This window comes from Sander vitreus, chromosome 2 (genome assembly GCF_031162955.1).
Source record: "Sander vitreus isolate 19-12246 chromosome 2, sanVit1, whole genome shotgun sequence".
Classification (NCBI taxonomy): Eukaryota; Metazoa; Chordata; class Actinopteri; order Perciformes; family Percidae; genus Sander; species Sander vitreus.
In genome coordinates, this window is record NC_135856.1 from 37,147,100 (window position 1) to 37,214,715 (window position 67,616).

General features: G+C 41.3%; 2 protein-coding genes across 3 annotated transcripts; both read left to right on the forward strand.

Moving 5' to 3' along the window:
• The first annotated feature begins 7,375 nt into the window (after positions 1–7,375).
• On the forward strand, positions 7,376–38,337 carry LOC144528641 (uncharacterized). Of its 2 annotated transcripts, none has more exons than XM_078267369.1 (25): positions 7,376–7,493; positions 10,237–11,956; positions 15,470–15,531; positions 15,910–15,939; positions 17,688–17,887; positions 18,903–19,001; positions 19,462–19,661; positions 22,632–22,847; positions 23,148–23,246; positions 23,646–23,683; positions 23,802–23,848; positions 25,660–25,691; positions 25,926–26,045; positions 27,804–27,935; positions 28,115–28,156; positions 29,804–29,941; positions 30,150–30,311; positions 30,477–30,908; positions 31,018–31,485; positions 31,595–31,777; positions 31,875–32,445; positions 33,207–33,458; positions 35,311–35,436; positions 35,588–35,709; positions 38,047–38,337. In XM_078267369.1, the coding sequence occupies exons 2-25, from the start codon at positions 10,610–10,612 to the stop codon at positions 38,101–38,103; spliced, it is 5,175 nt and encodes a 1,724-aa protein (XP_078123495.1). In that variant the 5' UTR covers positions 7,376–7,493; positions 10,237–10,609; the 3' UTR covers positions 38,104–38,337. The 2 variants fall into 2 exon arrangements, with proteins under 2 accessions (XP_078123495.1, XP_078123504.1); XM_078267378.1 differs by having other exon boundaries at positions 7,434–7,457.
• Positions 38,338–38,960: 623 nt separating this feature from the next.
• LOC144528651 (E3 ubiquitin-protein ligase TRIM39-like) lies at positions 38,961–60,728 on the forward strand. The gene is made up of 11 exons (XM_078267391.1): positions 38,961–39,617; positions 49,113–49,692; positions 50,726–50,906; positions 51,043–51,138; positions 54,416–54,505; positions 54,673–54,816; positions 55,243–55,390; positions 55,939–55,983; positions 56,114–56,140; positions 56,757–56,932; positions 59,018–60,728. The coding sequence occupies exons 2-11, from the start codon at positions 49,124–49,126 to the stop codon at positions 59,384–59,386; spliced, it is 1,845 nt and encodes a 614-aa protein (XP_078123517.1). The 5' UTR covers positions 38,961–39,617; positions 49,113–49,123; the 3' UTR covers positions 59,387–60,728.
• The last annotated feature ends 6,888 nt before the right edge of the window (positions 60,729–67,616 follow it).

Here is a 67,616-nt window from a genome sequence, read left to right on the forward strand (position 1 = left end):
TTTCTAACCGGAGTTCTTTGCTGCAGTGCTGGCTGCTGACTGTGGCACTGGCACTGTTCATAACAGCGCGAAATGGGTTTCAAAGGGGCGCACATGAAAACAAATCTAAAGTTTAGTTTCACGTGCTCACGTGAAACTTTCATGTGCGCACATGAAAAGTTTTTGCGTGCACACATGAAAGTTTCACGTGAGCACCTGAAAGTTTCCTGTGAGCACATGAAACTAAACTTTAGATTTTCTTTTTCCTCATGTCCCTTTAGGGGCTCCGTAGGAATATAGGCTATTACAGGTAGAAAATGAACATAGGTGACTGAAAGGGTTGTAGCCATCAACCCGTTCTGCGTCAATAACAACGACAAAGGCACCTGACCAAGCGTCCGTATTTTACGAGCTGGGAGTGAGACTGTGTTGTAGCCATAGACTGTCACTGATTGTACCCACAAGTGCAGGCTATATTTTCACGTCTCCGTCCCGGAACAAACGTTCTCTCTTTGTAGCACTGCTAAGACCGTATTTGTTGATGGACTGTAGGCTATATATCCAACCAGGCCCCCCCACATGCTGCGCTTAGTCCAATATATCCATGTATCCAACGTGACCGCATGTCTCACTGTGGGATGCTAAAATGCATTCAAAGTTATAATTATTGATGTCCGAAACCAAAGCCAGTCAGAGAGACTTATAGTAGGCTAAAGTGCCACCAAGAAAAGACCGGATCCTCTATAAAGCTCCGTAAAGTAGAGGGGAGCTGCAGATTCTTTGACAATTCAGCGTTTGTTAATGGCCACATTATGCGAAACCTCTGAAATCACACATTATCCTTTCATACATTTAAGAAACGGAAAACCTATTGCAAGGGAAAGCAAAATATTGCGAGGTAGCGCAAAAGTAGTCCCCTCGTAAAAATCTTGCATTGACCCTTCCAGGGCTCCGCAGTGTTGTGCTGGGCAGCTGAGTGGAAATAGACACATAGCTCAAAAGGAATAGAAGAAGAAAAGTATTGCGAGGAAACGCAAAATATTGCAAGTAACGCAAAAGTGGCCCCCTCAAAAAATCTCGCCGTGACCCTTCCGGGGCTCCGTAATAAAAACATATGACTGCACCGCCAGAACAATTAGATCCGTGACTGAACAAGTTTTTTTCCCCTACTGGTTTGACCAGAAGGTGGCATCAGAGTCACACGAGTGTGTTTGCTGTAAAAAAAAAAAAAAAGTACAGTGGGCTTTGTGCCCTTTACAAAATAAAAAAATAGCATTCCTCTTCCCATTGTCTCTGAGACCCCTTGTGTTCAGTGAAATAAAAGATAAACGCATTTTTAACATCGGCATAGTAACAAACTTCTGTTATAAAACTCATCAACAACAATAAATTGTAAAGATTTGTAAAAGCTTTCTCCGCTTTGCTTTAGAAGTAGAAAGAGTGAGCGTTTTTCCAGTATCAAACAAAAAAGGGAACATTACCCCACTTTAAAGTTGTATTTTCAGTCATGTAAGTCTTTTCATGTCTCTGACTCTAACATTAACCACTCTTTAGCATAAATGCGGCAACCATTTATGAAACCAAAAGACCTTTTCGCCAGCATTTCTGCTTGTTGAATCTGTGGCCAAAGTCTTTCCCTCTCCAGCTTTTCATCCCTGGTCAGATCCTCGATGAAGCAGATTCCTGCAGTTATGCAAACCTGCGACTTCTTGGTCATCTTCCATTATGCCATCTCTGTGCTGACGTTTAGTGAACTGTACAATCACCTGACAGGTCCTGTTGGCCTCCTTCTTCCTCAGGCAATGCACAGTGTCCACATACTCATCTACCTTCTGGGCCCATTCCGGGGCAACTTTCCCGAGTCGTATCACGTCCTGCCTGATGTTCTCATTCAACTTCTCCTTCATACCTTTAATCCTTAAATTCCATAGCCGTTTATACCGGTCCTGTTCTCTTGACCACTCTTTAAGGTCGTCAACTTTTATCCGTAGGGTGGACACTTGAGTTTCCAAAACAGAAATCTTCTCCTGACATTCCTTCACCCCCTCTGCGTTGAATTCAATGTTGTGATTTAGGTCATCTTCGTATGAAAATCCTCCATTTTTCGTTTTTGGTTGTCAAATCTGAAATGGAGTGCTTGAATCACCGTTAACACATGAGCAGCGGTAGGAGACTGTGTCGCAATTTTTCGAACATGAGCTCCTTTGGACGGGGATACCGTCATATTCAGTGATCAGCTAACATCACATACTCCAGTCCATCTGTATACCAGCAGAACTAATATTTTGTTGATGTTTTATTTTATGATTGTGTCGCAGTGATCACTTTCTAAAGCACAAATAAATAACCATCAAACACTCCTCAGATGATTTTGCGCAGAGTGATTCTCCTCTGCATATTTATTGCAGCAGCTGGAGAGGAAGTATACGTTACTCTAGTATACATTTTTGACCATTTTAAGACGAGGGGAGAACATTTCTCTTTGATTTCTTTAAAAGTAAAGTTTGTCAGGAGAGGGAGTAAGAGCAGCGGTGCTGAGAGAATAAAACAAAACTTATTTTCATACATTTACGTTCTAATGCTGGGTTTTTACATGCAGTTTTGCCTGTAAAACTACCGCTCCACTGCCAACGCACTGTTGGGAAATGAATTGAACCGCCCTGCTATGCTGTTGTTGAAGCTGCCTGGGAAAATCTTAGTTTAAACAGTCTATGGTGAAAACCCCAGCGCTCAGTGGTGGAGCGGTTGCCTGCCAATTGGAAGGTTGGTGTTCGATCCCTGCAGTCCCATGTCGCAGTGTCCTTGGGCAAGACACTAAAGTGTAAATGTATGTGAATGTTTATCTGATGAGCAGGTGGCACCTTGTACTGCAGCCCCTGCCACAGTGTCTGAATGTGTGTGACTGGTGAATGGTTCCTGTACTATGTAAAAGTGCTTTAAATGGTTGTTAAGACTAGAAAAGCGCTGTATAAATACAGTCCATTTACATATTTATGTTGTTGTTTTTTCAAAGTGTGCGGGGACCTGTGACGACTGCCCCACTGTCATTTGCAACCAATCACATAATTTGTCCCGCCCCAGCTGTTAGCGACCCAGGTTGTGCGCAATTCACACTGAAATCGACCCTAGTCTACCCTGATCCAACCCACCTCGCTACCTGGGTCGCGAAGCCGAGTAGATCGAGGAGGGTTACTCCATTCAAACACATAGTTGACCTGGGTATAACCCTGGTTGAGTCATCGGTGTGAAAGGAGTATTATAGGTCTGTTAACCGGGTTATGAGGATACTCCGATTTTGACCGGGGTAAAGAGTTTCCATGGGGTTAGAGAAATCGGGTACTGCCTTGACCCGAATATTATCGTTTTTTTAAACTGCATGTAACGAGTAATGAGTGTCATGGCTAGATTACCTAAGCCTGTCTGTCTGTTTTCTCTCAGACCAATTTAATTACAATATGCTGCAAGATCATTATGGAATTTTCCTAAAGCAAAAATAAATGGCCTACCACAGCTATAATACAGATAAAAATGAACTTTTATCTAGGTTTAGCTATATATAGCTATATGTAGTAGGCTACAACACATGCATTTTGCAATGTCCCTGCTAAATAAACAATACATAAATAAACACATTTAATTATGATTATTATTATTTCATCTTATCATGTAAAGGGACAATATCTCTTACTAGCCTATACTCCGGTACAATAGGTGGCGGTATGCACCTTACAAGTAACCGTCATAAAACCAAAAGAAGAATGTTAAGAATATGTTGATGGTTAAAAACCAAGGGGGTAAGCCTCTCCCCAGAATGCATAGCTCCTATGGCGCCATTTTGATGCTACCAAGCCATCACCTCCCGTTAGCATTCCATTGACTGCCATTCATTTTGACATCACTTTGACAATGAATAACTTTACATCTGAAGCGTTTAAAGACTCTATTTGTCCATTGTTTATTTCTAAAGAAACACGACAATGTATAAAAGGCTCCATTACCTTCTATCTCATGTTATAGCACAATTACAATGGTTACAATTTAAATAGTTGGTATTTAGAATACAGTTACATTGTTGAAATCAATGGATTACATGACGATACTTCTCTGTTTCACGGGTTTATTCACTCTCGCAACTCCATGCATTTCCCAGAAGCCCCAATATGAAAACAAAAAAATTAGCTATTTGCGTGATCACTGATAGAGGTAAAGATGGAGCCGGAACCGGCACAACAGAGCCAGGGCAGGAATGGTTTCTATCTTGGAAATTCAAACAGCATTTCACATTGAAGAAAGAGAAGAGCAATAACGCTTGCCAGCAACCAACTTCCTTTCAGCGTCCAAATTACTCCACCTCCAACCTGAAGAAGCATCTTAAAGTAAGTTATTTTTAGCCAAGGGTAGTCGTCTGCTGTAGTTTTACTGGTCACCTTGCTATTTTATAGTTGACGTGCAACTTTACATTGTCCTACATGCTGATTTACTATCCCCAGAGCCATTGAAAGACTGACTAGCCCCGTTTGACATGTTAGCTAACGTTAGCTAAAATTAGCTCATGGTAGTTTAGACTGCGGTTAGATTTTTATAGTATGCAGATGACTACAAATACAAAAATCTATCTGCTTGTTCAGGTACACATTCAGCCAGTTGGAACAGAAGAACACACCAGAATAGGCCTGTTTAGTAAGCTGGATGTGATGGCTGCATTCCTACACTTATAAAATGCAATTCAATGTGGAAGTAATCCAAGTATTCAGAATACGTTACTCAGATTAAGTAACGTAACGGAATACGTTACAAATTACATTTTTGGGCATGTATTCTGTACTCTGTAACGGAATACGTTTTGAAAGTATCCTTCCCAACACTGATTACCGTATAGTACAGGAGAAGCTCGCAGGCAGTTTGGACTTACATTAGCTGTTTAAGTGTAATTACTAATGTTAACTATCATTTTAGTGATCAATAATTAGCCTGTGCCTATGTTATCTCCTTACATATACCTACGCTCTCCGTCTCTGCTAGATTGGGAATGATTGAGATTTCTCTTGGCACAGCTACCAGAAGACTTCCAACTTTCAGACAGGTTGCTCACGTCACACCTACGTCTTCAAGCTCAGTTGGAGGCTGCTCAGTAACGCTCAGCCATCACCGGGAAAGAGCTTCTAATATAAGGTGACCAGATTTCTGAGACAAAATCCGGGGCCATTTTCAGCTCAGAAGCGTAAATACCTCCAAAACAGGTAATGTTTTTATCTTTGTAAACTTAAAACGGGGACACTGTCCCATGGGCTTCACTAGACCTACAGCTGCACTGGGGCACAAGCCCCCCTAGGAGGGGTCCATGGGCATGCTCCCCTGTAAGAAAATGTCTATTTTAATGTTTAAATGCATCAATCTGGTGCACTTTGAAAAGAAATTCAGAGGTTAGACTTTCTTAGACTAGAAATATTTGTGCTGTAGCCTGAACTATTTTGTATTTCAGAATTTGAACCATGCACACACAGGTTGAATAGTTTTTTCTTCATATTTTTGCATTAATGTCACTAGGAAGCATACCAGTAGAAATATATATTAATATTTGTAAGTTGGATATATATAAGTAAGTGGGATTGTCTGGAATCTGGTAATATAATAACCATTATGGTGGGACACACTGACTAAGCAATTTACAAAAATGTCTGTGCTGACATAAATAGTTTACATGAGAATTCATTATAATTTTGGCCCAAAGTTGGAGACCATGTCGAAATTTTGTTGCAATTTCAAAACCTGATTACCCGGGAACCACTTGTTGTACCGATACATGTGTTGAGTGAAGAGTTTGGGAGATATTTCACGGAGAGTAATGGGTATGCAGATATTTATTCAGAATGTAAATATGATAACATTTCATGTAAGTTCAATGTTAATTTTCTCGCAAACCATTTGCCACAGCAACTGGTGCTAATATCATTGGAAAGCTTAGATTCTGGTTGAGGTGGTTGTGCAGATTAACACTTTTACATTCTCATTAGGGGCTGAGCCCCCTTAAAGGTCTGATCCTAGAATCGCCCCTGCTGCTACTTCATACTTGTACTCCACTACACTTCAGAGGGAAATGTTGTCATGTTTACTGCACTACATTTATCTGACAGCTTTTGCTTAATTGCTTCAGGCTGGGCTTGTTTCTGCAACAGCTCATTGAGTATCGGATACAATTAAAACTATTGAGGAAATATCTTTGACATCGGTCCAGTAGGCTATTAGACGAGATCGCTGCAGTCGGCAACTGCGAAACAAGTTACAATGTAAGTTAATAGGACAATTGTCCAGCTTGTATTTACGTTCATAAAAGTGCTCGTTTTTCCACTGACAGGCTCAGATTAATATTCTAAGTGTCTGACAACATTATGGAAAGGATTTCTAAGGAGGGCGACCTTTCTGTTAAAGAGTAAGATCCTTTTTTAAAACATAAAAAGTCCGCGAAATTGCGTTCGCTAAACCCACCAGACTCCATGTAAATAAACAGTCATTTTAGCATCGTAAAATATGGACATTCTAGAACATCTCTGAGCTTTGAGCAGCGCTCTGGCTGTCTTGAGCCGGCGTGTGTAGGGTGCGCGAGTGAGCGCGACGCGCTTGTCAATGTTTTCTTTCTTTCATTCCAATTTCGGGTCTGTCAGTCACAGTGAAAACCGGGGACATTTCCGGGGACAGCTCCAGCCGGGGACAGGTCACCGGAAACCGAAGACGTCTGGTCACCCTATTCTAATATCAGTGTCTAATATCCTTCACTGGTCTCCGTCCAGAGCAACGGGATCCGTTGGTCCAGTTTATATAGCCTACTGTCTGTGTTAAAAACATAGTTAAGGGTAAATGGCAAACATTATGGACAATGGGCAGACTGGAAGACAGTTCTATAATATCCAGAATAAAGTGGGAACGAGCAGAAATATGAACAGAAGCAAGGAGCAGGAGGATGCATTTTCAAGAATGAGGTATGGACACACAAGATAAAATAATACTTTGTTAATAATGAAGAAGCATGCTGATGGCAACTGTGTATTCTGTGGTAGTCCAGAGTCTATAGAGCATGTTATTCTACACTGTCCTAAATATCAGAAATAAAGACAAAGATTAATCTCACAATTGCAAGGAGTTAAGGTTAAACTTAGAGGACATTCTACAAAGAAGCTGAGATGAAATATGTTTTAAATATGTATTTAGCTTCCTGAGGAATACAGGACTAATTAAAATAATTTAGTTTTCTTTTTGGTTTTGTTTGTTTTGTTTTGTTTTGTTTTATTCATTTATTTTTTGAATCATACTTGGAAAGGTTAGACTCCAGTTCCACACCCCAGTCCAGCTGGTGGCGGTAATGCACCATTAAAGTTAGTTGCCAACCGCCATAAAACCGGAAGAAGAAGAATATGTTGTTTCCTGATGGCGGAACCACAGACAGTAATGACTACGGTCTGAAAAGGAATCAAGACTTTCCGGTAACAGCAAAGGCACACTTCGAATCATTGTGAAAGGTATTTATGAATATGTTATGCACTCGAAAATGGCACAAGTGGTCATTAAATTTAACGGAAGTGTTGATATGCTTTCCTCTTGGTAGCTAACGTTAACTAGCTTAGTAAAAAACACCCAAAATGGCTGCTATGTGGTTCTACGTAGCTAGGGTGTTCGTTTATTCTCCGGTTTTCATTATGATTTGTCCGTAGAAATACGGCATTTATTTTGTCATACTATTAACAGTTGCGTATATATGTATGAAGTGTGCATTTACCCGGTCTGTGTTAGTTTTAATCCAAATGTTACACGGGTGTTTGTGGTTCAGAAACACCGGGGTGTCAGCCTTAAAGCAAGGCGAGGCAGCTTTATTTGTATAGCACATTTCAGCAACAGGGCAATTCAAAGTGCTTTACATGAAACATTAAAGAGCAGTTAAAAACAATTAAAAATATAAAAACTGATAAAATACGAGAATACAATGTACATTGCGGTATAAGTAATAAACAAGTATTTAAAGAAAGGCAACATCAAGAAGAAAGGTCTTCAGCCTTGATTTGAAAGAACTGAGAGTTGCAGCAGACCTGCAGTTTTCTGGGAGTTTGTTCCACATATGTGGAGCATAAAAACTAAACGCTGCTTCTCCCTGTTTAGGTCTGACAGGGGACAGCAAGCAGACCTGTCCCAGACGACCTGAGAGGTCTGGGGGGTGGGGGTGGGGGGGGGGTTCATTGTGTAGCAGCAGGTCAGAAATGTATTTTGGCCCTAAACCGTTTTAATGCTTTATAAACCAACAGAAGTGTTTTGAACTCAATTCTTTGAGGGACAGGAAGCCAGTGTAGAGACCTCAGAACTGGAGTGAGTGCTTTTCTTGGTCTTAGTGAGGACTCAGCTGCAGCTTCTGAATCAGCTGTAGCAGTCTGATTTGTTTTTTGACACGGAGTGTATCTAAATATTAGCAAGGTACGTCAGTATAACGGTCTGAGTTGTACGAGAATGTTTACATTGCTCTGAATATATACCTTTCTGCTTATCCAGACCACTAATGCACATATCTGTCTGATGAAAACGTGCAGATTGGATGAAATAGTTGCATTTATTCAACAGATGAATAAGCAGTGTGAGAAGACAGCACTTCAGTTTTTATAACAAGAAGAGATGCTGAGGCTTGGATGTTTTGCTTCAACTGCTTAGTTTTTCTGTTGAAATATACAATTATGGGAACCTTTCTATTTGGGGAATTTGCAGCTAATGTTATGCCGCGTTCTATTTACCTTGGAACTCGGTTCCCGGAGCTGGGAATGACGTCATACCCGAGTTGAATGTGTTCTATTTAAAAGTCCGGATTTTCATTGTTTTCATTAGCTCTAGCCCGGTTAGCTATTGTTAGCAATACGAGTTGATTTTTGTGTGTGTGTGCATGCAAACAGCGTAACATGTCCACAGATAGAAGTTGAACATGCCTGTGTGAACAACTGATTTAGATTTAGTGACACAAATAAGACAGAAGTGCTTATAACTTTGTTACTGCAGCTTTTCACAACTGTTGATTGTAATTTTTATAAATATGTCACTACTGTCAAATCAAGAAGAAGATATTTTAACTTACACACTTTTGCCCTCCTTTTTTGTATTGGGAATTATGTCAACCTGCATGTGATATCTTCATCACTTAATGCTGCTTTGCTTTACTTTGACCTTTTTAGCTTAACCTTAAACAACATCTGGTGAGCTGATTAGAAATAAAATGATCTATTTGTCACTGGTATAGTTTGCCCAGCATGCAAACTCACTTTTTATTTTCTTCTGAAAAGCTAATATTTGGTCAAAGGTTGCTCGGCTTGGTCTGTTAAAAGGAAACATGTCCTCAAGGACTGAACCAAATGGATTGTGCACACCAAATTATTTTTTGGTATATTTATGGATAATTAGGCCTATACCAAAAGCAAGCTAAATGTTTAGATCAGATGGATCGTCATGTCTAATGATAGTCTGTGACCAAAGATTTGTGCATAAAGTGTACATTGTAAGCCTAGCTTCAGTGGACTTGTTTTCTTCTTTTGGTCTTGCAAAACATATGTCAAACAGGCCTACATGTTGTTAAAGGTGTTCTGTAAGTGCTCACCACTTTTACTAGCGTTATGCAAAGAAAAGTTTACATTTTCCAGGACATGGTGAGTGTGATTTAGAATTGGTAGCATTGCAATGCTGTAATGTTACCTGCAGGAAATATTCAGGGGAAAAACTGCACTATGTTTTGTAGAAATGTTTTGTTCTGCTGTGAACATTTTGGCAAAGAGGCTGCCATGTGTGGACAAAGTCCACTGTATTGTAATGTTGACCATGCATTGCAGGCTAGCAAGTGTTTTTTCGGAAGCAGGATTATATTTTTTTTGTTTTTTTCTTTTTTTTTTGAGGCCAAGAGCTTTAGGGTTATTTGTAGTGTCCCCATAGGTTAAATCCATATTTAGCATTTTACTTTTTCATGGTTTTTGTTGAATCAGTGTTGCATAATGCTACTTTGCTTTCCCGTCCTGAAAGAAAAGCCCAGTTGGACTACAGGAAGGAGATCTTGAAGCGATTTCTTAGTGGTTGACACATTTTTAAAGGAAGGAAACTACAAACAAAATGAGGATTGAGCCAACTTATTATTTAAAAAAAAAAAAGTGCGTTGGGGGGAAAAAAGGACTCAAAGCTACTTTTGAAATGAGAAATTAAAGCTTGTTCATCTGTAATAGTATATCTCTGCTTTCCACCTCACAGCCTCGCTGTGCACACCGACAGTAATTTGCACCTTGCTCCTACCCTTCATTTGGAGCCCAGTGCAACAGTCGCCGTTGCCAGCAGCACCAGAGGGACCCATTTCATATTTGGACCTGTTGCTGCTGCAGTGACAGCTCTCCGATTGGCTCAGGTTGAAACTCGGGCGCAGATTGCTCTTCAGCAGCTTGCTACTCTAGTGGCCATAACGGTTGGCAAACAATTTCACAACAACAACAACGAATTTGCAGTGCCATTACCTACTCACCTGACTCTCCTAAGTCTTCTCAATAGACAGCAGGTGTCAGCAGCTGGGTTTAACTTGGACACAAACGGCAAAACTTACAGAAACGCACAACAAAGTCTGTCTGCTGCCATGTACCACCACCACTCCCAGCAACAAGGGCCACAGCCCTTCTCTAATGGGCCCAGGCCTCCTCATCAGCCACCTCCAAATCAACATCAGAATCCTCCCTCTAATGTGCTGTCGCAGGCGATGGGTTTCCAGTTTCCTCGTCCCACCCAGCTCCCTGATGAGCTAGAGTCCGCCCTGGCTATCCGGGGTGCTAGGGACATGGATCACCGTCTCATCGACCATACGAACCGACCGAACCAACACCAGAACCAAGGCTCAGGTTCTGGGATCAGTCAACATGGAAGCTACGGCTCTAACTCAATAACACCCACCTCTGATAATCAGCCTGGCCACCAGCAAGGAGTAGACTGGTCAAACTACCAACCTCCAGCTAAACTGTTTGCCAATCCTCTACCCAGTGCTGGCCACCAGTCCCAGCGACACCAGGGGCCTCAACAGCAGCCGCAGAGCAGCCATGCTGGAACAAGCATCCAAAACTGGACTTCCACCGGAAGTGACTCAGCAACACCGCAATCCCGGCACCCCCATGGTGGCGGGGGGGATGGTCAGGCTTTGTACACACCAGAGAGTGCAGGGAGCATCTTGGCTAGCTTTGGACTTTCAAATGAGGACTTAGAAGTGCTGAGTCACTACCCTGATGATCAGCTAACGCCAGATACTTTACCATTCATACTCCGTGACATCCAGATCAATAAGTCGGGCAACCAAAAAAATGTTGCTTCGTCATCCTCGTTCTCACGTAGCCATGATATGCCACTGCCTCCTTCCCGCTCTTCACCATTGGCCCGTTCACGCTCACCAGAAGTGCCCAGCCTTCTCGCTGTTACACAGACGGCAGGTAAAGTCATTGACTATGGTCATGCCAGTCGGGCAAAGGATGAGAGTGGTACCAGAGAGACTTTCAAAAGGGAGCCGCTGTCCACTGAAAGGACAGTTAAAATGTACCCATCCTCGTCCTCCTCATCAGCTCCAAAATTAGATAAAGTTGAAAGGCGGCAGATTCGTTTGGAACATAATGACTCAAGCAAGCACGGAGACCGGGACTATCGCAGGACCAGCAGCGACCATCACAAGAGCAGTCGGTCACCTGGGAGAGAATTTCCATCATCGTCCAAATCTCGTAATCTAGACCGAGACTACAGGCGTGAAGGACCCATACCTAGGCCCTCATCTGAAACCAAGAACGAAGCTTCCTTGCGGCGGTCTCTCTCCTCTTCGTCTGGCTCAAAACCACGCAGCAGCAAGAAGTTACCTACCCCCACCATGATAAGTGATTTCTCAGCTGTGTCTCCAAAGGTGTATCCCCATACCTGCTCCCTGTGCCACACACAGTGTGATCAGGAAAAGGTGAGTGCCAACATGTCCTCGTACCAATGTCTGAAAGGAGTACATTCACATGTTTAGTTTTAGTCTGCAGCCTTTCTTCACCAGGCAGTTGTCGAGATGAGTGATTCTGATGTCATTCAAGTAGTGTTTGGAATGGTTTGCAATTTTCAGTGAAATGAGTAGACCTATGTGATCCGGCTAGCTTCTAGCCAGCAAAACCCTTTTTTTTTTTTTTAAATAATGAATACTAACTATGCGAGCATACTGTAGTTTCCTTTTGAAAGCTTTAAGCCAGATATGTATACGACACATTGTAATAACTGCATGTGGCCCAGAACAGAAAAATACTTTTCGGTACTAGACGATCATCAGGCAAAAAAAACCATCATGGCTAAAAGCTAGAGATGCCCCGGTCACGTATTTCTTTTCTTTTTTTGATGTACTTCTTTTTTTGTTTTGTCACAGCAGCTGCTATCGGCTGCGTTACGGTTTAGGTCAGTTTGACTGATTTGCAGTCTATTGGGATCTCCACCAGGTGGTAGTCCAAGTAATCCTCACCAAAAATAAAAAGTCCAGAGCTGAACAAAAAACACTTTTTGCAATTAGCTTTTTGCATTTAGAAATAAACAACGGAAGATAGAAATGCAAAGTTTGTTCAGATTAGTTTTCCCTTGACAAGTAAACCTTCGTCCTAAACAAATTGATAAAAGACCTATGAAAAATGAAATTAAAAACTCTACATCTCCTCCTGGGACACTACACACGCAAGCATGCGGTTGTTGCTGTCAGCTGCATGCTCGAGAGGATTTAACCACAGCTGTGAAGCAGGGATGTTAACTGACAATAAGACCGACTAATACTATCACTTAAACAGTTAAACATTTTTTGTCATAATAATGGAAAAAAAGGCTATACAATCTCAATGGATGGTGCTCACAGCTGATGGCAGCTATAAAAACACTTATTTCAAGTGTTTTTATAGCTGCCATTTTAGCAGCAATTCATTTCCTTTCTCATATGCATCTTGTTCTTTAAAAACAAGTATGATGTGTGGTTTATTTGATTGACAGTGACTGACACCAGAGGTGAGGGTTGTCATGTGTCCTCCTACCACAGCTCCACCCAGGCTTTCTTCTCTTTGCCCAAATTGGGATGTTTTGACTTCAGTTACTGACTGAAATGGCTTTGAGCAGATAAACCAGGCTTCTAAATTCCCCTCAGAAGATGTTTGTCAAAAGGCAACTGTCTGGTGAAGTAAAATAAGACTTTAAGGTGTCCCAAAAAGGTCGGAAGTGCCCCTCCTTTTTTGAGCCACAAAACGCGTTTCGAAGCACTACACTACTTTGACAGGTAAAGCCCCAAGTATTAAAAGATACAACTTTGGAACTACCTTTTCAAATACTACAGTTTCTCAACTAGAGGTTTCATTTGCAATTCTATTCAACTTGTTCACACAAGACCACGAGAGCAGTTGACCACGAGAGGGGTATGTGCAGAGAAGAAAAGTACTTTTGGCTGTTTTGCTTATTAAATAAATAATTAAATCCAGCATTATGACATTTGTGAAGTACCAGGCCTCTTTACAGTGCACAGGAAATGTACAATGAAAGAAACATACTCAATTTTATTTCTGGACAATCATGAAATAAATCAAACTGTCAGTGAGATGTGTTTCACGTGGCATTTTAGGGGTGTAATGTTTAATAATTCAGGTTAAGGTAAAGTTCAATTCAAAAGTTACTGTAAATATGAACTTGTATACTTTAGCTACATGTTTTCATACCCTATAAATGGTCAGGGAAAATGTCTACAAGATACAATTATGTATAAATATAATTTTTCATTTTGTTTTTAAAAAAATGGTTAATACTAAAAAGTTGGTATGAACTGATCAAAACTATCAAAAAATATTTCTTCCTATTCCTTTGTTCTCTGAGAAAATCTAGTGCTTGGGAATGGAGTTTCTCATGTTCTCAAATGGTGTTGTATTTGACTATAAGAAGGAATAACTAAGTTTTAAAATGACTTGTACTCTGCTTCAGTGTTCTAACAGTATTTTTTTGTAGTTAAGTGTGACTGTCTTAATTTCTCAAATATGCCAAGGGTATATTTGGACAAAAGCAGCCTGATGAATGAATAAATAAATAAATAGTCCCTTAATCATCAATCAGTTAGATGTATGATCTAGCAGAAAGTCAAGTGGTCTTTTTCAAAAATTACTGTAAGGTTCTATATGGTTGTTAGGTGTCCAACTCTAAACCTGTTGGTTTATTTTGATGTTTGGTGTAGGGCTGGGCGATGTAGCCTAAAAAAAAAAAAGATCCCTGATCCTTTTTTTTCAATCTGCAGATGACAAAGCAATTGTTCAAAACAAGTTTTAACTTTTATTTAGTTTTGACTTGTACACACAAACATACACATGGGGCATGTATACCATTATGATTATTCATGGCAATTTTGTAGAAGTATATATTGGTTTGAGTGTTTCCCTACCATTGTTTTGGGGGAATGGCCCGCTACAGACCTCCGCCACAGCTCAGTCGTATCAGCGGCATTTAGTAGATGTGTTGAGCCACAACAGAGCTCCTCAACACCGGCTCCAGTGCTGCTCCGTCAGGTCAGCGGTAGTTGGTGGGTCAGTTGTCCGAGAATAGGTGACTGTGAGCCGGGTACAGATCACCGCGAGCTGCCGGTCATTTCGGCGGCGATTAATAGTAAGTAATGAAACGACTAGTTAAGATAAGAACAAACGTTGGTCCCTGTCACTGCCATGTTGTTTGTGTATCTCTATGGCAAACGCCAAACGGCGGAGGGCTGCCCATTCGGAACTACGGGAGCCCAGAGGTGAGAGTAGGCGGACGTTAAGGAGAAAACCGATTTTTCATTTAAAACAAGTCAACGCTAAATACACATTCGAGTTAATCGATGAAACCGATTTATCGCCCAGCCCTAGTTTGTAGACTTGGTGAACGTAGGGAAGTACGCCACAGGCTGTGACAGGAACTCCATAAAGCACAGGCAACAGATTGGCAAATGAGCAGATATTGGTTCAATAAATGGTTTGTCCTCTTTAGGGCTTGGAACATAACTTAGTAAGTTAACTGAACAGCACTTGCAACAAGAAGACTAGAAAAATATAGTTTTTATTTTGTTTCTGCCCTTGATATATAGTGTGTTAGTGGTTTTCTATTTCAGGACCTGCTTAATCTGATATTCAAAGCAAGTCTAAGTATTGTATTTTTTTTTTTTTTTCTTTTCTGCTAGCCGTTGTAACATAATGTGGACGTGAATATGGCATCAAATAACTGGGCCTCAACTTTTAGTTCAGGGTTTTCACACCATGTTAAAAAAATGACCCCAGGAAACAAAGATCCACTTGAGTTTTTGTCTCGGTACTTAAGCCTTTCACTGTAGATAACTGTAGATTTGCTAGTTTTCTTCATCATCATACATGTGAATCTACCTCTGTTGAGGATTGATTCCATTTGTGTCCGATTGTGATATCTTCCTCTCCCATTTGTCGTTTTTCTACAGGACTGGGTTGACCATATTAACACCGTCAACCACACTGCTGCCTGCAGAGACCTGCGCAACAAGTGAGGACTTTTTTAGTTTGTCCTGCTAAAGCCTTGCATCTCCAGTATTACTTCCTATCTTCAGTATTTTGTCATAGTTACTTAGGTAACCATTCTGCATTTAGTTATTAATAGTCCAAGAAAAGTGTCAAATATGAGAAACTATGTGCATTAAACAATTTGTTTTACACTATAAAACGTATGCCCCTTTGAGACCTGGTTTTAAAATCCATTCTGAGTGATCTGATCACAAGTGGACAGCTCAACAGTGGCACTACAAATTGCAGATTTTAAACAGTACAGCTTTGTATTGATGCATACAATTGCATGTAATAATTATTTTCAAATACAAGCAATTAATTGACATTCTAACCAATGTTTTTGTGTGCGTCTCTGAAGGTACCCGGACTGGAAACCAAATCTACCAAGGTCAGTTGGACTCTGCTTTTAGCTGTGACTAGCAGCCAGTGGGAGTCAGTCCTGCCAGTTGGCAGGTCTCACAAATTTCAAATAACTTGACTGTTAGAGGTGTGAATCTTCACTGATCTCCCGATTCGAATACGATTATGTCAGCGACTCGATAGTCAAATACATTTTTCTATTAAAGCCATATAGGATATTTAATTCATAGCTTTTCAAGCTTCAAAAACCATACATTCTGCAGTGCTCTAATACTAAATAAATTGGATACATAAAACTACAGCACTGAGCACATGGCCCAGTCGATTAGACGCAGCATGGTCCATGTCCCTGATTCGACGCTTCGGTTATTTGATTAATTCCAACACCTATTGACTGTGCATATACAGCCAATCTGACACAGATCGTATTGTTTTGTTGGTTATCCATTTGAATAAAATGTGTAAAACATTAGGCTTCATAGAGTGTGAAAGTATAGTTAATGTCCATGTTTTAGAACCTGCAATATCAATAACAAACTGATGTGAATACTATTGTTTATTTCTCCTGTTCAACACAATTTGCTTGCTAGCTAATAGTCTGTACCTAATAGCCAATGACAGCTTTGTTTCAAGGTCTGCTTCTTATTTCTGAATATGGGCAAGTAATCACACAACACGTTGTATTTACAACAGTTTTAAACTTTTTTTTAGAATCCTGAAATCTTAACCAGCCATGTTGCTCAGGCAGCACAAAACGAAAAACAAAACACGGTTTGTTTGGCATGGCGGTGATCCGATCACAAGTGGACAGCTCTAAGTAAGTGTGTGAATGCACCCAAGACGCATTAAGGACGCATTGAGATCTGACCACTCACATTCAACCTAGGGGCGGTCTGGGCCGCACACGGCCACATTGATGGGCCGCCTACTCAACTGACGTTCTCCTGCATGAGCGTAAACTCATTGGCTCTTTGTCCGTGACGTCTGAGCCATTTGTAGCTCTGTGTGTTTTAGCCGTTTTTTATTATTATTTTTAAGTATTTCTCATGTCACAGAAATCACTGTCGGTGTTTTTGTTCCACTGCGCTGCACAGATCTGTCATCCCTGAAGTTCTTTGTGCCGCAAAGGTGGCAGTGACAGAGGTTCCCACGCGTACTATAATTGCCACCCCCAACCGGCACCGGCAGATGCCCGCCCACTAAGAGCCTGGGTCTGTCCGAGCTTTCTGCCTAAAAGCCACTTTGGCACTAAATGCTTGCTCTTGGGGGAATTACTAGAATTGTTGGGTCTTTGTAAATTATATAGCGTACGTCTAGACCTACTCTGATAATATAAATAAAATGTAATTGAATTGCAGTCAGCTGGAGAAAAATACACTCTTCAGCATACACAAACTGTAGGCAGAGCTTTTCATTTAGTCATCGCACGTTTCTGTAATACCTAATGATATATGGAACGGTAACAACTAAAATGTGTGTATACACACACACAACAACAGCAAACTATTTTTCATTAAAATATGTAGGATATCTATGCAAACGGAAATGCGTTTTTGTTTTGCAGATAGATCGGGTAAGTATGATCCGATCCCAAGTGGTCACTCAAGACCCATGCGGAGACTCATTCTGTGTATACTGACGTATTTAGAGCTGTCCACTTGTGATCGTATCCCCAAAGGCACATGTTAATGACAGGTGTGAACAGGGCCACTAATCTATGCAAATGCAGGGCCTTTGAAGTACTACTTGTCTTGTTCATGATTATCTTTCATGTAGTCGGAGTGGACGATACGGCAGCCGTGCTCTGTGGGATCCCAAGGATCACTCTCCATCCCATTCTGCTTCTCGATCCCTCTCTTGTTCTCCTACCCCAAGTCCTCCTCACGGCAAACACAGGGTGGGCCGCCCCCACCTCCATAGGCTTTCCACGGGGCCTTACTCTTCTCACCATCAACCTCGCCACCAACACTACACAGGTAGACCACATGGTAGAGAATGGGCACAATATGTACAAAGTATGAAAATGTAAAGCTTAATAACATGACATGGGGGCGGCGGTCTTATTTAGGATCCTAGTGGCCGTCTTGATATTGGCTTTATTATTTCTAATCAATTAACAATCCATTAAATTACCAATCCATAATTTATTGAAAGCCTTGGTACTGAAGGTACATCAGACGTCAAAAATGTGTCATTGTGTCAGTGATGTTGTTTCCCAATGCACATTGTGACCAGTAAATAGTGGAATGGTACATACAAATAAGCACTTTAATACTTTAACGTACTTCAGTACTTTCTTCATGCTGGGTATTAAGTGAAGTAGTTCAATCTTCTTGCATCAACAGATTTATAAGGGCACTTCTTTCCACAGATGTAAAACACTACTAAATAAGATTTGATGCCGGTTATAGATTCTTAAAGGTGTAGTAAAGTATGTTAATCCAATGCACTTTTTCTCAAATTCAGTGAATATCTCCACACGGTCACCTAGCTCTATTTTCTCTGCACGCTGAAAATTAAAAAAAATTGGTTTTAATAAACAGCCCTGGCTGTGTAAATGGAAAACAAAAAAGAGTGCACGAGCCACAAAACACTATTCCAGCCAAGCACCAACTGCAGCGACAGTTGATGGTAGGGGCAGGGGGGGGGGAAGCAGCATTTGAATGTGCCGGCCAGTAGTTAACTGTCCGTGAATCTGCGGGCGCGGAGCTTCTGAAGGGGGGGGTTGTATTTGTTTGGCAGTTGAGTTCAAATATCAACCATCTTCACGCGGAATCGTTACTGCACCTTTTTAATACAGAATTATCTAGTTCTCAAGCATAGCTACATTTGAATGGCATTACTTATTATTTTGATACAGGCTTACAGTAGGTTAAGTTACTACTCTGCTTTATTATGTAGGAAATACTGCATTGCACTTAATATTAGATGACTTTGATCAGAAAAAATATGTCTACTCTAGTATAACCCATCTTCATTTGCTTTCCTAAGAACACAGCCATCGGTTGGACCACAGTCCCCCCCGCTCACATCTAACCTCAGTGGCCTTCAGAGAGCATTGGCCTGAAGGGAGGGACAGGGAATCGTCAGGTTAGTCGTGTGTATGATTTTTATTTCAAGATTATTTGTTGGCATTTTGAGTTTGAGAGCTTATAGTGTAGAACGAAAGGAAACGTAGGAGAAAAAAAAGTGGCTCGACATGCAACAGAGGTCCCCAGTCGGAATTAAACCATGGATGCTTCAGTTATGTGGTATGTGTGACATGGAGAATCCCATTTTATGAGATTGCAGAAGTAAACCACATATCATGGTTTCATCAAACTTGTATAAACCTTCATCCCAAATTTGAAGAAGCCAGAGTCAATTAGAACTTTTCATAATGATACACAAGGGCTTTAAATAACCAAAAAGTAGGGTTTTAATTGTTTCTACTTTTTTTTTGTATAATTGTCAATTGACTGAATTTAATTAAATTCTATTTTTGAAAATGTCTTCACCATTTCTTTTTGCTCCCCTGTCCTCCTCCCTCTGATTCATGGCGTGTCTACAGAGGGGTCTTCTCGCAGTGGTGTTAAGCGTCCATATGATTCAACCAAGTTCTCTACTGACATCAGAAGACATCCATCCTCCTCTAAGGCGGATCCTACTTTCAAACATGGACCATTACAGTCCTCCGCCAAAATGGTCAAGTGCGGGAAGAAGCCTGGAACAAAGACGACTAAGATCGGAATTGCCAAGGCTGCTGACAGAGTGAGTGTTTTGGACCTAAATGCAATTTTTTTTTTTTTTAGAAAATTCAGAACCTTTGGTGTGTGTGGCGACAATAGTAAATGTTTCATGTTATATCTAGACAAGCACTTTTGCACCTAAATATGTGTTGAGTGAGCATCGCAAAAGTTGACACAACCACAAAAACACCTGCTAGTGTCCTTAATCCACTATGTTGATTTAGTGGCAGTTAAATACCTAATTAAAATCTGTTGGTGAAAGTTTGACTCCTATCAAACTATCATTGGACCATTCCTAATATGAGTGTAGAGGCAGAGCGCATTGTGTCCTATTCAGAATGCCACGCCCACCGTGGGGAAAACGACTCTTCGCTCCCCTGTATTGCATGAAGGTGTCTCATCGTCAATTCCGTCTGCTAACAAACAGAAAAGTGCCTAAAAGCTGCTGTGTGGTGGGATCCACTACCAGCAATGTAAAGAACCCATGACTTAAGTTTTTATAAGCTGTTGAACCAAAAAGAGGCTTTTATTTAGACAAAGGTAGATAGAGACGTGAGGAAAAACTCTGGGATTCTGACACTAACCTACGATATGCCCAACGTAACATTTGCAGCAAGCATTTTGTTACCAACTTAAATATCCAAATGTTTTAGGCTAACTATATTTCTCTACGTTAAGTTAATACATGTAACGTCTGGCATATCGTTAGGTTAATCTGGCTGATGTCTCACGTCTATATCCACTGTTATCTTCTTAAAAGCTCAGTTTTTCGGGTCGGCAGCTTATGAAAACTTAAGTTATGGGTTCTTTACAGTTGGTAGTGAATATCACCCCACAGCAGCTTTTAGGCATTTTTCTGTTGTCGGAATTGCTGAGCAGGCACCTTCATGCAATACAAATCAACGACGAACGGCAAGCTGGGAAAACGGCTCCGGTGGGGTTATGACTTAAATGCGCTCTGTCTCTATAGCCAGTTATAATTTGACATTTATCATAATGGTTCTCCAAAGCTGCTGAAATGAGTACAGTAGAGATTAGCTTTTACACCATTTTAAATGTTGCCAATATGAACGGAAGTACTTCTTTGTTGGAGAAGCTTATGGATGCACGAGGCTGATTTCAGCCACAGTGCTAGAAATCATTTAATTTGATTGGCTAGACAAGTTGATATTGAATTTTTCAAATTTTACAAAGTTAGCAGTTACATTTTTCTTTAGCCACCTCAGTATTTTGCAACCATGTTGGCATTGTGGTAGCCTGGATGCCAGCCGACTTAGCGATCAAGGCATTTGTTGATCGGAAAGATGTTTTTTGCCGTCCTTCCTACGGGATTCGGCGTATGCGACATACGTCACATACTCCGTTGCTCTGATTGGTTGTAGGTCTATCCAATTGAGTGCAGAGGGATTTTCATTCCTGGTTGGGTTGAAACACGTCCCATAATCACAGCCCAATCGATCAGTATCATCTGAGTAGGACGACGTCAGGCTAGCATTGTAGATAACAATTCAGTTAAAAGGTATACTATGTAACATTTCCGCACTGAAATGTCCAAAAACAACTATACTTTTGTTATACATTTTGTTGATTTGTGTACGTATATTATCCCAAATGTTTCCAACAATGTTCAAACCCAGACTAATATGTAATTATAATCAAGGACACGGTACGTATCATTTGGTCGCCTGTCAGTGGTGTCATATAACCTTTGACCTTTAGTCTAGTTTCTCTAGTTCTCTTCTTGGGAAACACCAGATGATACTTCAGAGAGTAATAGTAAATCATACGATGTAAATTAATTATACTCAGTAACAGTACTACAGCATGTTTTTCTGCCACACAGCATCTAAGGAACCAGAGCTACAATTAGCCTTAAGTTGGCGACTGTAGAAACTTCCATTCAGCCATCATAAGTCTATATCGATGATATTTAATTGCCGGGATTGTTCAGGTGCCTCCGGATGTCCGTCACCTTCCGCTTTCTTTGTGTTGGCATTTTAAATTATGGTGGATTTGTGAGGACTATGGTTAACTGCTCCTCAGATCTCTGCAGGGTAAATCCAGACAGCTAGCTAGACTATCTGTCCAATCTGAGTTTTCTGTTGCAGGACCTTTGAACGTACACACGTTCCACCAAAACAAGTTCCTTCCCGAGGCTATTTTGCAGAGGCAGTATTGCTCAGTCCAGCACTTGGCACCGCCCAAGACGATTGTGATTGGTTTAAAGAAATGCCAATAAACCAGAGCATGTTTTTCTCCCATCCCTGAATGGTGTGTGGACTAGCCAGACCTTCCTCTGCAGCGCTGTGGAGGAAGGACTGGCAATTCAAGACTAAGCCTGCATAAACCCCTAGAGGAGACACTGGCATGTGAACTATATCATGATATTGCGATTTTAGCTGGCTCTTAGCTTGCTTGCTAACACAGACAAATTGCTAGCTAGTTACAGAGCAAAATACTGTCTTGAGTGGATAACGTCAGCTGATACATCCAGACTCCGGGGCTGATCTGGCTGGTAAATAGGCTAGCCTTCCATTTGTAAATTACTTTATCTAATATTATGAAGCAACTAACGCCAGATCCATGCAGCGTAGTGAAGTTGCAGCTCCCTAGTAACCTTAGCTTGCTCGCTAACTGGTCAGCTACCACCCCAAATAGAATCTGATTCTGTGGGGAAAACTGCAGCTATTTCATTAGAATGACATGAATAAACGTTAAACATTATTTCTGCCTGAGTCACGTCTGATAGATCTTCATTGGAAATGGTGGTTGTTTAACAAAGAAGAAAACCACTCCCATTATCCCACGCTACCTCACGATGTCATCAAAAAGTCTCTTTTGTTATTGGTTTGGTTGAGAGACCCCTAGCAGCAGAAACATTACATATTGTATTAAGTACTTGATGAAAGTAGTAAAATCTTGCATTGGTTTGCTTGGTCTCAAACTAGATTTCTCCTCAAACTAACCTAAAATCTATGCTGTTGGTTCCTAGTCTGCCAAGCTTCCACCAGCCAAGAAGAAGAAGAAAATGATGACTCCAGCCTTCCAGGATGTATCTGTTGCAGATCGTCTGGTTTATCTGACAGGCATTCCAAAGGATGCGTCTGAGCAGGAAGTTACTGAATTGGTGGGGTCCTTTGGCAAGATCAACAACGTGATCCTCATGCCGTGCTCAGAGGAAGAGAGCGAGACCTGCGAAGGACAAAAGGTGCTATTTCAGTGTAATATACTGGTTATCGATGAGTTTTGTAGGGAATTATTTGATTTGGTTTGATAGATTTCAATTTAAATGAAAAAATGAAAGCGGAGTAAAATGATGCATTGCATTAAAGGTAAGCTGGATATAAGAAAAAAAAGACCTTCAAATAATTAGAATAGCAGTCCATCACTCATGAGTCCTAAAAAAACACAAGCTGTGGCTATGTTAGCTATGAAAATGTCCTAGTTCTGTGTTGCAGAACGCCATCATGGTCCCACATTATAACTTTGTTGTCCTCCCCTGTTGCAGGCATCTGTATGCTTGGTGAAGGCTGAAGATGCCCAGGCTCTGGCTAACTCCCCAAATCTCTCCATCAGAGACCAACAAATCACTGCTTTAAAAGCCAAGGTACCAATGTGAGAAATATGCCTGTGGCATGGATGGCATATCCTCTTTTTGATGCATAAAAAAGCAGATTTTATTTGTGTGTATGTATGTGTGTGTGTGTATGTATGTATGTATGTATGTATATATATATATATATATATATATATATATATATATATATATATATATATATATATATATATATATATATATATATATATATATATATATATATAAATATATAAATAAATAAATATATATAAAAAATAAAGCAGTTGGTAGTAGGTGTAAGAGGGTAAGAAGGGGCAGATACTAATTCAGAAACAATTTAAAATTACAAAAAGCTTCTTTTTTTTGTACCCCGTTTATGTAGTCTCATGTACACTTTGAGTGAACACCTTATTTATTTATCTATTTTAGAAAGCTGAAGCAGGACACTCCTCTGACTCTAACAACAGGTTTGTCACAGTTATCCACTCAAGCATCCTTCCTTTTTTAACCCCACATGCTGCGCAGTCACCCCGACAATTTCAAAACTGCTCTGGTTGCACTCACTTACTGTTTCTGTCTTCACAGAAACCCTACTTCGGGACAAGACAAAGGTGCTACTGGAGAAGACCCTGGTAAGTAACCAAGAAACTAGGAGTCTGCAACAGCCACCAATGAAATGCTAACATAGTGTTAATATATCCAAATCTATCATTTTCAAGAAATGCTCAGTATATCAAGTTTTAAACCATGGTTTGGGTGAACACTTAATTCTGATTGGCTGTAGGTTTTCTTTTTAAAAAGTGATACCTGCTAAGTAGTTCCAGTGGCACTGTGTCTTTATCATTGTAAATTGTTATTTAGTTAAAAAAAAAAAACACACACATGCTAACATACAAGCTGCAGGAATTAAGTTACACTGCCCCTCCTGAAGTCTGAACTGACGTTGTTTCACAGCTGTTATCTCTCTTTGCTGTTTGCTGTTCAGCTCTTTACAGTGCCATGGTTTTATTTCAGTTAGCCTAATAGCTGGTTTGATTTGCATTGAGAGATGATTTTATGGAAAGTACCTCATGCCAATCTCTAGATATGGTGAAGGGTATGTGATGATGTGGGGGGGCTATTTTAATTCCAAAGGCCAACGGAACTTTATCAGGATGCGTAGTATCCTAGATCCATTAAATAACTGGCCTTTAAAAATAAAACTCTGCCTGCCTCTATGGGAATTTAACATAGGGGTGTACTCACTTTTGTTGCCAGCGGTTTAGACATTAATGGCTGTGTGTTGAGTTATTTTGAGGGGACAGCACATTTACACTCTTATACAAGCTGTACACTTAATACTTTACATTGTAGCAAAGTGTAATTTCTTCAGTGTTGTCCCATTAAAAGATATAAAGAAATATTTACTAAAATGTGAGGGGTGTACTCACTTCTGTGAGATACTGTGTACATGATTGTTGCAGCTATTAGTCCAACCCTGAGGTGTCACCAGGTAAACAAAATGAGATTTTGATTGCAAAATGCATGTAAAAATGTTTATTGGCAAGTGACCATGGCATAAGCCAGTTAATGCCCTGTCCCCGACCTCCACGTGGCACTGATGAGGCCTGTCAACCAAGACGGCCCATCAATGTCCAGAGCCTTCAGCATTTCAGGGCGGCTCTCATCCACACCTGGCATGCTGCTGCAGAGCTTCTTAATTACCTCAGAGACCTCTGCCAGGGATATGGGCAAGGTCGCCCTCGAGTCAAACTTTGCCCCTTCATCGAGAATGTGTTGGTGTGGTTTGGGAGTTCCTAAAAGTGTTCTTTCCACACCTCAACAATATCCCTAGTCCGGGTCCGCAGTTCTCTTTAGCCTCCACAAACTCCTCCCACACCCGGGTTTTTGCTTTGTCGATCGTTGTAGCCCCAGCCCTTCAGCCCCCCTGGTACCTGTCTGCTGCTTCAGTAGACCTCTGGGCCAACCAAGCCCGAAAGGCCTCCTTCCTCAGGTTGCTGCTATGACGACCTTCCGACTACAACTTCTAGCAGCCGCCTCCACAATGGAGGTTTTGAACACAGCCCACTCAGATTCCATGTATCCAACCTTCCCCGGGATGCACAATAAATTATTCCGGAGCTGGCAGTTGAAGACCTTGCGGACAGGTGCTTGAACCAAACGTTCCCAGTTCACCCTTGTCGACGACAAGTTGGGTTTACCAGGTCGGTGATGCTGAAGTGAAAACACCTAGGTCACCACCTTTGCCTGCCGCCCAACTCACAATGCACCAGATCCCATTGTCTATCCCTGCAAGTGGTGGGCCCACAGGCTAGTGGCTCCATGTGCACTTCTGTAGCTAAGGCACATGTAGACAGGTTTGTGTGGTCATGGCTATTGCTTGTGGTTTTAAAAAACATACTAATTGTAGCTCTCTTTGCACTTTTGCCCCCCAACTTTGCAGGAGGTGACGCTGACCAGAAGACATATAATGAGGTACATGATGCATACATACACCCTGTAAAATATAAATAACATAGTATAAAGGGCTGGTGAGTGTTGTCAACCAAATCCTGGGGCTTATGTGTGATTAGTTGAACATCCCATTTGCTAATTTATTTTATCAAATTTGCAGTTCGGGTAAATGTTGAGCTTTGTCACTAATAATAAAATATCAGTAATCGGGCATTTTAAACTCCATTTTACATCCCAATATAATGTCTCCTACAGAAGGGCTTGGTGTTGATCACAGGTTGTCCTGAGAGCGACTGGTCAGAGAATGATATCATCAACCTAGTCAAGCCCTTTGGAACTCCCTCTGACATCATCCAGGCACCACAAATCGGAAAGGTTGGTATGACAGTAGAGGATGGATACCCGAACTGAGCCTGTCGGGACCCTGCGGTACCCATCGGGCCGGGTTCGGACAGATATTTAGAAATGATGTTTGGGTTCTGGTCGGTCACGGTCACATCAGCGCGATAAGGCATTGAACATTTTTAATTTAAAAAAAGCATATGTAGGTGCGCGCCTGTGTTAACGTGCGCTTGTTGCCCCTGTGTGCGCTGATGTGCTCATCTGTTGACCTTTCCGAATGCCGTCCTACAAACGTACATGTGTCATTAGTATGAGAAAAAAATGAGATTTTAACTGTTGGGCTCGGACATAAATATCTTAATGCCTGCCGGGCTCGGGCCGGGCTCGGTTACTGCTCTGTCGGGCGCGGGCCGGGCTCGGACAGAAAAATGTGGCCCGATCCGCACTTAGATGACAGCGGTGAATGGGGTAGTGGTGAAGATAATGTTACACAACTGTGGCCGTAATTGCAAGAAATGTTTTTGTACATCGGAGTGAAAGATTCTTCTTCACAAAATTTAGTTTTTTTCTTTGTTGATGTCAGACTTTGAATCAGATGTTTAAGAAGGTGTGGAAACCCTGATTATTATGCTTTACAATAAAGAGGCACAATAAAGTTCATAATTACATTTTGTTTTTAATTATAATTAAGTACATTTAACATGAGAATCAGTTTTCGATACTTAAGTACAGTAAATATCAGATACTTTATGGCTTTCACTCAAGTAATATTCTAAAAGGGGACTTTAACTTCTACCAAAGTTGTTTTCTGGTAAGACACTTGTACTTTTACTTGCTACTAAGTATTTCTTTTAAGTACTTCATACAAGACTGGTTGCAATAAATGATCATGAACACAAACGCAAAACAAAATACTGTGTACACTGTCTACAGAATAAATCTGTCCATACAGATTTTCCATGTATTGTTAAGTTGTTATTTTCACAGTTTGGCTATTTATTACTTTTATTATTATTATATTTTCTATAAATATTTATAATTAATGGGGCTGTCAATCGATTACATTTTGTAATCCCAATTAATCGCATGAATGTTCTAGTAAACTCGTGATTAATTACAAATTATTCACACTTTTTTATTTAATCTGTTCTAAATGTACTTTTAAAGGGATGTCAGTCTTGTGGAGAGAACCATCTGGAAGGTCTTTGAAACTGAACTTGACTTTCAAAAGACCATTTTCTTTATCCATTTCTGCTTAAGGAGCTTTGTTTCTGCTAGCCCTCCACTCCCGTTCATGGATGTATTCTAAGACCCGCTCCCGATCCGTTGCTCGTCTCCGCGGGGGGGGTAGAGCAGCGCTGTTTAGTGTTTAACCAAGGATCTGTGGACTGCATGATGGAAATGAATTACAATAGAACGTAAGATATTTATAAGTCGCCAAGAGGGTCTGAAAAGTTGCTACATCTTGCGAGAAAGTAGCCAAGTTGGCAACACTGTCCAAAACATTACTGCTGCAGCCTCCTGATTTCCTTAACTACGGAGCAAAATCACATGCATGCGTTAATTGCGCGTTTAGTGGCGTAAAAAGGAATTTGCGTTGACTCGTTATTAGTGCGTTAATTTTGAAAGCCCTAATAATTAATAATTGAGAGTGAAAAAATGCCCAGGATGTCTTTTTCAGGATGGCTAATGTCTTTGGATGACCATTTCATATGAAAGGATATATTAGTTGAAAAAAAACTAAGACCGTAGGCTGATATGCCTACAACAATGATACTTTTTGTATGTTAGGTACTGGTGTCAGTGCCAGACACAGAGACTGCTCAAGAGATGGTGAAAATCTACACCTTCACGCCTGCGAAGATTAACGACTGCGAGCTGAAGATGATCCAGCTCAAACAGCGCATCAGCCTCAGCACACCGGTAGGGCTCTGATCACTTACCCAATCTTCCTCTACAGCATATATTGATCATCTTTTGTTCACTGTTGCTGTCTAATGTTCTTTGTCCATGATCTCATTTTTTTGAGAGGGTGCTTCTTTGACATTGTACTGTGTTGAACAATGATCGTTGAGATTAATACTAAAAAACTCTTTACACAGGTGGCTCTCTACAATCTTCTGATGGGCTCAGTGGACCCATTAGTGAGTATTTCTACCAGTACAGTTCTCTGTCCAATTAATTTTAAAAGGGGTGAATATAGAGTACAGCCCCTTTTTCATTTTTGGTTTGATTTAACAGGGACAGTGCACATTCATAAACTTTGCTGTAAATGTGCCAGAGTAAGCCAAAAGGGAGTTTTCATCTGTAGTCCCTTGACAATGTTCAGCTAATTAATCATACAAAATTGTGTATATGTCTTGTAGATCCAAAGGTAAATTTACATGAAATTCTTCCCACACTAACCAACCTTAATTAAGCTACTGCACAGCGACTGCTTTACATTAAATTATTCAGCTGTCATTTGTCCCTGGGATGCAGTGTGCTTTATTTACTGTTTGGCTTAAAGGCTCTGACACACCAACCCGACGACCGACCGTCGGCAGAAAAGCCAGTCGGACTGATCAGTCTCCCCGAGGTCAAAAAGTGCCCCAGAACACACCGAAGCGACGCCTACTTGAGCGTACGTTCTGCGCATGCGTGAGATGTAATACGTCTCCATAACAGCAGGCAGCGCTAATCTGTATTGTCGGCCAAAATTTTTTAACTGGCAGCTGATTGGACCAACGCGTCACGTGAGTCTGGCTTCTCCCGAATTTCAAAGCCAGACTCTAATGGTGGCTCGTTCGGAATACGATCTTGTACTTTACGAAAATAGTTCTGAAGACATTTTAAGAGAGAAACAGGCCGTGCAGTTGCTGAATCTGTCTTCATTTCAGATCGACAAAGGTCAGTTTAAAAGATGTTCGTCAGATTTTGAGAGGCGTTAGTCACGCTCATCATTTCCGGTAATTGGTCATTGAGTCCAACTGCCCACCGGCTGATTTGACTTGTTGAATCGGCCGACGGCTCCTCCGACTGACGACGGCACGGAACACACCGAACAGACTCAGGTCACCGACCTCGCCAGACTGTCTGACGGCCGATAATCGGCTTGGTGTGTCGGCGCCTTAAGCAGTTTAAAAGAAGCTTTGTAAAACTCTCTTTAGATCTAGATAAGTAAGGATACTCTTCTAAAGTCATGGTTCCCATGCAGTCTTTAAAGTATTTAATTTAATCTAAAAATAAGGCCTTAGAAGTATTACATTTAGTTTTAGAAAGGTCCTCTATTTTTTCTTGTTATTCCAGTACAAACACTTCTTACAAAGCTCTATTATTTAATATGATTGGGAGCATTGTAATACAATATTTTATCAAATTTAGATAACGTTACATGGTAAATAATTATTTTCTTGGGTTTCAAATCCATACTGATTTTGGCCGTGAAGTTATCATTAAATTTAATCCTGGGTGGAATCAAAAAGGTCCTAAAAGGAGTACCCTGAAAGTGTAGTAATACTTGCAGTACCTATTTTTTTTTATTAAAACTTCCATTACTGTCTTTGACATAAGTTTGAGGTTCTGATTTAATAACACACGGTGAATTAACAAACAAAACAATATTTGACATGGTAAGCATATAATGTTGCAGGCTTTCACAGGGCTGTGAAACCATTCATTGACATAGTTAATTTGTCTAGCTAACTTGAATAGTTTGTATACTTTGAACTGATTGACATCACTGAACTGCCGATGAATGAGAAATTGTCCTCTGACTAATAAGTAACAGCATTTTCCTTTGCCTCCTGCAGGAGAGTCCTGGTCCAGTAGGCTGGAACTGCCTGTTGGTCATCAGTAATGTTCCCAACACGCCAACCGGCTCTTCTGAGGTCCAGAAATTGGTGCGACGCTTTGGTACCGTCATCAAGACCGTAGTGCTCAACAATATGGTGAGGGCTGTTCGTCTGTGCAGCTGCAAACATGCTTATCCATTATCTCCTAAATCTGCTGTGTCCTGAGAATGTGTGCCCTCTGTCACCCTATGGCCTGGATTGAGAAGGAATGTTTCTCCGAATCTGTCATGTCTCACCTCCTTTATTTATCAGGCAAATGAATCTCATACGCTGTTGACATGATGATATGTCTCATCCTTCTCAGGTCATTTGTGAGATGGCAACTGCTGCCATGGCCTTGTCTGTTTACAAACGTTTCCAGACATTTCCGTGCATCATCCAGAACAACCCTCTATTTTTCTCCCGCAAGCCTGACCCCAAAGCCAACACACCGACCAAAGTCACTTCATACCCTGATTCATCTGAGGTGGGTATCTTTTAATAATTGGTTTGCAATAGTTGTCAATGGGACATCCATTTAGACACGTTTTATCTACTATTGACATATTCCTGCAGCTTTAACTCGTATTAAACACCTGAATGCATCAGTTTGAGGTGACACCAATCAATTCCTCCTTGTCTCTGATCGTAGGATACACCTGCGAATGGCAAAGCAGCAGCAGCATCTGCTGCAGACAAAGAGAATTCTGAATCTCCATTGGAGGCGATTGAAAAAGCCAGTGACGGGAAGGATGAGAAGACGAAGAACAGTGAAGAGACGGTTGGTGAAGGTGAAGCTTTGGAAGAAAACTGGAGCAAAGACGACAAGATAACAAAAGACAATCTTGCTGTTGATCTTTCGGGCTCATTGGCCACACCACACACCAAACCAGGAGCAGACTTGGAGACCGACATGGGGGACAAATCGGCTGTTAAAACTGTCGTGGAAACAGCAGAAGACAACATAGATGTCAATGCTCCCATAACAGGAAATGACAAGACTCCTGCCGGTGAAGAGACAAAGCCATCTAGCTCTGATGGCCAAGCAGCTTCACGGGAGACAGCCATTCAAGAGCTCCCTAAGGTAAAATATCCCCAAAATATGCTTCTGTGAGCCAGACTTTGTCGCTAAGTCAGAAACCTCATATTTTCAGATTAAAATCTAATGAGTTTTGACATCTCTATTTTAACAGGTTACTCAAGAGATGGTTAAAGCACTGCTTGTGGAATGCCGAACTAGAACCGCCAGCAATCTCAACAACACAGCCGCTTCCACCAATGGAGAACAGGGCGGGGCTCAAATGGAGACAGAGCAGGGCGGAAAAGCTGCAGAGGGGACAAAGGAGCCAGCAAAGAACCACACAGAGGAGGAGGTGAAGAAGCAGGAAAGGGAGCGAAAAGAAAGGGAAGCAAGAAAGGAGAGGGAGGCGAGGGACAGGGAGAGGAGGGTTTGGGAAAAGGAGGAGAGGACCAGGCGAGACAGGGAGCGGGATGAAAGAGCCAGGAGGGAGAGGGAGAAGAGGGAGGAGGAGAGGAGGGAGAGGAAGAGAACACACAGGGAAAGTTTGTCAGGGTCGAGGTCGTCTTGCAGGTCGGAGGGGTACAAGCAAAGCTCCTGGAGGGATGCACTGTGTAACAACTGTGAAGCGGAGACCGAAATGGTGAGAAGGCACTGTCTGGTCAGAAAGTGTTGAAACTGGCGAGTTAAATCTCTCCTCTTTTTTTCTTATCCTCAGTTGAATTATTTTATTTGTCCTGTCATGTAACCAGGTAGAGAAGGAGGAGGAGGAGGAGTTTGATGACTTCCCATTCAACATGAGTGACTTTGTGACGGTAGATGAAGTTGGAGATGTGGCCGACCTTCCTTGCTCTTCTCCTTCTCCCTCTGTTCCCATGGAAACCACAGATGGAGGAGAGGACGCTCCCACGCCGTTCCAACAGGACACTCCAGGGGTACGATTTAGCGTCTGTATCACATAAAACGTCTTCTCCGCATGGTTATTTGGGTGTCTGAGACATCATGGTCCTCTTCCTGTTCTCTTGTTTGTAGGACACGCCTGTGGAGTTTACCCCAGAATCAACGATGTCAGATGCCCCGGCAACCCTGGTGCAGTCTGAGCACGTGTCACAGTCTGAACCTGTGGCTGTGCCGATCGCTGAGACTTTAGATGGTTTAGTGTCACCAGATTTAAAACCCAGACTGGTCCTTATCGCTGCAGCAACCCCGTCTCCGGCGTCACAAGCTGACTCTTCACCCAGCCAAACACATGTGCCAACATGTCAAACAGAAGCACCTCAGATCAAAACTGAGACTCCGATGCCAACTGAGACTCAGATCCCACCTCAGACTGACATCAAAACTGAGACTCAGATCCCACCTCAGACCAAGATCCCACCTCACACTCAAATCAAAACGGAGACTCAGATCCACCCTCAGACCGAGATCAAAACGGAGACTCAGATCCACCCTCAGACCGAGATCAAAACGGAGACTCAGATCCACCCTCAGACCGAGATCAAAACTGAGACTCAGATCCACCCTCAGACCGAAATCAAAACTGAGACTCAGATCCACCCTCAGACCGAGATCCCACCTCATGCTGACATCGAAACTGACACAGGTATGATCTCACACTGATTTAATCTTTATGAAGAAATGAAGGAAGTTTAAAGGTGCTGTAGGAAGGATTGGGAAGATCCAGGACTTAGCCAAAACATTTGAACATCGACAACTTCTCAGGCCCTCCCCCCTTTCTGCTGAAGCCCAAAACGGTCTCCTAAGCCCCTCCCCCCACAATGGAGAATGAATGCATGTGCATGAGCAGTGATTGACACGCAGTTAGACACCCCCCCCCCGGCCCTGATTGGTGCATCTGAACAGGGAGCTGTGGATTTTTGTAAATCTCTCTCCAGGCTGTAGGTGGTGCCAGAGGAGCTGGATTTATTTTTTAATGACCTGCTTCATGTAGTTCTACTGGAACATAGGGTCAGTTTCAGCAGATATGACAGAAAGGGAGTTTTATAAGCTTACCTTTTAAGTCTTAAGCCATTTTTCTACTGAACAAAAAAAACCCACTGGCGTTTGTCTTAGGCGGGAAAGGTTACAATCAGCATTCATTCCCGGGACAAATGACTGATGCAATAGTCACGGTTATTTATCGGCACCAGCCCCAATCGGTAGTGATGGAAACAACATTTTTTTTCTTTTTTGGAAGTCGAATATTCAAATCATCGTCGACTGAGATTCTCAATGCCTCTTTCTACTGTTTACTTACCCTGTTGTTTTCCTATTTTGGTAGGAAAAGGGATGAGATGTGTATTCTTTAATTTTAAGTATGAGAGTGTGTAAATCCTTTTGGCCTGAAATCTGTCTGTGTTTTAGAAGCCACACTGGACTCCACCACTGAGGTTGAACCCCTTCTCGAACCTGCCAATGCAGCTTCAGCTGCCCCAGCTGACTCCTCCTCAAACAGCCCAGCAACAGGAGTAATGACTTCAGAGAATGAGAGGGAGAACGATGCTCTTAATTACCGTCAGGTTAAGGAGGAGGAGATGGTGTCGGACAAGACAGAGGAAAAGGAGAAGATGCAGGATGAAGAGGAGAACGAGACAGGAGCTCCTGCTGGGGGGACAGGTATGGTTTGTTTGGTTAATTTTGAAATAAAACCATGTGTGGCAGCAGTACCTTAGTGGTTAGAGAACCAGGCTTGTTACCAGGACCTCTTAATTTGGACCCTTGAATTAAATCGCTGTATAGGAATCTCCAAGTCATGTGGAGTTCCTGCAGATATTTATCTTTATTGGTGGGAAGGTAACCTGCCTTTGACTATTTTCCTGCTTCCAACGTTGGCTACATGATTGCTGGATATACCAAACTAACCTTTCTTCACTTTCCTGGAGCCCAAGCGGATAGCTGAAAGTAACATTGCAAAAAGACCCTACGCTTTTCAGTGTCTTATTATTTTGCTAAGAGGAAACTCAGTAAAAGCTATTTGCCAACACTATCTAGTATTAAGTTGCAGTAGCCTACATTCACCACTTCTAACCAGAGGCAGAATATAAAGTAATCTCAGAGATTATTCCTTCACAGCGCTGTGCAATGCGAGAAAATCTGAGCTGAACCAGGCAGCACTTTTCATCAGACTCACCCTGGGTCGGGTTAATTAAGTCTACTGCTAACTTATAACACTAATAACATTACTGTCGCCAAAATAACCCGGCGAATCAAATCCCCTACTTCACCGCTAACTGTCAAGCCACTAAACCTGTATGGAAATGAACCTCTGCTGGTTTACAATCATACGACACAAGACTACTCTCTCGCTCTCTGCGCACCCACACATACACAAACAGTCCGGTTCTGGTGGTTAATTAACGTAGATATGTGCTGATCAGCTCTCGTAACGGGCCAGGGGGGTAGCACACTGCCATGAGTCCATGACGCTAATGTCTGATTACTCCACATTGTCATTGTGATATTTTGTGATTACATTCTGAATCTGCAGCGTTCTCTGTCAGGTAAATCAGTAAGTCAGTAGCAGGCTACACAGTGGAGTTGCATACTAAGTGGTTTGGGGTCCTTCTGTAAGTAATTTTGGGGTACAATTTGGTTTTGAAGAATTCTACAAGCAGCAATACCACAGGCCAAGTAATCGACCCGTTCCAAACAGGCACATTTTCAACGGGCACTGCACTACTTAATTAAATGCATCATGCCCTAATGTATAATGTCCTAGTTTACCTAATCATGAACGGATTTGGGATGATTGCGTCTTGTCTATGTGGTAGTAGTTGCTAGAATGGATGCATATGTTTAGTAATGACACCATAGAAAAACATAGATGTGACATGACACATAACTAATAGGTACTGTTTATAATTGCCACCTATGGGCAGTTGAGGTCAAAATTCCTGCGATTTCTCGGCATTATCGCCATAAAAATAATAAATGTCCAAAACGAAACCGCCAGTAGTGGAAGAAGTATTCAGATCCTTCACTTAAGTAAAAGTACTAATACCCCACTGTAAAAATACTCTGTTACAAGTAAAAGTCCTGCATTGAAAATGTTTATTTAAGTAAAAGTCTGTAAGTATCATCACAGTAAAAAATCCTCCCATTTTTTAATAACTGGAAACTAGTAACTAAAGCTGTCAGATGAATGTAATGGAGTAAAAAGTACAATATTTCTCACTGAAATATAGCGGAGTAGAAGTAGAAAGTGGCATGAAAAGAAAATGATATTCTGAGCATTGTACCTCTGCTTTTTATATATCTCTCTCTCTCTCTCTCTCTCTCTCTCTCTCTCTCTCTCTCTTTAGGATTAGCATATAAAAAAAAAACATGACTACTAGGTTATCTGGATAAGCTTGCTAATACATAATAATAAAAGAAAAAACAGGATCACCACACACACACAGAACCTGACTCTTGGTGACAAATGATCAAACTTGAACGCAACGTTTATACAGGTCTCTGTTTTTCACAGTAAAGCGCAAGAGGTCTGAAGGTCAAGCAACCACTGAAGAGGAGAGTGTGAAGATGAAATTAAAGACGGACACTCCCATGAGTACAGACTTCTCCCTCCCTCCTTTTGATCCCAGCAGCCCAGTTGGTAAGACGCGTCTCTTTTTATTCACTGTCTGCCACTGTATTTTCACTATTGTGTTCATCTGCCTTTTTCCATGCATGTTCACATTGTTTAACTATTTAAATGGTTGTCAACAGCTGCTAAAGTTGACTTGAGGTCTTGTGTGTCTCCACAGGTATGGACTTCTTGGTCCCAAAGACGGGTTTCTTCTGTAAGGTGTGTAATAGATTCTTCAGTGGAACCAAAGAGGCAGAGATAAACCACTGCAAAACGCTCAAACACTACGAGAACCTACAGGTAGGACACACGCACGCACGCACGCACGCACCACTTTACTCTTAACAGGGCCATTACAGGTTCTGATAGTGTCTGGGGGAAAAAAAAAAATGTTTTGGAAGACTTTTAGTAACCATTTCAATAAAAGTCTTCCCGAACGTCTGTTTTGGCTCTAAGTGGTCATTAGGTTTTAAAGTGTACAGGTGCAGGTCATATAATTAGAATATCATGAAAAAGTTGATTTATTTCAGTAATTCCATTCAAAAAGTGAAACTTGTATAATGTATACATTCATTCATCACACAGACTGATATATTTCAAATGTTCATTTCTTTTAATTGTGATGATTAGAACTGACAACTAATGAAAACCCCAAATTCAGTATCTCCGAAAATTAGAATATTACTTAAGACCAATACAAAAAAGGATTTTTAGAAATATTGGCCAACTGAAAAGTATGAACATGAGAAGTATGAGCATGTACAGCACTCAATACTTAGTTGGGGCTCCTTTTGCCTGAATGACTGCAGCAATGCAGCGTGGCATGGAGTCCATCAGTCTGTGGCACTGCTCAGGTGTTCTGAGAGCCCAGGTTGCTCTGATAGTGGCCTTCAGCTCTTCTGCACTGTTGGGTCTGGAGCATCGCATCATCCTCTTCACAATACCCCATAGATTTTCTACAGGGTTAAGGTCAGGCGAGTTTGCTGGCCAATTAAGAACAGGGATACCATGGTCCTTAAACCAGGTACTGGTAGCTTTGGCACTGTGTGCAGGTGCCAAGTCCTGTTGGAAAATGAAATCTGCATCTCCATAAAGTTGGTCAGCAGCAGGAAGCATGAAGTGCTCTAAAACTTCCTGGTAGATGGCTGCGTTGACCTTGGACCTCAGAAACCACAGTGGACCAACACCAGCAGATGACATGGCACCTCAAACCATCACTGACTGTGGAAACTTTACACTGGACTTCAAGCAACGTGGATTCTGTGCCTCTCCTCTCTTCCTCCAGACTCTGGGACCTTGATTTCCAAAGGAAATGCAAAATGTACTTTCATCAGAGAACATAACTTTGGACCACTCAGCAGCAGTCCAGTCCTTTTTGTCTTTAGCCCAGGCGAGACGCTTCTGACGCTGTGTCTTGTTCAGGAGTGGCTTGACACAAGGAATGCGACAGCTGAAACCCAGGTCTTGCATACGTCTGTGCGTGGTGATTCTTGAAGCACTGACTCCAGCTGCAGTCCACTCTTTGTGAATCCCCCCCACATTTCTGAATGGGTTTTGTTTCACAATCCTCTCCAGGGTGCGGTTATCCCTATTGCTTGTACACTTTTTTCTACCACATCTTTTCCTTCCCTTGGCCTCTCTATCAATGTGCTTGGACACAGAGCTCTGTGAACAGCCAGCCTCTTTAGCAATGACCTTTTGTGTCTCGCCCTCCTTGTCCAAGGTGTCAATGGTCGTCTTTTGGACAGCTGTCCAGTCAGCAGTCTTCCCCATGATTGTGTAGCCTACAGAACTAGACTGAGGGACCGTTTAAAGGCCTTTGCAGGTGTTTTGAGTTAATCAGCTGATTAGAGTGTGGCACCAGGTGTCTTCAATATTGAACCTTGTCACAATAATTTTCTGAGATACTGAATTTGGGGTTTTCATTAGTTGTCAGTTATAATCATCAAAAGTAAAAGAAATAAACACTTGAAATATATCAGTCTGTGTGGAATGAATGTATACATTATACAAGTTTCACTTTTTGAATGGAATTACTGAAATAAATCAACTTTTTCATGATCTTCTAATTATATGACCAGCACCTGTAGTTCCTGGTGTTAAGGGATGGGTATCGAGAACCGGCACGTAACTGGTACCGGTTAAACCAATGTTGTATTGTTTATAGTTGTCGGACCAAATATTTGTAGCAATTTCCTCCCTTATTGTACACAGAAAACTTATTTCTGCAAAAAAGTAAAAATAAACAGTTGAATCGTTTTATTTCTTTATTTTTTGTATCTTGTATTTTTATTTGTATTACAATTCTAACGATACCCATCCCTGGTGATCTTTTTAATTATACCATCCACATTGGTCCTGAGCTGGTTGTACAAGTCAGTTTGTAGCATACCAACCATACATTGGAGGAATTGAGTGAGCAAAGCAAATGTGGAGTTTTTCCACCCTATCCAGAACTCCAGGTGGCCTGTAAAGTAGGATAATTCATTCATATATTTTCCTGTCAAATGCCCCATGGGCATTCCCTATTCTTTTACTTTTTTTTTTACACTTATTGTAATACCTCCAGACATGCATTTGGCCACAAAAAGGCCACTATTCAGGTCTAATCCAGTTTTCTTGTTTGTTTTCTTCTAGAAATACTTGCAGACCACGAAGACAGTGAATGTGACTGTCAAACCTGAACCCATCTGAATAGAGATAAGAAATATTGACTGAATTCACCATTCCCCTCCTGTTTTTGTCTCTTCATTTCTCACTAAGGGTCCAGATTATCATTGATGTAGATTAGTCTCATGTCCTGTCTAAATTGGATATCTGCTCCAGACACTTTCATGTACAATTAAGATATATGTGTAGAAACTGTGTACAGTGGAAGATGGCTGGCAGTAAGAAGTGTGTACAATCAATAAAACGTATTAAATTGTCTATTGTCCCTTATTCCCAATTTAGTTTGCATGATTAGAGCTTTGATGGGGAAAACGACATGAAAAAAAGGCTTTTAACATCACTGCTCAACATGTCTGTTCTTCTCAGCTCAGGAACTGCACCACTTGTTAGTCAGCTGGGGCATCAGAAGCTGTTTTGACCGACTTCATTCACCGTCTACTTTACCTGAACAGATTTAGGAAACTACCTGTAGTAAAGTTAAATGTTGTCAACTTGTAATGTAACCAGTGGCTTTAGATTCCCCTTTTGTTCACGCTGACATGTTCCTTGACTTTACCTTGACACAGCTTGTTTTGTCTTGTTTTTCTCATGTATCTGTCTCAATTTAAAGAGTAATTTATGCTGGTGATCCATCTGACCGTGCGACGCTTCTGTCGAAAATATTTCAAACTGACCTTTGTCGATCGGAAATGAAGACAGATTCAGCAACTGCATGGCCTATTTCTCACTTAAAATGTTTTCAGAAACGCGTTTCGGTGAACTATTTTCGTAAAATACGAGATCGTATTCTCAACGAGCCGCCATGACACTCGGTTGAAATTCTCGAGAAGCCAGACCCACGCACGCGTTCGTCCAATCAGCTGCCAGTCATGGCCGTGGAGCATCAACCATGGATGTATGATGTCGAGACACCACGTTTCAGTCGTGTCGCCAAAGTGGATCTGTACTGTCAGGCAACGCCATTTTTTGTTCACAACTATCTGCAGTCATTGGCAGTTGATCTGATCTCATTCTATAGTGTCCATTACAAAAGAAGTTAATTGGCCTTTTCCAGAGAAAATCCAGTAGTTCTTAGCTATAGATCCCACCAAAATTTCCCTCGATGACTTGCAAGTAAATCCCATAGAAGAGTTCAATTGGCCTACTTCTGATATCGCCTCTTAGCGACCTTTCACATGTAAATTGTGTACATGCATCACTTACTGAATGTCATTTTGGCCTGGTCTAGTGAAAAAAAAAAAAAAAGCCTGTCAGTGTGCTGGAGAAGTAAGGGCAGAGAGAGAAGTAAAGCTTGTTTTTAGAAAGGCATACCTGCACAGGTGCACCTGTTGAGCAGGTTGGATTGGATAAACATTTTAGGGAGAGGGGGCGGGGAGGTTAACGGCACAATGACAGGAGAAAGGAGAGGAATTTGCCATCTGACGCACAGACGCAGTGATTGATAAGACGAGAAAAGACGTGGGACTCTGGACTGAGAGTCTTGGAAATATACTGCCAAAATAATCTCTCCTCTGGAATCACTTCACTCCTCAGAACAGGTAAGTCATGTTCAATTCAGGTAGAAACACCATCAGTGGGATCTGTGTGTGGTGCATGTTGTATCGTACCATATTATCTTCAGTCTATCAGTTGTCTTTCATAGTGTCTAGTCCATGCTAAAGGAGTAAACGGCTGTTTGTAGTACATTTATAATAACCAAAAAGGTTTTCAACACTGTTATCCTAAAAGTGAGTTAAGATCACAGATCATAGTATTGTAAGTACATGGTGGAATTTACTCTAGTACTGTACCTAAGTACACATTTTGATTAATTGTATGTTGGGCGAGTCTTTTCTTTTCATGCCACTTTCTACTTCTACTCCGCTACATTTCAGAGAGAAATATTTTCCTTTTTACTCCACTACATTAATCTGCTTTAGTTACTTTCCAAATTAAGATTTTTGCACACAAACATGTAGTTAAAAATACTGTGTTTTATTATAAATTCAATTACCCAACAATATACAGGCCTACAAGTCCAGCTGATATTAGCTGAAACCTTTCGTTGATTGACAGAACTGTTTAGATCGTTTCCAGTTTTTAAACTGAGGAGTTTTCTGCATTGAGTACTTTTATTTTTAGTACTCGAAGTACATTTTCCTGATAATACATCATTTTATTAAATAACATTTTCAATGCAGAACTCTTACTTGTAACAGTATTTTTACAGTGTGGTATATGGTACTTTTGCTAAAGTAAATGATCTGAATACTTCTTCCACCACTGAGTATATGTAAGTACTTGTACCTAATGCTTTATCATTATCAGGAGAAAAGTCCATTGAGAACATGTTCTTGTGAGTACACACAGGTGTTAAAAGGTTTGAGCTGACCAGTGTTTGGTGTCTTTTCAGCTTAGTGCAATTTTTAGTATTAGAAAATAGTTTTATAATTAGAAGTATACAATTGTTAATAGTGTATGAAGGAATGTGGAAAATAAATGTAACGGCTCACAAATTACACCCAGTACGGGCATTGTGTTATCTCTTGTTCCTATAGAGCACACGTGTCAAACTCGAGGCCCGTGGGCCAAATCCGGCCCCTTGCAGATTTAGATCCGGCCCGTATAGCAGATATGCCGACTCTGAGACTCAGAAATTCCCCCAGAAGCAGAGAGTTTTCATACTCAGGCTGTGAAACAGGTTGTTGTTAAAAAAAATTATAATAGTTTTTCTTGACTTGCTAAATTCTATGACGGCTAAGGAACTCTTTTGATGACTTTTGTAGGGCTTCATGTCAACAAAAATGCGACAAAGTGTACAAAAATGTCGGAAAAAGCAACATTTACAAAAAGATGACAAATGTCTGAAAAAAACAACAAAAATTAGGAAAAAAGCTACCAAAATGTTTTAAAAAAAAAAGTGACATGCAGTAACAAAAGCACGTCATAAACTCTCCATGTCTGGCCCTTGGTGTGATTCTCTTTTTCCAGTGTGGCCCTCCTCCACCAGAGTTCCACTGGCCAGTGCAGAACGAATGGGACTCTATGGAGCTATACTCCTCAACATCCACCTTTCTCAGGATATCATTTTTTGTCTAGTAATTTGAATGTTGCATTCAAAAGGGGAGGCTAAGAAAATACACACTGCTGGGTGTTTGATTTTTTTAAAGAGGCATTTTTGTTCTAAAGAGCCTTTTAAAATGTCAATGACGTCATACTCATATACGGCCAGAGATACTGCTTTACGGCAAGCTCTGAGTCGCTTCCTTTGTTCTCTCGAAGCATCGACAACACAGCTGACAGGTTAGACTCTCCCTGTTAATACAACACAGCTGACAGGTTAGACTCTCCCTGTTAATATAACACAGCTGACAGGTTAGACTCTCCCTGTTAATACAACACAGCTGACAGGTTAGACTCTCCCTGTTAATATAACACAGCTGACAGGTTAGACTCTCCCTGTTAATACAACACAGCTGACAGGTTAGACTCTCTGTTAATACAACACAGCTGACAGGTTAGACTCTCCCTGTTAATACAACACAGCTGACAGGTTAGCCTCTCCCTGTTAATACACGTGCTAGAAAGAGGTTTGCTAATGTTTTAAAGACCACGCCGAAATATTCACTCTGACATTCTGGTTCTGCTTTGGATGCCGTCAAGCGGGATCTCCGATCGTAATCAGTCCTTCACTGACCAATCGGCATTCATTAGCAGAATACTAGCGTGTTATGGGCAACAACGACTCAACCTGTAAGAAATTGAAAGGGCACAAGTACTCGTTCATTCAACTTTTGACCTATAATCCATGTTGAACTTGCAAAAACTACAATCAAATCTGAGATTTCTCAACGACAATCAGGCGAAAGAGAAATGTAGCCGTCTAGCTCCAGAGTCCCATTCATTTAGCACTGGACCGCGATCACCCCCAGTGGAACTCTGGTGGAACTGCAACCAAAGTAGGTACAATGGGGCTGAATAGGGAGTGGAACGGCTTTCCGTAGACGGGCTTTGCCGTAGCCGAACTGGTGCGCCAGGATTTTGAGTGCGCAACCAGAGGGAGCGTACCACTCTATTTTTTTTCAGCGGCGTGCGACAAAGCAGAAACAGGAAGCATGGATGAGCTCGAGGGCAACGTGATGTCAGGACTCTCAGAGTGAATGCAAGACTCTTGTAAACTTACTGGGTTAAGATGAGGTCTTTTATGGTGAATGAAAGGCTTGATCCCACCAAGTAGGTCATCCAATCAAATCCAAGCATTGACGTCAATGCTGCTGCTGCCAGTTCTGCCGTTGTTTACCTTTTTCTTCTTCTAGTCTGTAGAAATAGCAAGGTTGGTAGCCTTTCCTAATTAGCGCCGCCTCTGTTCAGGAGAAGACTGCAACTAGTGTCACGACCACCAGTGCAGGTGTAAATAGTTACCGCTGCGCCGAGTATACCTCACGTTTTTATTTATTAGGTCAGCATGGTGGCCCAATGTTTAGCATTGTGGCCTCACAGCAAGAAGGTTCGAATCCAGGTCGTTCCGGGCCTTTCTGTGTGGAGTTTGTATGTTCTCCCCATGTTTGCGTGGGTTTCCTCTGGGTGCTCCGGTTTACCCACCATCAAAAAAATATGTCCTAGGTTCTCCAGTGCCCTTGATCAAGGCACAGGCTCAGATCTGGAGTTGGTCTCCGGGTGCTGTAAATAGCTGCCCACTCCTCCATTGTGGGAGGGGTTGTATGTATGTGTATGTGACAATAAAGTACTTTTACCTAATGTCAGATTTCATTCAATATTCTCAAGTTTCATTCCATATATTCAGACTTGTATTCCATATATTCAGACTCCATTCCATATATTCAGATTCTACATTTTATATATATGTACAATCATTTCCTACTGCATGCCATAATATATACTGACACAACCACTGTCAATATAGCGACGGTGGGAGCCGCCCATTTTGAGCTTCAGAAATCAATGGGTGACGCCAGGGACTCTGTGTCCATAGTTTTATATACAGTCTATGAGTAACACTGAAAACACATGCAGCGTAGCGCTAGCCGCATGTGTAAAATATAGCAGTTCTGGATTAAAGGGAACTTGACTGTTAAATATGTTTTGCCGCTGATGATTATCCTTTGGCGCTGGCTAAAACCTCTATGCAGTAACACCGTGAGTGTTAAGGGTCGGTGTATCTTTTGGTCATTCGATTTGTCAGGGCGAGCCAATCAGGGATGAGTCTTCCCCTGCCATCTGATTCCCAGCTCAGCTAGAGCGGGTAACGCCAGCTCTGCAGACGGACTGGAGTCAGTCAGTACCGGGGACCCAGGTCACAGGGCTGGTGGCTAGCTGCCAGCTAGCTGTAGCAGCAGCAGCTAACATTAGAACACAACAGCCCCGGAGGTCTGATCCCGCACAACAGAAAGTTTGCTGGGATCAGATCTTGGTGCTGTAACGTTACGTTTCTATTTTCGAGTGATTTTATTTTTTGTTGTATGAAATAGAAAATGAATATCAAAGCATATTTTTAAATATCTCTCTGCAAATTGATATATGAGACTTTTAGAGTTTTAGCACCATACGCTGCGCGGCACATTTTCGTTACGTCTAGTGGACCTTTCGTGTGAGTGCTGTCAAAGAGTTGTGTTTTAGTTTAATGAAAGCCAGACAGATTCTTTTAAGAGGATGGAGGAATAAAGTGGTTTTGTCAATTCAAGAGCACGCTTGTAAGATGGCTATGGTGGCGGCGTTTGAGAAGATGTCATAGGCCTACAAGCGGTTCGCCAGATTGGATGTCTACACTAGAAAACGGGGAAAGTACTTCAGCTTTCTGGAGTAGAGCTGAAGATCTTTGCCCGAACCCGACGGGACCCAATAGGTTCAGTCTTAATTTCTATCATTTTACATGGGCTCGGGCCGGGCTCGGGCTCGCGCTCCAGGTTGCGCAGTAAATGAGCGGTCAGGTGATGCGTTTCGATTGTCACGAAAATGGACGCTGAGGAGGTGAAACGGAGGCTGGCCTCTGGAGGACTTATTATTTTTTTGTTCTAACTTCCAAGTGGCCTATAGCCTACGTTAGTCATGAATAAATGATGTTAAAAAATGGATAAATGACTCATTCTTGACGAAAGACAAAAGAGCTGTGTGCGTGCGGCGCAGTCTTTTTGTGGTGCGTGTGCCCGCTCGCGGTGTGAAGTGCGTGTCCGCGCTATTCTCCGACATGTACTCTAATCACTGCTGATAGACAGCCTTTTGTACAGTCGGGCTGTAAACAGGTTCGAGCTTTTAAAAAGCTGTCAATCAAAATGTACTTGCGAATTCTGTCGGGCTCGGGCCTTTTCGGGCCGAACTTTTAAGGCCCGATTACAGCTGTATATTCTGGAGGGCTCCTAAGAAGCGTTGTGCTAGGGAGAGACGTGTATGATGAGCTTATTGTGTTGTCATTTATACACATGTTCATTTGGTTCATAGTTTGTCTATTTTGTTATTATTTTGTTGCATGGCCTTGAATATTGTAGTCAAAAAAGTTTAGTAAAAACTGTACGCTCTTTTGGGGTTTTGAGGTTTCTTTTGTTTATTTCTAAGATTTCAACGCAGATTTGTTCACAGTGTAGCATTATCTGGAACGAAATAGGGTTTGTCCCCTGGACGCATGGATAGTGAGTTTACTGTGTCCTTTCAGATTTCAATGGGTCAGAGACCCTGCCAAACTCCGTTTCTGCATTCATACTCTTTCACTGTAGTGTCATTGTGTATGTAGTGTAATAAACTTAAGCTGTTAAAGAATATCACCACACGTACAGGAGAATAGTACAAAATACTGCCTATTATTGAAAACTACAAATTCATTTAGGAAAGGGACACCACGAGCAGAAAGCCCTCCCAAAAGTCAACTCCTACTGGCATCAGAGCCACCCTACGACCCTACCACACAGCACTGCAAGTGAACATTACACAAACCCTGAGAGAACTACTACACACAAAATTCAAATGCACAGCAATACACTGCACACTAACGGGACGCCATGTAAAAATGCACCGAAATCAATAAGGACCACTCCAAACTTTTTATTTTTTATTTCACCTTTATTTTTAAAGGCAATCATCCTGGAAATGGGTTCTTTTGAGGTGCTCCTTGTTCACCCCCAATCGCTGTAGGCTGCAGGACAGATGTAGCACAATGAGATGACGATGGCTGCCGCTGCTGGAGGAACATCAGCTGCACTTTTGTCGATTCGGCTTTAACACGGGACCCCCTCCCTCTCCCCGGGCAGGCCTGCCACGCTGGGTCGATGATGACCCTGGACAGGGTTACAAACAGGGTTTAAGGCAGTTAAAATGTAACCCCATCTCTGACTCAAGGTCACCTTAAAAGAAAAAAAACGATATACTAAGTGAAAAAAGATATTAAATACTTGTCAGCAACCGGTCATATGGTAGATGAGGAGGCAATTTGGCCTTGTGTGCCCCGATTTATTTGGCATGCAGTTAACACACCAGTCATAATTTCACTCCTGGCAATTGCTCCTGGTGTTCCTCACCACTGTTTTGGAAGTAGGAAATAATGAGAGTAACAGGTGAACTAGCATTAAAAGTGAGTTTTCTGTATGTGCCGTGTGGTGGATAGAGACTTTTAATGGAGTAAGAAACGGATCCCACTCTAACCCCTGCCTACAAAGGTAAACCTCTGGATGGTTGACGGGAAACCATGTTTACTTATTGCTACCCAGGGGTAGAAATGTAAGAATTTACATTCTGGTGACGATGCTGCTCATCAGATTATAGAACCCGTATAAATGAAATCTTGATCTGAAGCATTGTCACATGTGGCTCCAAAACTGTAAATACCTTCGAAGGTCATTGGAGAAACACACAATAACCCTCATTTCTTCTCTTATCCAACTATGATCATTACCCTCAGAGTGTTTACTGCATACCTAAACCCCTTGCCTATGGTTCACTAACAGGAAACTGGCACTACCTGTACTGCAGCTGCTCTGTGTGGAGGCAGGAATATAAAGCTGCACGTGGGCTGCATTCATTCTTCAAGTCCAAACAGGATTCAATTTGGTTAATACCAAATGGTTAAGAAGAAAAAGGAACTTTATAATGCATCACAAACAATCGTACAGTACAATGTAGTGAAATTCAATCTCTGCATTTAACCCATCCTAAGACACATACACATACAGCGAGGGAGTGTTTTGCTCAAGGACACTTTGACATGTGACTGGAGGAGCGTGGGATTGAACCACCGATCTTGTGGTTGATCCACAGCCACACCAATGTTAAGATACAAAAACACATTGTGAACAATGGAGCTCTATCGCACAGAGGAAGAACATATATCAGGCTTTGATACACACGCTGTTAGGATTAGGGTTAGCACACACCACAATGTGGTGTTACCACACACACACCACATTCACTGCTGGTTTGGGTCTGGTACCTAATATTTCTGATTGCAGAACAAAGAGAAGAGGAAATGTGGATGACTTGCAGGTTGTTGCCATATTTAACACAGACGGAGTGTTCCAACCAAGCCTGAATTTCCTGATCTTGTGAAACTACTCACTTGTATTGTGTTAGTGTGAATGTAAGTGTGTCAAAGTGCAGGAGCAACACACTAATTTAGAAAGACTTACATTCTACCTGAATACCTACACGAGTACAATGTTTCGAACAGTGCTACAACACTCACTCCAAATCACTACTTTATGATGGATCAGGTTAGAAGCAGGAATTTTTTTTGGAGTTAGGCTTCTGGTTCAAATTAAAGATTAGGTTGAGTGTTAAAGGACTGATCTGTCTTTTTGGGAGTTTGGCCAAATTATCACAAAACTCCACTCACAGAATTGGCACTTAAATCACCTCCATTCTCCCGTGTCTGTGATAGATCGCTGTTTAGCCTACAGTGTGTTACGTAATAATGTGTGACTTCTTTTCTGACTCCTTAAAGTGCTCATATTATGATTTTTGGCTTTTTTCCTTTGCTTTATTGTGTTATATATATTTTTGTACACGTTATAGGTTTACAAAGTGAAAAAGCCCAAAGTCCCCCCCCAAAGGGTCTTACAACAGAAAACACTGTTCACCAACTGCTCCAAACAGCTCTATTGTAGTCCAGCCTTTACTTCAGAGACAAACGTGGTCACTTTGGAACACACGTTATAATGCTCGCCTAGCTGCTAGCATGGCACGCCCTCATACTCTGCTTCTGACTGGCTAGTAGTCCTTACCTAGGTACTGTCAGGGCACGCCCTCATACTCTGCTTCTGACTGGCTAGTAGTCCTTACCTAGGTACTGTCAGGGCACGCCCTCATACTCTGCTTCTGACTGGCTAGTAGTCCTTACCTAGGTACTGTCAGGGCACGCCCTCATACTCTGCTCCTGACTGGCTAGTAGTCCTAACCTAGGTACTGTCAGGGCACGCCCTCATACTCTGCTCCTGACTGGCTAGTAGTCCTTACCTAGATACTGTCAGGACACACCCTCATACTCTGCTCCTGACTGGCTAGTAGTCCTTATCTAGGTACTGTCAGGGCACGCCCTCATACTCTGCTTCTGACTGGCTAGTAGTCCTAACCTAGATACTGTCAGGGCACGCCCTCATACTCTGCTTCTGACTGGCTAGTAGTCCTTACCTAGGTACTGTCAGGGCACGCCCTCATACTCTGCTTCTGACTGGCTAGTAGTCCTTACCTAGGTACTGTCAGGGCACGCCCTCATACTCTGCTTCTGACTGGCTAGTAGTCCTTACCTAGGTACTGTCAGGGCACGCCCTCATACTCTGCTTCTGACTGGCTAGTAGTCCTTACCTAGGTACTGTCAGGGCACGCCCTCATACTCTGCTTCTGACTGGCTAGTAGTCCTTACCTAGGTAATGTCAGGGCACGCCCTCATACTCTGCTCCTGACTGGCTAGTAGTCCTAACCTAGGTACTGTCAGGGCACGCCCTCATACTCTGCTCCTGACTGGCTAGTAGTCCTTACCTAGGTACTGTCAGGGCACGCCCTCATACTCTGCTCCTGACTGGCTAGTAGTCCTTACCTAGATACTGTCAGGACACACCCTCATACTCTGCTTCTGACTGGCTAGTAGTCCTTACCTAAGTACTGTCAGGGCACGCCCTCATACTCTGCTTCTGACTGGCTAGTAGTCCTTACCTAGGTACTGAGCATGTGCGACTCCCAACAAAGATGGAACAGAAGTGAGATGTCTCACTCTGTAGCTAAAACAGAGAGCTCAACACACAGGGTGAAAAGAGGAGCTGCAGCAATGAGCAGTACAACAAAAATATGGTGTTTTCTGAAAATTAAACCATGTAAACCTATTCTGATATAACCTCTAAATACAATTATGAACCTGAAAATGAGCATAATATGAGCACTTTAAAGTCAGAAGAAAGAACATTTAGCAGCTCCATAGCTGGATGATATCTCTAAACTTTCCTGTTCAGGGTATTGGAAAAAAAGTAGGGCTGTCAAAATGAACGCGATAATAAGGAGTTACACAAATTCTATGGCGTCAGGTTTATGTCATATCTCGCGAGCTCGATAAAACATGCTCATGAGCGAATTATATCATTTCACACAGACGGTTGTACAGGCAGCTATGAGTGTGAAACAAAACATAGGGAGAGAGAAAGAATGGCACCTGCGTGTATAAAACAGAGCAGCACGCACACAAATGTTTTGACGCGCGATTAACGCACGCATATTCTGTGATTTGCGTGTACTGTCGATGTGAATTGAGTTACCACCGGAGTATGTCGAGTCTCAAATACCACTCGTCCTTCTTACCCAATATGTAATGCAGGATTAGTACCTAAACCATTTAATTCCTACAGTTCATGTATCTATCTGGTGCACATGCTAAAACTCTAATAAAGAGTTAAGTAATCAGATACAGTCGCATCCATATCAAGTCATTATATAAGTTATATAACTTATTATATAAGTTACGTCCACTGTGAATCAACAAATAAGGTTCATTCAAATATGTGTAAAGTTTGACGATTGATGATTTGACATATTTCCTTCTAATGCCAACACTATCTCTCACACAGCTTATCATTGAATGGCTATGGCGCGGCCTCTAGCCTTTCTGTCTGAAGACCAGTTCACCTGCTCGATTTGTCTGGAGGTGTTCAACAACCCAGTCTCAACACCATGTGGCCACAGCTTCTGCCAGGCCTGCATCTCCTCCTACTGGGACGGAGGAGGACGGGGCACCTTCCATGAGTTTTATGAGTGTCCCCTCTGCAAGGAGTCCTTCAGAAAGCGACCAGAGCTCCAAATCAACCGAACCCTGAAGGAAATTACTGAACAGTTCAAGAAGATGGCCAACACTGGAGTACCAATAGATGAAAGAGGTGGAGGAGGAGTGGATGTTCCAAACTCAAAAAAAAATCATCATCGCCTGGCCCTGTCTCCACCACAGAGGCTGGGTGAGATGCCGGAGACCGTCTTTGCTGAGATGATGACTCGTTTTCAGCGGCTGGCAACTTCCAGGATACCTGAGACCCCCCTCTCCCATCTCAATGACCCTCACCCCCAAAGCCCCAGTCCAGTCAATGCTCCTACGTCCTTCCATTCTCAGAACAATGAGCACCATGACCCGCCTCCACCCTACTCACTTCCCCGCAGGTGCCAAACTACATTCCTTAGGCTACATTAAAATGGGTTTCACAGAACAAGGATATTATGAAAAAAGTATTGGGAGTGAGCAACATTTTTAAACTGACACATTTATGGTATGATGTTAGGTGGGCCAAATACCAAGGAAACATGCTAAGACAAAGAAAAGAGGAATGTGGGAGCAAGACTTGCCAGTATTGCCTGACAGAACCAACATCATAAGCCCTTTTTGCACTGGACTAGTATTACCTAGGGAACCTCTAGTAACTTGGAATAACTGCGTAGGTCGTCTGTTGATGCGAATCTGCCATGTCTGTAATTTGTCAAGTAAAAATGCCATCACAGATTACCTACCATATATATTTTGCTGAACACTGAGGTTGTGTGATAATAGTTCCGTGCCAATCGCCATCTCTGTGATTTTGGGTTGTATTGGCTGCATTGGCAGTAGCAGTTTTTGGCACGGGTGGCGGCACGAGCACTCTATTATCTATCATTCACTGGCGCCCCCTGCAGCTGTAGGTGCCCTGCTTGCTGAGTGAGAAGGTGCCGTGCACGGAAGCTGTGTGAGAAGGGGAAAGGGGAGGGGGGGCTAGATAGTAGAAGTTCACGAAAGTAATCCAACTTGGTAAAACAAAGATAATGCTGCCCTGCCAAATGTCTTCAAAGACATGAAACGTTGATAATAAAGAACAGTGATTTTAATAGTGATAAAGGGATGGTGCACTACCAGGCCAGTGGGCAGTTGTATCCGTTGTATAACAGCTCCTATGGTGGTCTTTGCTCCAGCACTGGACACCCTGCGATGCCATCCAGAAATGGAGCTACAGTGTCTTAAAATAAAGTAAATTTAAACAGCTTAAATACGCCACCACGATTAAAAGGGTGGGTTAGATATTTGCAGAAAGAAGAGTATATGTCATGTGAGTGTAGTAGTAGAATTGACTTGACTTGCTAAAAAAAAACCCTGCTTGACATTATTATTTGATTATCAAAATAGTGGCTGATTAATTTTTCATGATTTTATTTAATGTTACAACAGGTACACTCTGAGCGGGCCCAGTGACTCTTTACCCAATCTGCCTCTGTGTCCTGTCCACCAGAGAGGTCTCGAGTTCTTCTGTCGTACTGACAACACCTGTGTCTGCTGCATCTGTATGGAGACAGCAGAGCACCGAGGACACAGCGTCATCCCTGCTAAGAGAGAGTGGCACATCAAGAAGGTACCTGACTCATGCTCTTGTATAGTAAGATGTGTAGTCCAAAATGTGATATGTAGGGGCAATCCATTTGTGGGTTGGGTTAGGATAAGGCTGGTTATTCGTTATAGAAACAGTTAGTTTTGTCTGTCTTCTCTAGTCCCAGTTAGGTGTTGCAGAGGTGGAGCTGAAGGATCTCATCTGTGAGCGAGAGAGGAAAGTAGAAGAAATACAAAACTCCTTACGAGAGATAAAGGTGAGTTCTCAGTCTGTGAGAGGGATCCTTTTTTCTGTTCAGTCCTGGTTTAAAACTGTGGACACAGCAGTGTAAAGCCTGGATTCCACCAAGCCTAGATAGCCACATTATTAGCTGCGTGGTGGTTTTGTTCCGTCATCCGCCATGCATCAAAAATAGTGTAGTGTAATACGATCGGGAGTCTGCACAGGCTGTTTATTTTGAAAATGAGCAGATGCTCTAGCCCATCCATTCCCTGCCCGGCCTGATGAACGCCTTGCCGCTCCGTAGAAAATAGACCAGAGGCCTGTACTACGAATCCAGATCAACATGCCCTGGATTTATTTCACCCAGCTTCACCTAACCCCAACAACTGCAGTCCCACATAAGCTGTGTCACGACGGTGGTTAACAACTAGTTCAATCAACCCAGGGTTTCCCAATCCAGCGACGCGCGCGTTCACATAAAGGAGGCGGTGTTTGAACAGCACGACCAATCGCAAACATCTACCAGAGCCGCATATTTTACATAAGAAGAGCAAACTATAATTCTACATAAATATGAAGAACGCAGACACGGTTTTACAGGGAAAACGCAGGAAGGAAAGCTGGCAAAAAAATAGCCGACCCTGTCTATGCGTAAATCACAACGCTTATCAATATCACTTCCCCATCAGTCAGGCACTAGATCTGACCATAATTACACTTCTGTTTTCCATAAACTGCTGTTGCTTTAGCCTTTTATTTCAGTTGCAACCCTGGCGGTGGTAAGCAATCGTGAGAGCAAATAAATAAATATAAAAACATAACTCAAACCGCTTTGGGCATTGGCAACACACGGCTCAAGATGCCGATAGCCTATATGTAGGCTAATTCCCTCCCATTAAAATCTATATCTTTCATAAAAATACCATCAGGGAATGTTAACGGGGTTGTCGGTCTCTAAATGTTTTAACTTTTATGAGCGCATCCCTCTCTCTCCCTCTCTCTCCCCCTCTCCGCCCACCGAGCTCCGCCTGATCTTACCGTCCTAATTTCCACCGGTTGCGGTGACGCCGTTATCAATCGAGTATTGATTGGTCAGTAGGCGGTGCTTTCACACCAGTTGATCTCTAATCTCCAACATAACCTGCTCCCGACCAGGTTAGGTGTTCAGATTGAACCCGGTAACAAGTGATCCACCGTCGTGGCACAGAAAACCCTGGGTTGAACCTGAAGTTAGCTCGTTAATGCTAAATCTTGCTTCGTAGTCCAGGCCTCTGGGGCATTTTTAGCAGAGGCTGGTGGAATAACACTGCACATTGAGTGGCCGCAAAATTGTTTTTTATTTGTGTTATAAGTTGCATACATTTTATTTTTTTATTTATTTTTTTATTACACATAAACAATAATGCAAAAACACAAACATACAATATATAGTTAATTTACACTCAACCTTAAAACAGCTGAATATTTCATTACTGTAGTGTTACATCAGTCTATTAGGCTAGTTAAATAGATAATTAAAAAAAGCCCTTCATGTACCAGTACATTTTTTGTTTCAATTCAGTTACTGCGATAAACTACCACACACATATAGTTAAACATGAGAGCAAAAACCGCATGCTTGTGCCTAATTGCCTGTTCATTTGTAGTGACGTCTTCCCGCAGCCGCCTCCCACCCACCTTATTGTCTAGGAGCTACACGTGGTTGCTCTTTTTGGTGGGAAACCAGCCCCCAGGAACAGCGCCATGTCTTAAAGCAACCAACAGTGGAGCTGCACCCCTCTGGCCCAGAAAGACTTTTCACATAGACTTTGCATGGCGAAAGAAACTTCTATATTTCAGCGGATCATTTTTTTTGGGGTACATCAACTTACCAGCCCCAGCACTTAAAGGGTCCTTGTTTAAACATTCATGTTTTAAAAATGTTTAACATTCACCAGTAGCTGAATCCACAGTTATTAAACTAGGCATGATGAACGCACATAATGAACGCGAGCAGACCTGCGGGACTGCGCCCGCACACGTTGCCCTGCACTGCACAGGCTCATATAACGGTTCTCCAGAGGTCCTGTAGCTGTAATAATGGATATAGCTAATGGTTGTAATTCACCATATGTTCTGTGCTGATACAGCCATGGTATTATCTTATGATACATCCGTGGGATACATGGATGTATGTATGTATGCTGTAAAGCCTGTAACGTGGATGTAACGTCATTAGCGTTTCCCAAACTGCCGGGGCTATCGGCTAGTAGCTAACATCAGCCGCAGCGGTAGCTAGCATGGATGTATTAAGAGAACAGTAACACTATACATATATGCCTACATAACATTACTACAGACGTAGTGATTACATTACACAATGTGTTGATCGTATTGATTGTAAAGTGATTGAGGTTCCCATTTTTACTGGCAACTCTAAGATTATACCTGCTGATCTATTATTATTGGTAACATTAGTGGAAAAAATATTCAGATCCTAACAAGTAACAAGAACCCTTAATTATAAGTAATAGTTGTGCATTTTAAATGTTTAGTTCTTCAGTTGTCAATCATCTGAGAAATAATCCTGCAGGTGGAATGCATTTTTTTTTTCTTCTCTAATAAGAGAATCAATAATTCTCCTAATTAATAGTTATCTTAATACATCCATGGTGAGAAATGGGTATAAGAAACAAGACTGACTTGTGATTCTATTTCATAGGCCTACTATACTGTAGAGTAGCACACCATTATATGGCCAGCAGTTACACTGCCACCTAGTGGAGATCCCAGTACACTACAAACAGGCAAACTGGACAATACTTTACACAGCTATATCACAAATGACACAACCTAACATGAATAATGACACAAAAATGATCGGCATCAGGCCTTTGTTGGCAGATATTGCTCATTAATGATTGACAATCGGTATCGGAGGGTAAAAACAAGATTGAGGCATCTCTAATATATATATATATATATATATATATATATATATATATATATATATATATATATATATATATATGTCTTGACTTGAGAGACAAAGAAAAAAAACCTGCACCACAATCATATGATCATCATTATGGCAATCTTGCCCATATGGTATAATCCCATCTATTCCATGTCTATATTTTAAGGCCTCCTGAGAACAGTTTGCCCACCCCCCAATAACTATTTATCAGTGGTTTGTCCCACACTTAGCCAGCCAGATATCCTCCAGGCTGCCCAAAAGTTTGCTCGTGAGCATATGGAAGTAGCTGAATTGACAAACTTTCATGGCATGCCTTTAAACATCTCACATCTATTTCTGTTCATTTTCTATCCAGGCTGCTTCTGAGAGAGAGACAGATGGAGCTGTCTGTGTGTTTTCCAAGCTGATCTCCAGTTTGGAGCGATGCCAAGCTGAGGTCTTGGAGGTAAATAACAATGACACGAGTGTTTAGAAAATCTTAAAACTTTATTTAAGGCATTTTCTGTTTTTATTGAAATAAAAGTAGGCAAGTCCTCTGATTGTTAACGGAAATTAGCTTTTTGAGGTATATTAATACTCAATATTAATGCTCAATGCATCCGTCACCTCCAGGTGTTAGAAATGAGTCGGCGAGCGGCTGAGCAGCGAGCTCAGGGCCTGCTGAGAGAGCTGGAGGAGGAGATAGCTGAGCTAAAAAATAGAAGTACAGCACTGAGCCAGTTGGCTCTGTCTGAAGACTACGTACTCTTCCTCAAGGTATGGATGAATGCATGGGTAAATCAAGTGAAACAAGATAATACAAAACCTAATATCTGCTAAATTGTGGCCAAATAAAAACTAAACAGAACAGGATTACATTTGATTTATATTTTAAATACAACTAAGTTGTTGTTTCTAGAGCAGCAACAGTAAAGTTTACAACATCAAAGCCACTATATAATCAAATCTAAGTGTCAATAAAATACATAATCTTGGAGGCTATGACGTACTTTCCACGTCCGTGAACAGTTGCAGACTTGTACTGGTGTTGTGTAGAAGTCTGTTCCCCCATCGAGATCGGTCTTTACAAATCATCTCTGGCTACTGCCTCTAAATAGCATGCAGATACAGGGATTTGAAGATAATTTTGACTGATGGAACTATGATGTATTTCATCTGTTTGGACATTTCTTCTCTCTTCAGTTGTTCCCTACCCTGTCCACCACTCCATCAGCTAAGGACTGGTCCAGTGTCTCTGTGGTGTCGGAGATGACCTCAGGGGTGATTCTCAGGACTGTCAACCAAATGATGGAGCGTTTTCAGGAGGAGATGGAGAAACTGCCAGAAGTCTGTAAGTCTTCATTCAAACCAAGAGTAAAGCTGGATATTCCAGTAAAGATGTAGAATTTAAGGAAAACATTACACCCTCCAAAACAGCACCAAAGGGTGCTTTCATACCTGCCTCATTTAGTTTGGTTAAATACGTTCAAAGACACATCTGGCCAATGATGTGAATGTCTGCATTTTGGTTTGTTTCACCAACTCAACTGATTTGGACCAGAGCAAACAGTGTGGTGTGTAAAGAAACCAAAACGGCTGAAAAATGCTACAATATAATAATTTGCCCTTGGTCTGGACCAAATGAACCGAACTACGGATGTGAAAGTACCCTAAAACTCCAATCTGAGATCAAGATCAAGGATGGGACTGTACTGTAGCACTACCTTCATTTTGTTACTGTGGCAAAGGACAAAAATATCCCATATATTTTGGTTGTAGAAGCTCTAATATGTCTCTTGCCTTTCTGATTCATTGTTTAGATTGTATGTTCACTCAAAGACTTAACTGTACGAGATCCAAAAAACAGTATAACAGAAATGTTCTTAACCCTATTAACAGGCCAGCGATCCTCAATGGGCCAGTCTGTACCCAGGCCCAACACAAGTAAGATTTGGATTAGCTACCAGCACAAAATGTTAATTAGCTCAAGTTTTTCTGATCCTGTTATATTCAATGAATCAATAAAAGGTGTCAAACTAAATAAGAAAGTCACTATGTTCTGTTTTCTTTGCAGAAATAAGGAGGGTTCAAGAATATGCAGGTAACGGTTGCAAAAAATCATTTCTGCCTTTAAAGTTTGTTGTCATTTACAAACTCAGTTGTCATTTGTAATGTTATTTTTATTGGTAGTTTATTACATTACATTTAGCTGACACTTTTATCCAAAGCGACTTCCAATTAAGTGCTTTCACCCTTGTAGGTGCAAACTCCAGACAACAAGTAGTAAGTGCAAGTACAGTATATTTAAATAAGCAAAACTACAAAGAGCCATATGAAAGTGCAGCTTTAAGAATATATATATAATTTTTTTTATCCGAGGTGCAGTCAGAAGAGATGTGTTTTTAGCCTTCGGTGGAAGATGCGTAGGCTTTCGGCCATCCTGATGTCAATAGGGAGCTCATTCCACCATTTAGGAGCCAGGACAGCAAACAGTCGGGATTTCGTTGACTGATTAGTTGTCCCTCGTTGTGAGTGGGCAGCAAGCAGGTTGGCTGATGCAGAGCGCAGTGGGCGGGTTGGGGTACAGGGTTTGACCATGTCCTGGATGTATGCTGGGGCTGATCCGTTCGTAGCCCTGTATGCAAGTACTAGTGTCTTGAAGCGGATGCGGGCAGCAAAGTTTAATCCTTGCCCATCACTCTCTTTAAATCTTTCAGCCAACATCACTTTAGACGCCAACACAGCACACCCACGTCTCATCATCTCAGCAGATGGGAAGCAGGTGCACTGTGGTGACCGCCATCAGTTGGTACCCGACAACCCTGAGCGCTTTGACCGGGTGGTGTGTGTGCTAGCCCATCAGGGCTTCAACTCAGGACGGCATTACTGGGAGGTAGGTGGAACACTATGTGAAGCTGTGTACATTTCAATGGTGGCCGGTCAGGAGAGGGTGCACGTGCAGCAAACCCACCTGACACAAAGCTTAATTAAGAGTCAGGAAGCTTTTATATATGTACTATAGGTGTCTCAGTGGTTAGCACTGCCGCCTCAGCAAGTAACACTGCTCAGCACTGCTGAGTACTGGGGTTAATTCCTGAATCCTGGTCCAGGCAGAGAGTTTGTGTGGAGGTATTATGTTTTCCCTGTGTTTACCACCCAAAACATTCATGTTAGGTCAGTGCCCCCTGACCCAAAATGCCCTGGCAAAAAGAACTAGAGTTGTTCCCGGGCACCTGCCCACTGTTCCTATGTATAGGATGGGTTAAATGCAGAGGACAAGTTTAATTTCTTTGTGTATGCTTTGAAAGCAATAGTTGTGTTTGGAAATATTATATATTGTTTTGGGTTGAGCTATTCCTTTAATGAATTATTGTATTTGAAATAAGCAAATTAATTAGTTTTTACTTTGTTTTTTAAGATTACCAGTTCACAACATGAACACATCCCGTCCCCCCCTGAACCCCCTTACTCGTCATCACCAGTTACTTACACTTTACACATTGAACTAGTTTGGACATATGTGATTATCTATTCCGCTTAGGATTGACCCATCTCCTAGAACAAATAGTCTTGGGCTTAATGGAACCTGGTTCCCTGCAATCATACATTTCCAACAATTTGGTGTGTCTTTTAATCCAAGTCTAAACAATCTGGAGCGATGCACCCTGACAACGTGTGACATAGTTTTAATATTCCTATGAATTCCCTTTCCCATGTCTTCTTGAGAGCTGACCAGGCTCCATCCCCAGGTTCTGAATGACTAAAGAATAATACCCAGAAGGCTTGTGACCTTTCCCATAGTTCACCAACACCTTATCTAAACATTCTGGTGCCCTTGGGGCTGAAGAACTGGATCCAAAAATCCCCAATAACAGATGGCGAAGTTGCAAATGTGATTCCAATTTGCTGTACAACATCCTCAATATGCCACCGAGAAACAGATCCCCCTAATGTAACAATTCCCTTTTCCAGCCAGTCCCTCCAAAAAAGGGGAGATCTACCAATACATAACTTTGGATTTTGCCAAATACTTGATGAGGCATTTAGATATTCACCCAGTTCAAACAGCCGGGCCACATTGGTGCAAACTACTTTTAGGTGAGCGATTATTGGATGTGTTTTTGCCTCACCATACAGTTTGAAAGACCTTTTTGAGAATGGGGCAAGAACAGATTGCTTAATACAATACTTCTTAAGAATAAAGTATTAAATTAGCTGTAATATTTCTGTTATGAATACAAGGCAGGACATATTATATTGACATCTAGCCACAGTACGGAAGCTTCGTCGGACACACCTATCTCTATTACCACAATGTTAGCCATTGCCAATAAAGTTGGCAATAAAAATGCCTCATGTAAATCTCTCAATCAGAAGAGACTGACCTGATCAAAAGGAGTTTTCAACCGGGTTGAGAGGGTTGGTGTAAACCTTTGATATTCTGACCCAGCTGCACTGGTCCAGTTTTCAGAGTCACTGTACCCTGACTTGGGCAGTAGTTGTAGTAAGGTAGCTTTGCACCATCTGCTGTCAGACTAAGAAAATCCATGTATGTAGTTCCAAATGATGGAACTCTTTTTAAATCAATCTGCAAAATCACAACTTAGGCTTTTCCTTGGGAGAAAGTTCTAATGGCAGTAAATCAGATAACATCAGAGAGAATTTCTTTCATTGATGAAATAGTTCTATTATTTGCTTTCAGTTATTTTACTTGACTCCCCCTATTATTTTTTTCAGTGACTTGTCTTCTAGTGCTTTTGGATATTAGCATAAATACTTAACAATTAAATGAACAGATTCAAATTTACAAAGAGATTGTAAAATGATATAGTTATATTAATGTTGCTTTGGTCAAAGGGAAGAAATGTAATCACTGATGTCCAAACTAAATGTAATTTCTATTTAATATTGACATTACCGTAATAGGTGGGAAGTCTGCACTCTTTGCAGTAAACTGTGCGTCACTACCCTCTTCTAGGTGGAGGTGGGAGAAAAGACTGACTGGGACCTGGGAGTGGCAAGTCGTTCCATCAATCGGAAAGGCAAAATCACTGTAAGCCCCGCCAATGGCTACTGGTTCCTCAGCTTGCGAGATCGGAGCGACTACGCCTTCCGAACAGAACCCTCAACCAACATTACAGTCAGCCATAGACCCTCCCGGATTGGAATCTATGTGGACTGTGATAAAGGACTGGTGTCCTTCTACAATGTTGAGGCCAGACTGCTCATTTATACATTCACAGATATTTTTTCTGACACCATCCATGCGTTTTTCAGCCCCTGTACTAATAAATCAGGACGGAATGAGGCTCCACTAATCATTGTCCCTGTTGCAGAGACGGAATGAAATGGGCCAACAAGTTAAGGACATCTTTACTAATGGGTGCTACATGCTCCTATATGCATCCATGTATGTCAGAAGAAGATTAGATGCACAAACATCCCTCTAGAACAGAGTTGATCACATCTTCACTTCATTCGCTTATTGCATTAGAGTAGATAATGAGCCATTAGGATGTTAACGGCGTATTATACATTGCCACAGATAGCATGTTAACATTATGTATGTATTATGAGAATAGGATACTGGTTTCAAGATAGTAACCATTTATCCAAATTAAAATGCTCGTACAACACATTTTTTTAAGGATTCTTCGGCATCTGTTTTTGGGCGTATAGAGCATGTGTGGCCGAGCTGATTTAAAGCATGCAAATTAAGGATTTCCTCTGAGCGAGCGGTCTGACTTTCTATTGGCTCAGGAAGTTGGATTTCTTTCCCCAACAAATAAGAGTAGAGATAAATTGGACCTACCGAGGCATTTGTGTGAGCAGTAGTCTGGGAAAGGTTTTCTGTAGCATTATCATTGCCCGGATACTGGTCTTCCTTATGAAACACAATGTCATGAGTAACATAGACTTACTGTATTTGATTTCCCCCCACAAATTCTATAAATACGCACTTTCATTGTATGGGCTATGAGCGTTCAGAAAATGGCGAGGGGTCTAGAGCCAGGACAACAGGCAGAAGTACTGTTTTTAAAACATTATTACTCATCATCAAAATGACAGAAACGTTCTTAAGGTCTCATAGAATATTTATGAGTTACTTATTGAAAATATTTTGCCTTTTTGAAAGGTTTCACACATTTACAGAGGCACTTTTTCTGACGTGAATGTGAGTGGAAATTCCCAGCCGTCCAGAATACTGTGAGCCCTCACTGTAATCTGGATGTGTCTAGTGACTATTTTTTCAAAATTTCTGCGCATTGATATTTTATTGGACTTTTTACTGTGCTGTGTGTCGGAAATGTCTGGAATACAGTGAGTGTACTATAAAGGGCAAATTGGCTTTTTACCAAACCACGCACTACTGACCACATTTACACTTTACACACTCTAATCAATCAAAATGTACACCAAATGCTGGGGGAAATAAAGTTTTGTAGATTTAAAGCTTATTACATTAGTCTGAGGGATGAAGTACATAACATGACTTGTGATTTCAGGAAGAACTGTATAAAATGTATTTTTGTAATAAGCATGGCTCAAATGTCTCCTTGTCTGAGGACAGAAACTATTGTCCTTTTGGTGGCTTAAAGATTGTATGTAAGGACAGATACTTTAAGGGATGAGAGAGAACACTGGCGTCTTCTCCTTTGCGCACGTAATAAAGGTTTTGATTCATCACACCGAGTGTCTCTACACTTTTTAAGAGAACAAGAAGGAGAATTTCTACGATAGGGGTAAACTTATGACATAATTTACTTAATTTGACCAAATATTGGTAGAGGCTTCAAATAAGCCCATTGGGTTTCTACCTCTCCCTGCACTGTACATTATGTTCATTTAAAATTTTGCTAAAAATAAAATAAATACATAAATAAGTCAATGAATGTCAGTATTAAATGTGGAGTAACAATTGGAAACAAATCTACAGATCTCTTTACTCAAGGGAGAGGCATCTTATAGGGAAACAGCTCATTTCTAAATCTAACATCTACTTTATTGACCTAGCAGTACTGTTGGAGCAATCTGGAACCCCTGGCCTAAACCTATAAGGGTGTTAAATTCCTGCTCTATGCTGATGACCTAATGCTGTCACACACAGAACGAGGACTATAGCAGGTCCTGTACCTACTTGAGCAGTACTGTCAGAACTGGGCCCTGACAGTCAACTTTAACAAATCTAGAATGATGATCTTCCAAAAGGAGCCCAATTGGTGGTAGTGAAGTTTGGGGTCCACTTAGCCATCAGGACTACACTAGTCTACATTGACAACGGTTCATTTACAGGATAGTTCCAGTGCCGTCAGAAGTTCCACCGGATGTCCCTCACTTTCTGCTTTCTTTGAGTTAACTTTAAACTCCGGTCGCATCAAGCAACGTTAACCGGAACCTCTGAGCAGCGTTACAGGCTGAAAATGACAAGTTCTAAGGAAAATTTGAATTGTGCAACAAGGCAGGCCTGCTTGGTTCGTTCGGGGAATGATTGTAAAGATTTACTAAGATTATGTTTACGGCATTTACTCTCTTAACTGGGACGTTTTGGGACATTTTGGGACCTATTGGTGGGGATTTGCTATGGACAAAATACACCTGGTGATACACTGGTAAGAGTAAAATTGTGTTTAACCATGTATCCAGCAAATTTATATAGCTCATGTTACTGTACAGTGTGAACAGTTAACATAATTTAATATTGTATGTGGCATTTTCTTTTGTGGGGTGCAGGTTCCACCAAAACAAGTTTCTTCCCGAGACTATTTTTCAGAGCCACACTTGCTGCGTCCAGAGCTTAGCGCCGCCCAAGACGATTGTGATTGGTTTAAAGAAATGCAAACAACCTTTGACCGTTTATTCTATACAGGAATGTTGTGTGGACTAGCCAGACCTTACTCCGCAGCGTTGTGGAGATAGGTCTACACTAGATGGGACAAGCATCCAATAGAGGCCTTGCATGGAGAATTCCATAGGTCCATGATTAACATCCAAAGAAAAACACCAACCAATGCATACAGGACAGAATTAGGCTGCTACCCACTAATTATTAACATTTTAAATTGGTTCCATCTCAAATTCAGCCCCTAAAACACACTGAGATTTCACCCAAGAGCTGAACCCCCAAAGGAGTCCCTTCTATCAGCTGGTCCTGAGACGTACCTATCAAATAACACTCAATATTGTTCAACCTCAGACCAGCACTACTTTCCAACCACTAATCCAAATTATTAAATTAACAAAAAATGAACCATCTGAAACATTGGACGAATCAAACCAAAACTCAAAACAAACTTAATTGCTTAATTGTCTGGCCCTAAACAAAGGCTCTAAATCAGCAGAGTATATCTTTACTGTCAGAGATACAGACTAGTAGGGGTGTTGAAATTAATCATTGCATCAATGCATCACGATGCGGACCTGGACGATTCTGCATCGATGCAGTGACAGACCATAATCATTTATTGCCTACTGTTGTTACTTGTTTTTGCCTTGTGTCTGTTGTGTTCAGACTCCGCTACATTCAGGAATTGTCTTTTTTAAGAGCAGATACAATAAAACGGGAAGTTTATTTACATCTGACCTCTTGAATTTGTTGATGAAAACCATGTGTAGCAATATATAATAATATATATGCATCGTGATGCAATCGATTCTTATCGTTAACAGGATAATCACAATCAAATCGTGAGACCAGTGAAGATTCACACCCCTACTGGCTAGCTAGTCTTTTAAAGGAAGCACCAAAGCAGCATTTAAGCAGTAAATGTACATTTGTTTTTACCTAACGTGATGTAGCAAAACATTGAGTTCACGGGAAGGATCATAAGACATAAGAGGCACCTATGTAATATAAATGTAATTAAACAGAACGTTGCATAACCTTGTATAGTATACATGTGAGAGCATACTTTATTGACATTAAGTAAACAGACAAATGGTATAGTCCTCTGATCTGAGGACGATGTATGGTGGCAGGACACAGTCAGAAAACAGAGCACCACAAATAAACAGTCAACAATGTTTAAACAAACAGCTTTGATAGCAGTGCTGCAGAACCAAGGACCCCTTACAATAGCTGAAAGAGAGACAGAGCAGGGACCCCCTACTACAAATATTATAGAAAAATGTAATTGCATATTAAAGTGGGCCATATTCATGACAGTGGATGGGTGGATATACATATGTAACTTATACATCATGTTTTAATGTTAAACATACATGTGGAATGCACAGTGTATCCTTAAGCTTAACTGTATCTGTGAATGGATACCATATAGGTTGATTCATCTTTGCTAATATGTTAATGTTAATATTATTTTATATAATAGTATATTTTTAGACATATTTGCAGACTGACGAGTCAAACTGCACGAATAATCATAATAATAGCCCAGTCAGAATAAAACTGCCTTTCACTGCTGTTGATGTGCGGAGCAGCCATGTTGGATTTTGAGCTTGGGGTACTATAAGGTTGTCCAACTTGGTCTTTGGTGTTTTTTGCCCCCAACATCTCCTCCCAGGCAGCGCGGCAATGGTTATGTTTAGGGTTAGGGTTAGCTGCCTGGAAGGCGCCGTTGGAGGCAAAAAACACCATCGAGCGTCCAACTTCCCAACTTCCAACTATGACCTCAGAAATTCCTACTTCTGAGTCCAAATGGAAGGCACTATAACCAACTCAATCAGAAGAGACTGGCCCGATCAGAAGGAATTTTCAACCGGGTTGAGAGGGTTGGTATAAACTTTTGATAATCTGTTCAATCGAAAAAAATATTAGCTCCTAATAAACATGTAAATACTTAATTGCGTGGCTGATACAACTTTTTGTTGGTACCTTAAAAAATGTAAGTACTAGCCTTAAATTTGAACAGGCAGAACCACTTGTACTCGTTCTATACTCCATGTATTAGATTAATTGACTTTTGTCCATAAAGTTGGGGGGAATAAGTTATATTTTCAGCAGACTAGACGCTCCACAGCCGGTGGAACAACTTTGCACAAGTCGAAAAAGTTCTATTCTTTGCAAACGCATATCTTGTTGGATCACTTTATTTAGTATCCATGTACAGTATAGTTGCGTTGGAATCTCTAATCAGAATGATTTCAATAGGGTTGGAGAAATATTGTACATAGAACAGCAGCTTTTGTTAGGTTACATTTTCACTACTTGTGATTAAAGAATTGCACTCTTACGACTGAGATTTAAGAACAATTTAGAAACAATCACTTAATTTAATGTGTGCTAAAGGGTTAGCATGAAGTCTATTACTCAAGAGAGTGTATGCTAAAATGTTAGCATGGAGCTGATGATCTACCAAGAAACACATTAGTGTTATTCAAATCAGAAAATAAACCAAAAACTTGGTTTACTCCTGAAATAAATAATTGTGGTACAATTCAATAAATAGCATACAGTATAGTAAAAAACAATAACATTTGACACATTTCTGTTGCCACTATGATCTATTATTCACCCAACCTGATTTGATTCCTTTTCTTGACATACAATATAAATGATGCTAATAAAAGGGAAAAACTGCAATCTTTTTCTCTGTTGGAGCATTAACAGTGTATTAAAAACAACTCATACAATTCTTATTATTGTATGACTAGCACAGAGGCAGCACAGTAAGTTTTTTCTGAATGTTAAACAGTTATATTGTACATATTTGTTTCTGTATTTGTTGTTTATTTCATATTAATGTTTAATATGTTTATGTATGCACCAACCACCAAGGCAAATTCCTTGTAAGTGTTACTTGCTTGGCAATAAATCATTTCTTATTCTGCTTCTGATGCTGTCATAATACACATAACAAAAAAACAGTCAACAGAATAGATGCTTAAGACAAACAGCTATTAACGTGTTGTTTAAACGCTCTGAGCAATAAAATACAACACGCTTGCAGCATCCATGTTGTTTCCATATTGCGACTTAAAGCTCATGAACACACTGAAGTTGGTAGGAACGACTTCCCAGCTGGGGAAATGGGACCATCTAAGGAGCATATGAATGCACCATTGGTCTGCACTTTCTAAGCACCATTCTACTAGCATATTGGGATTTGACCTTTTTTAATTTCAAGCTTACTGCCTGCAGGTAGTCAACAAGAACACAAGAAGATTTAAGAAATGTGAGTGACTCCAGGCCAGCCGGCTCTGTCATTGAAACCTTGAAGTATTTAAAGGTCTAGTGTGTAACGTGTTCAGTTGTTCATTATCAAAATCTGTGTTGACCGTTCACAAACTTGTCCTTTTTCATGAATATTTACCACCACCATCAATTCCAAGTATTCCTTTTGGCTTGACATTTTACATTTGCATTCGCATGAACTGGAGTAGACTCTCCATATTCATGCTCCATCTTGAAATATGTTAGCCAGTAAGGGACGTACAGGACATACTGCTCCGCCTTTCACATTTTTGTTGTCACATGATAAACTCACAGCTGCTGCTAATGCTGCTAACGGGTATCGTAGCTTCCCGGCCCCGGCAAGTTTGAAGAAGGAAACATGGAGGACCACACGTATTCAAAAGCCAAATTTCAGGAACAGGAGTCTTCTTCTTCTTCGCCCAGAAAAAGAAAAAGGAGATTGGAAAGAGCAAGAGAAAAAAAGAGAGAAGGCTACCGTAGCTGTAATACGTACTTAGACCTGCGTGGTGCGAGAGAGTTGATTGCGATATATGATCTCAACGCTAGATGGGAGATATTCCTACACATTGGACCTTTAACAGAGAAATGACTGGCTTTGATCAGAAAACACGTGAAACCACAATTAAAATTTTTGTAAAGATTGAATAACACTGATCATTGCGCCATTACCACTGTGCAAGTCTAATGTTTTTCTTGATGTATCTAAATCACAAACAATTGAATGTACTGTTTAATGAGTGTTCTTGGTTCTTGGCTCTCTTCTATAGTAGGTGTTGCACATAGTTAAGGAACAGTTACTTTACAGTCTATAACTATATGTGTGGTGTTTATCATACATTTTATTTCTCCTGGCAGTGACTTGGTTTGTATATGCGTGTGTGTATAATGTGTAAGCTGGCTTCTGTTAAGTGCTGGTTTACTGTACCTCCAACAGCTCATGGCTTTCTAAATTGAATAACATTTGTCAAATGACCATCCAGAGCTGCAGGCTGGTCGTATTTTAAGCTTTTTTGGGGAAAAGTCTCGTTATCAAATACATATTTTACACATTTAAGCAAAAGCTCAGACAACAAGGGGCATTGTCGTGGAGGGATGACATTTTAAGTTGAAGCGTTGCCTTATCTCCTGCTTCATCCCGCTCACACCATGAGTTCCAAGCATGCCTGAGTCAGACCCAGGCTAGGGTTTCAGGTGAAACTTTCAACAGGCTCTGTGTCACTGCAGTGTGGCATGCAGATGAAATTCCCTCTAGATCGCCAGCTCTGGGCACTGGTGGTATGGAGAGACAGCGGGCACCGTTCATCTGATAAATAAAGGTGTTTTTTTCTTTTTATGGAGCGAGCGGTGAGAGATTTGGGTGAAGCAGAGTGAAATCGGAGTTAAGCATGGGGAGATATTCAGCAGAGCGGCCTGGTGCGGGGGGGGCGAACAGCTCCTTGAACGAGGGGACATTTTTCCCCACTCCACTCTGCTCACATCCTCTGATGTCATGTGATGTTTTCATTGTATCTGGTGAGACCAAAGGGGATTTTCCGGCCTTGGGTGGACAATAACAGTGCTTTCTATTCTCTTCTATGATACTGCATTTTTAAACCGTTTTGAAATCTCACCAATCTCAATTTCAGTATTTGTTTGACCTGTATTTTTCCCAACAAATATTTTAAAATGTCACTATTGCAAAACATAGCACCACCCATTATGTACCAGTCAAATGAAGCTGTTTTCCAATTTGGGGACCATATTTTAGTGTGTCTATACTATCACACTGGGCCCTGACCCAGTCACGGAATAACATTGTTTTAGATACATATACATGACATCTGTGTTTTTTCATCATATCTTCTCACAGTCGCTGCTGTGCTTTTTGTGGGCGTCTTTCCGAGCACTCAGGCATCTCACCCCCTCCAGCAGCATGGGAGTCCCGTGTTGTGGGTCTGTACAGAGGAAGAGAAATAGATGGGGACAGTTTGCATTCACTCCTGGCATTATACTTGTCAGTTGTCAGGCTCAGTCAGAGCTGAGGTAATACAGTCTTTGTCCGTAACCTTCTATATCAGGACTTGTGCATTATGGTGCTTATACCAAAATCAGGCTGTAACTAAAAGTTATTCTGTCAATTATTTTCTTGATTAATAGATAGACATATATGGTCTATAAAATGTGAAAAAATTGTGAAAAATGTCAGTGTTTCCCAAAGCATGAGATGTCTCAAATTATATATATTATATGATATTCCATTTACTGTCACAAAGGAGTAAAGAAACTTACAAAATGACTCAAACCACTTAATCGATTATCAAAATAGTTAACAATCAATTTAATAGTTGACGACTAATTGATTGATTGAATAATCTTTGCAGCTTTACTGCATTAAAATCTTTTGGTTGGGTTTTCCGAGTGAATTTAAAATGTGCTGACTTTTGAG

Excerpts from the sequence above, each read along its gene's own strand:
- LOC144528651 (XM_078267391.1), top strand. The coding sequence starts at position 49,124 with ATGGCTATGGCGCGGCCTCTAGCCTTTCTGTCTGAAGACCAGTTCACC. Across the intron at positions 51,139-54,415 it reads ACTCCTTACGAGAGATAAAG|GCTGCTTCTGAGAGAGAGAC; the intron begins GTGAGTTCTCAG and ends TTTTCTATCCAG. Across the intron at positions 56,933-59,017 it reads CAGGACGGCATTACTGGGAG|GTGGAGGTGGGAGAAAAGAC; the intron begins GTAGGTGGAACA and ends ACCCTCTTCTAG.
- LOC144528641 (XM_078267369.1), top strand. The coding sequence starts at position 10,610 with ATGTACCACCACCACTCCCAGCAACAAGGGCCACAGCCCTTCTCTAAT. Across the intron at positions 30,909-31,017 it reads CCATTCAAGAGCTCCCTAAG|GTTACTCAAGAGATGGTTAA; the intron begins GTAAAATATCCC and ends CTATTTTAACAG. Across the intron at positions 35,437-35,587 it reads TGATCCCAGCAGCCCAGTTG|GTATGGACTTCTTGGTCCCA; the intron begins GTAAGACGCGTC and ends GTGTCTCCACAG.